The sequence below is a fragment of the Cupressus sempervirens genome, chromosome 1 (genome assembly GCF_028749045.1).
Source record: "Cupressus sempervirens isolate cs-2001-9-10 chromosome 1, ASM2874904v1, whole genome shotgun sequence".
NCBI lineage: Eukaryota > Viridiplantae > Streptophyta > Pinopsida > Cupressales > Cupressaceae > Cupressus > Cupressus sempervirens.
In genome coordinates, this window is record NC_143118.1 from 290676013 (window position 1) to 290748101 (window position 72089).

The following is a 72089-nucleotide window of genomic DNA, read 5'->3' on the forward strand; positions in this document are numbered from 1 at the left end:
CCATATGCCTCATCACATTTGTTAAACCACTTAGGCTTGTCTTCATCTTTAGTAGGTTCAGTTTCAAGTCCCATAGTTATCCTATTTAATCCAGCTTTCTTTAAGTGAATTATCATGCGTGATTTCCACTCAAAGTAATTGTATGGAGTTAGGATGGGCATATTTGTTTGATCCATGATGAAGGAATGCAAAGGAATGCTAAAAGGAAGAGAATCCAGCCACGACAATGCCCCCCCCTTTTTACTCAATCAAAGAACCCCCCCCAAAGAAATATGATTTGGCACTTTATTTTAGTGCATTTACAATTACCACTAGAAAGACATATTTAGTGGTCTTGATTTCAATGCATTACAAACCCTCATGAAGAGCATATGCTAAAAGTGAAACTTGGGCACAATAATCAAGGAAACAAATAGCACCACTGTGATCTACTCAAAAAATATGCACTTTCAAAAAAAGAATCGCCTCGATACGAGGTCGTATTAGAAAGTTATGATCCTCCGAAGTTTCCAAAACGATAACTGTGCACAGTCATGGCTGAGAATCTGCAATTTCTGAAGAATTCATGCATGAAAATCAAAAACTAACTCCATTAGTGGATAGAGCACAAAAAAATAGCCAAGTTCATAACAAGAATCATCAAAATCGGAGTCCGTATGAGCAAGAACGAGACATTTGAAAACTGCATTCAAATTTGCGGCTGCCAACGGAGAGGGGTATGGCTGTAGCTTTGCATGCTCGATTCTGAAAAATATACAACTTGCATGCAAAATCTAAAAGATACCCAGATGGTTTTTTGGGGCTGCGAATAAAACCCAGAAAGCGTTTTTCTTGCTGATGTACAAAAGATGTTGCTGTAGTGTAAATCAGACGCCTTTAACTGTAAAAAACGGCTCCAAAAATCAAAAAAGACCCCAGCAACCAAAATATGACATGCAAATGCTGGATCAGCTTCTCAAGTCCATCAATGGCATGCTGGAACCTGCAAAATTGATTGAAAACTCCAAATATGCAAGTTGGTTGTCAGATTTGAGATTGAAACCCCAGAGAAAAACTGTTTTTGTCAAAACTTTTCTGATTCTCAGGATCATCCAAAGATGCAAGAGAAGAGCATACTTCGTTTTTCAAAAAACTACAATAAAGTTTATTTGCCCCCCCCCGAATCTCTCAAATAAGGAAACTAAAATCTACTCTTGCACATAGAAAAGCTCTGATACCATGTTAGAATCTGAAAAGATTAATAACCCAGAAAACTAGTGCAAAGAGTAAATATCTAAACTATGAATGCAAATGATACAAAATCAAAATAGCATCATAGAGTTAGTCTCCAAGAGAGTAATGCAAATGCTGGAAGCAAAATAGCATTAAGAGGATGCAAAAACAAGAGATGCAAATACAAGCCAGGTAGCATGCTTATATAGGCTAGGAAGAGGGAGGAGGTGGCAACACCAACCAATGAGGAGCAACCATCTATCAGACTAAAGATAGAAAAGTATCTTCCCAAGATAGCTAATGGATGCTCACATGTAGGAAGGTGACACCTCACAACCATTCACCTAATAAGACATGCTTTATTAACCTAAGCGAGATTATTAAAAGTGTAGGAAAAACCTAGCAAAATAGGAAAAATAAAAAACTACACTAACAAAAGGATGTAGAAGAAGAAATATGACATCAAGAGAGAGTATCTATCAACACTAATTAATCTTGTCCTTGAGATTCCCAAATTGAGAAAATTGTGATTACAAAGAGACCAAAACTCATATGAATACAATTCATTCTTTGGAGTCAAAGACAAAAGCAAGGGCCAAGCCAAAAACTATCATAACAAAGCTCCAACTAAGCCCGTGATATTAGAAAGTCATCTGGTGCAAGTGCAATCCAAGACCCTAAACTGAATATAATATCTCAAGAACAAGTAAGATCCATAAAAGTAAAAACATGTGAAATCATAGAGAAGCCATGATTTACTATCGAATAATATATGAGAAGGACTTAATATTATTCTAAACATATTCTTTTATCATAATAATAACCATGTTGGAAAAATCAAGGAGGTTAAGTGGGGAAAGCAAGGAGTTAATATAAACCCCATCAGTACCCAAATTAGCCAAACAATTACCTAAAAGATTGCCTTCTCTATAAGTATGCATGATGTAACATTCAGAGATTGAATCAAGAAGACACCATACTTGATGCAATTTATACTGTATGGACCAATTATATATATGATGTTTAATATACACATTAATAATAATGGATGAACACCCTTCAACATGTAACTTAGATATAAATTATGATTTTGCAAGTTCCAAACCGAAAATCAATGCTAAGGCCTTAGATTTGTTATTAATACATGGAGAAAGAGGAGATGATTTTGTTGTAATCACATCATCTTTAAGGTCTCTAATGACTATGCCATAGCTAGAGTTGCATTGATTTCCTCTAGAGGCACCATCAAAATTGAGTTTGAAATAACCCTCACTTGGAGGAATCCACTTGGTGTGTGCTTAGATAAGAGGAATCTTGAAAGGACACAATGGAGCAAGAAGATGAGGAAAAATTAAACTCTTCCACCATTTAATAAAATGGCCATCCCAAGGAGAAAAAACATGTTTGCCCTTATATTTACTAATTGAAGCATTAACAAGCTCCAAATTTGATCTCTCTAATCCTTCCAAAATTTAAGGGATTGGAGATGGCATTTTTCTAGAAATTCTCTTGTTTATTTTCCACCAAATTGCCCATACTATATATGTAGGGATGCACTTCCAAAGACATGAAAATATTAATTTAAAGTATAAGATTGGCCATGTTTGCAATAAATCCTATAGAGAGTTAGGTAATGGCATATGGAAATTAAGCTTATTAAAAACAAAATGCCAATAATCTTGGGCAAAAGTGAAGTTTAAGAGGAGGTGATCTATTATTTCTATAACTTACAAATGGAGCACACAATTAAAGGGATAAAAAATGTTCAATATATGAAGATTATCACTAGTTAAAATTTGGTTCTTTAATGCAAGCCATGCAAAGCATTCTACTTTTGGCAAAACTGAGCTATTCCAGTAAAATTTAAAAGCATGATATGTCATCTAATTAAATTGGTTGTATTGGAGAGCTAAGTATCCTTGATTAATAGAGTATTCACCATCTTTTGCTAGAACCTAGAAGAGGCAATCTGGTAGATTAGACATAAAATCATTCCTTTCAACTAAAACTTGTTTGTGGGATATAGGACGAATTTAGGGGTCTTGCCAAATTACTAGCCATGTGAGTCTATGTATGGTTGAGGCATAATTAGAAAAAGATGTCCCCCAAGTTTGAACCACTATGTTTGAGAAATCCTTTAAAGAATCAATAATGGTGGGGGGTAACCCATTCCATGAATCAAACCAAAAATTGACACTATCCCCATTGTTCACATTCCATGATATGAATGATTTAATAACTTCTTGAGAAGCCATCATGAAATACCAAATGAGAAATCCCTTTGGTGGGTCTAGGATAGTAAGAGCTCTAGAAGGTTCCAAGTTATCTAAATATTTCTCTTGTAAAAGATGACACCATTTGGTAGAGGATTTGTGATACATTTTCCAAACAAGTTTAGCACCAAATTATCTATTCCTATTTGTAATGTTGGGAAGTCTAACACCTCCTAATCTATAAGAGGTTGACATGGCATGAATAGAAATTAGAGGTATTTTCTTCAATCCATTCATATTATTTGACCAAAGAAAGGTACGATTTAAAGTTTCAATTTGAGAGATGATATCTTTGGGGGCTTGTAGAATGGAGAAGTAATAATTAGGAATGCCAAGGAGAATAATTTTGATCAGAGAAATTCTAACCAAGAAGGATAACCAATGAACCTTCCAAGCACTAATTCTACTTTTGATATGATCATTCATAGATTTTCATTAAGAGGGTTTGTTTAATCTCATAAGAAAGGGAACACGAAGATAAGAAGAAGGAAAATTATTAAGGGGAAAACCAAGAAGATGGATTATTCTTTGAGTAACCAATTGAGATATATTAAAAACATAAATTTTTTAAATTTAGTTGCATTGATACATTGTCCCGAAAGTTTTGTACATAGATCAATGACTTTATTCATACTTTGTGCTTGTTGATATGTATAAAATTCAAAGAGTAAAGTATCATCAACAAAAAGAGAATGGGTTATGGGCAAAGATGTACCAATAATGTTGATACCTTTCCACAACCCATTTTGATAAAAAGAGTTAATAAGTCTTTTGAAGGTCTCTTCCATAATGATAAACAAGAATGGAGAAAGAGGGTCACTTTGATGAACTTCTTGGGAAGAGGCAAAAATACTTGTTGGTGAACCATTAATGAGAATAGAAAAATTTGCACCTAAAATGCAAGCTTTAATCCATTTACACAACCAAAAAAAAAACCAAATTGACGAAGGACTAGAAGAAGAAAAGACCAATTCAGTTAATCATATGCCTTCAACATATATAATTTGGCAACAAAGGAGACAATATTATGTTCTTTGATGGAATCAGGGGTCTCATGGGATATTATGGCTCCCTCAATTGTTTCTTAACCAGAAACAAAACCCCATTGTCTAATTGATATAAGTTTTTTGAAAAATGAGCTTAACTCGTAAAGAAATAGCCTTTGTGATAATCTTATAAATAGTGTTACATAAAGAAATAGGATGAAAATTGGCAAAATAATAGGGATCCTTAACCGTTGGGATGAGAGCAATATTTCTGGTATTAAAGTTCTTCAAAATGGATACATTTTTCCTAAATTCTTCAAGTACCTCAAGCAACTCTAAATAAATGACATCCCAACATTTAAAAAAAAACAATGTAGTGAATCCATCAGGGCTTGGTGCCTTATCAATAGGCATAGAAAAGACTACAACACGTATCTTAGAAAGAGTAAATGAGGCCATTAAAATCAAAATTTCTTATTGTGTAATCAAAGAGGGAATGAAATCCAAGATTTGATCCACAAATACAAATACAAATACAAATGTTATCGTTAATAATGTCTTAATTAAATACTAGATGCTATAAATATATTAAATAAATTATGCATATTTACACATTTCTAAATTCAAATCCATTCTTTAGGCTTAATACTGGATCCTATAGTCTGAGAGTATTTACTTAGTCTCTAAGGAGGCAAGCATAGTTAATGACATTGCATTACAAGTATCTATCATTTTGAGTCTTAGAATAATTTTTTATTTTGTGGCTTACTAGAGGTAAGTCTAAGAAGTGGCTTAAGATGAAGTATATATTCACATAAAAAATATTACATAATCATCCTTGGACAAGTAAGATAGAGGAAATAACCCAATAAGGGTACATATCTTATATTCTAAAGTAGAAGAGAAAAGAAGTAAAAGATAAAAGATTTGGTAACAATAGTATCAAGGATAAAATAAAAAGTGATGCCATTGGTAGCACCAATACTAGCAAGTGCAACAAAAATCAATCATTCCATAGCCAAAAAGAAAAACCAAATGGTCAATGAAGCATTTAGGTAAATGAAGGTTTTATAGGTAATTGATTCCGAAAAGTAGCATATTAAAACATATAATTGATGAAGTCCAAATTTAAAATTATGCTTGAAAATAGTCTTATGAGTTCATTTTCTATGTTTTCATTATTTATTAATCAAAAGTGTCTCTTAAACATAAAATAGTGAGATTCATTAAAATTTCAATAAGTTTTTTAATTTCTCATATTTCTTAAATTAATTTACATGTCATCAATCTGCACAATTTTTTTGAAGTTATTATTATTTTTCTTTAAATGTTAAATTTTGATTAAATTATGGTGTTCGTACATGAGAGGTTTTAGAGATTAGCTTAATTGTCAATCAAAAATTAATTTAAAAATATATTCATTCAATAATTAAAGAAAATTATTCTCATCAATATTTGGCATGTTAGGTAACTTCTTTTAAAAGAATTCACAAAAATTCATTTAGTTGTGTCAAAGTATGGTGTACGTACATGGGTGTGGTATGGTTTTGAAATAGGCATTTTGAAAAAGTGTTTTTTAAAGATCCATACCAAAAATATAATATATCATATGGGTATTCAAATAAGTTACATATTCAAAAAGGAGATTCCAGACACTACAATTTTTATTTATGAAGTTTTTTTATATTTAATCTCTAAATGCCTCAAATTTTGACATCAATTGACAATATATTTCAAACATAGGAATTTTTTTTTCACTTTTTGGCCACAAGTTAGACCCACCTTCTTGCACTGACCCATACATATATGAATTTTTATGAGTAGACATAATTGATTAGGCTTATTCAGTGAAATATATCAATTAGTTCATGACAAAATACCTATTTTAATAAAATCTTCAATCTAGATAGCTAACAGAAATTATATCACAATCATACAACATCTATTAATTTTTTTAATTTTAAATAATAATTGAATGATTTGATAAACTAGGTAATATAGATCTATGTCTAAATTGATGATATTGAATAAATCTAGATGTTATTAAGTTCAAAACATATACAAAAATGCAAGCATAATTATGTGGTGTACCTATAATTCAAATCAAAATCAAACTTGATCTATATTTTCTTGGGGTTTTTGAACTTGGAATGCAATTATCTAAAACCTAGACACTATATTTATAACCCCAAGACCCTTTATTCACCACATAAGAAAATTTAGGAAATTCCAAGTGGAAAAAGTTTCCCTAATTTATAACATCATACGATTGTGGCACATCAAGTGACCCTATCCTAGACTAGGCCACCCTAGGAAACCCTATCAAGCTTACCAATGCCAAAATTTAGATAGAAGTTTTATTTTGGCCTTGTGATAGTTTTTTGACCTCATGTCTTTGTAAAAAGATTAAAAATTGACCTAAATTTGTATAGAAGGAGACCTAAACATGATTTTATAGGTTGTATATGGGTTTAACCTTGTCAAAACCCAAGTTGGGACTATTGAAGAAGGTGATTGTTGAGAACAGATTGATACAAGTATGATAAATATGTTTCAATCATTGTTTTGTCATGAATGTCAAACCAAATATTTGCCAGTAAGACAACTACTTATATGATTTAAGTACTATAACTTATTTTATTGATAAAGAGGATTTGATCAAAAGATTTAAGAATAGCACCTAGAGGAAAGGTTGAGTTCTGTTATGGAAAGGAGTACAAGAATTTGCTAAGATAGTGATATCACAGTGCATTGATAATCTACTTAAGGTTGCAAAGATTGGTTACACTAAACAAGTTCTAAAGAACACGTTAAACAAAGTTTGTCTGCAAAGCTTGATTGAGTGGATAGCAGGAGTCGAGAAAAGTTAGTGCAAGCGAAACAAAAAATAAGATGGAGCCAAGTGAAATTCTATTCTAGTGTATGCCAAGCTAAACAATGGATGCTGAGTAAAGTTTAGTTGATGCCAAGCACTGGTAAACTTTAGTTTGTGCTGAGCGAGTTTTTAGTTGATGTCGAGCAACACAATATGTGCCGAGCATCAGAAGCAAGTAAATTTTGAGTGGCTACATTATTAGAAATATCATAAATTTGATGGATTTGAGCTAACATGTTTACTTTCTTGGATTATGTGAACAAGGTAGAAGATAAGATTGATGAGCTAGTGGTACAAAAATCATTGTAAACCATTTAGGAAAATTCAAAGAGGATAGAAGGAGAAGTTTCTAAAAGTGATATGGAATTAGGGGTAGATTCATTGAATCTTACCTAATCTATCCTAACCCTAAATTGGATGATGTAGAATGAATGGGAAAAGATATTAATTTAATATTTATAGGGATAATTGGTTAGAAGCAAGGTTTGTCATGTGCCAAAACCTAAGGGAGACAAAGAGTCAAGGTTCTTGCTTCATCAAGTAACCTAAGAGAAGAGTTTGCATTGGTATGTTAAGAAAGAATTCTTAAGGGTATGAATTCCTGAAGGGTGAATAAGATATCAGAGATGAAATGTGTGAAGCCAAGAAGAATGGAGGAATAAAATGAAGATCTATAGTCTACAAATGGAGTTGTAAGTTGTTATCAGACCAAGCCTAACTATTACTCTTTAATAATTGTATTAGTCTAGTATAAATCTTTTGGATTAAGGTTGACCTAACAGTCATTTGTAGATCCTTTAATGGGGTGACATTCCAAGTGAATGGTCTAAAGTCCTCTAACAAGGCTTACTCCTAATAGGGTGATTGAAATCCTTTAATAGGGTCACATTTAACAATGTGTATTGTAACCTTTAATAGGGTTGGCCTTTCATAGGGCATCACTTTAGAAGAGTGAGAAAGAGTAGCATGTTAAACATGGTTTTTCAGAAATTGGGTTTCCACATAAATCATTGTGTCAAGTGTATTGCTGAATTTGTTATGTTTCATGTTTACATTTCTACAAATTGATTTGATAGTAACCTACAAGTTTTTAAAGTGATTGCACAATCTTGTGGAAGCAGGCATGATGATAAATGTTTTATGGGTTCACTAAGCTATGAAAATTTTTATTTATACATATGAACCTTGGATAATTGATTCACAGCCCCCACCCCAATTATTCTAAAGAATTCCAATAATTGGTATCAGAGCCATCTTCTTAAGAGGAAGTGTTTTAAAGGTACTAGAAACTCAAAGATCAAGATGTCAAAATGAGATGTACGCAAGCTTAATAGAGATAACTTTTCTACATGGAAAAGTCTGATGAAGCGACACCTTTGAGGAGTTAGAGATCATGCACAATCTACCATTACTACTAAGCATGTTGATCTTGTTGGAGCCCTAACTGTTGAGGATATGAAAAAGAAGAAAGAACACAACTAGGCAATGTTGGAGGTTGCCTCTACCCTAAATTATGCCAAATTTGATGATATCAAAAGCCTTGATAGTGCAAAGAAAATGTGGGATGCCTTAACCACTATCTATAGAGGAGACACTAATGTTCTAAGAGCCAAAGCTGAAAGTCTCTGAGGTAAGTTTGATGATATGATCATGCAAGAAGGTGAAAATATTGTTGAATATGCCACAATGATAAAAGATGTTGTTAATACAATAAGAGGAGCTACTGGCACAATAGATGATGATACTATACTAAGAAAATTTTTAAGAACACTACTACCTATATATGCTATTAGTGTTTCTATAATTCAAGAACTAAGATGCATACCAGAGAATAATCTATCTCTTGAAGGTCTAGTATGTAGGCTCACTGCTTTTGAGTTATCTAACTTGGATAATTACAAACCTAAAAATATTGATTCTGCTTTCAAAGCTAAGTTGTCATTGAAAGAACTTGATGAGAAGAAGATGAAGAAAACGATAAAGTATGTGTCTAGTGACAGTGATACAGATGAGGAGGATGTAGATCAACTTGAAGCACTACTAGAAAGAAGATTCCACAAAGATAAAGGCAAGTTCAAAGGAAAATTACCTATTATTTGTTTCAATTGCAATGAGGTTGGTCATATTGTTGTTAGATGTCTAGAGAAGAAAAATCATAGAGCTGGTGACAAGTACAAAAGCAGAAAAGATGGTGACAACAAGGATTAAAAAGACAAAGGCAAGAAGTCTTTCTACATTGCTAAAGAAGAAACAAGATATGAATTTGATGAACATGAGACAAATGCACTTGTGATTTGTGTGAACAAAAACGAAAAATGGATCATTAACAGTGGGTGTTCACATCACATGACTAGAGATAAAAGTAAGCTCATTACCTTGAATTGTAATGATGGAAATAGTGTAATATTTGGTAATGATGCACAAGGTTTGATAAAAGAAAAATGTTCTATCAAACTCACAAAAAATAATTTGTGTGACAATGCATACTATTTTGAAGGACTTAACTATAATCTATTGAGTGTGTCACAACTCAATAATTTAGGATGTAAGGTTGAGTTTGAAAAGAAAATTTCTAAGATATATGATACTGATGGAAAAGTGATTGGAAAGGGTGATCAAACTAGGAGTAATCTATTCTATCTTGATATGGAGGATGCTACTTGTTTAATTGTAAATTTTGATGATGTGTAGCTATGGCACAAAAGGTTATGTCATGTTAATTTTGATAACCTGGTTAGTATCAGTAACATGAGAAAAGTTAGAGATTTTCCTAAATTGAAAAAACCTAATAATATAATGTGCAAACAATGCCAATTAGGCAAAATGACAAAGTCAAATTTTAAGTGTAAAACTCATACCTCTAAAGGAATACTAGAGATTGTTCATACTAACTTGTGTGGACCAATTTAAGTGCAAAGTTACAAAGGAAAGAAGTACAATATGTTTCTTGCTGATGAGTATTTTAGAATGATGATAGTTTTATTTCTAAAGAAAAAATATGATGCTTTCCAAATGTTTAAGTATTACTTAGCAAGAGTTGAGAAGGAAACAGGTAAAAATTTGAATTTCTTAAGATTTGACAGAGGAGGAGAGTTTATATCAAATCAGTTTAAGATGTTCTATAATGATAGAGGTATCAAAAGATAGACATATGCTCCTAGAATCCCTCCACAAAATAAAATTGTTGAAAGGAGGAATAGTTTTATAATGGACTATGCTAGGACATTGATGATGGAAAAGAGTGTTGCTTTGAAATACTTAAGAGAAGTTGTAAGTATAATTGTCTTTACCTTGAACTATGTACAAGTCAAGAAAGGTACTCATTCAACACCTTTTAAACTATGGTATGGATACTCACCCAATGTAAAATATTTTAAGGTATTTGGAAGAAAATGCTAATATTCTCTAAGACTTCAGGAATGGTAAACTAGATGCAAAAAGTAAAGAAGGTATATTCCTAGGATATTCTACAAGAAGTAAAGCTTATAAACTTGTGTTTAAACACTAAGACTAACAAAGTTGTGGAAAGTGCAAATGTGAAATTTGATGAATATATAGAAGTATATGAGGCTAAACCTAATAAAGGACTAGAAGAATAAAAATAATTTGTATACTTTTATGAAGGAATGCCTACTGAAGAATATGTTGCAAATCATGCTACAAACCAACAACAAGGTTTAGTAATTACTGAGTCACATACTAAGAATGTCGAGTTGCATTCAAGAACCAAGTTATGTTCATATGCCAAGTTACAAAATGAAGTTGAAATGCATTCTAATTCTAAAATTAGTGTACATGAGAGAGATGATGAGCTACATGATAGAGATATAAATGGTGACTTTGAAATAGATAGACCAAATGAAGAAACTAGAGCTGAACAAAGATTGTCTAAATATGTCAAGAGACATCATCTTGCTGAACAAATTATTGGACATAAAGATGTTAGACCAATGATAAGAAATAGATTGAGAAATAATACATGTTTATTGAGAATGAAAGAACCTAAATTAGTAAGAGATGCCTTAGAAGATGTTGACTAGAGTAAAGCCATGGAAGAAGAGATTGGACAAATTGAGAAAAATGTGATTGGCACCAAGTGGGTCCTCAAAAATAAGCTAGATGAAAATGGTGAAGTTACAAGGAACAAGGCAAGATTAGTTTACAAAGAATATGCACAAGAAGAAGGAATTGACTATGGAGAAATATTTGCTCTTGTTTCTAGATTGGAAGGAGTAAGAACTCTACTTGCTTATTCTACATTAAAAAAATTCAAAGTTTATCAAATGGATGTTTAATCTGCATTTCTGAATGGCATATTAGAGGAAGAAGTTTATATAGAATAACTAGAAGGATTTTTTGATGTTAACAATAAGCACATGGTATGTAAATTACACAAAACTCTATATGGTTTGAAACAAGCACCAAGAGCATGGTATGAGAGACTTCATAATTATCTTGTGAAGATTGTATTTGAAAAAACTAATGATAAGAACAATCTATACATTAAGATAGAGAAAGGAAAAGGTATTTTGTTATCCAAATTTTTTGATAGTTGGAGGTCAAGATGCTTTACCTAAGGCTTTTACAAATGAAATGAAGTAAGAATTTGAGATGTCTATGTTTTGAGAGATCGAGTTATTTGTGGTTTACAAGTACATCAGATGAAATATGGTATATACATCACTCAGTCAAAGTATGTCAAGGAAACATTAAAAACTTTTGGATTGGAGGATTCCAAACTAGTATGGTGATATGACATAAATTGTCAAAAAATTATGATTCAATTGAGGTGAATCAAATATTATATAGGTCTCTGATTGGAAAATTATAATATGTAGTATATAGCAGACCTGATATTGCATTATCTGTAAGGATAGTTGCAAGATTCTCTACTAAATCTAGGGAGAATCATTCAATGGTTGTAAAAAGAATAATGAGATATTTGAAAGGAATAGATGAGTATGGTCTATGCTATAAGAAAAATGAGAAATTTGAATTAAGAGCCTACACTAATGCTGATTGGGCTGGAAACATTGATGAAAAAAAGAGCACCAATGGAGGAGCATTTTTCTTAGGCAAGAGGCTGGTTACATGGACTAGCAAGAAACAAAACTACACTTCATGATCAACTGTTGAAGTTGAATAAGTTGCTGCTGTTGTAAATTGTACAAACATTGTATGGAACAAAAAACTACTCAAAGGTATGAAGGAAGAGATCACAAAACTGGTGACACTTTATTGTGATATACAAGTGTTAGGAAAATATAAAAGAATTCTATGATGCACACAAAGACTAAGTACATTGCAATCAAGTATCATCACTTGAGAGAATTAGTTCAAGACAAAGAGGTGAAGATGGAATATGTTAACACAAAAGAGAAAATTGCTAATATCTTTACAAAGGTATTAGCTAAGGGTGCTTGTGAATATCTAAGAGGTAAACTATAGGTGATACCCCTATTAAAGGCTATGTAAGTAACAAAAGGAGTACCTTGTATCAAACAAGCTGATTGTCTTATGTTAAAAATTGATGCAATGGATCTTACTTTAAGAGCTGCCTAAAGTAATCAAAGAGATGGAATCACAAATTAGTTACAAGCAAGATGACATAGAAGAAATTGAAGAAGTTCATATCTACATCTTAAGATGACAAGTCTTTGGGATTGTTATCAAAGAGGAAGATAGTTATTGATTAAGGAAAATACAAGAAAGAGGGAGATAGTTATTGATTAGGAGAAATACAAGAGATTAGAGATTGAACAAAGATGGAGAAATAAAAAAATATCTACATAGTAGAAGGGAGATATAAGAAGTAATTTAGAGGGAGTCATGAGGATGACACAAAAGACTTTTGTAGCCTATTGAGAAGATAGAGGTAGAGATTTTAATACAAGCAATTATTTTCTTTTTGGTATTTTGTTGGTCTTACTATTTTAACCTATTTAGTTTGGTTGATCGGTTTGGTTTGCCATCAATGCCAAAGAGGGAGATTTTTGAAGAAGGAAATTGATACAAGTATGATAAATATGTTTCAATCATTATTTTGTCACTGCTGTCAACCCAAATATTTGTTGGTAAGACAATTGTTTAATAGATTGATTAAGAGGGTTTGATTAAAAGATATAACAATAACACCTAGAGGAAAGGTTGAGTTATGTTATGTAAAGTAGTATAAGAATCAATTAAGAAAGTGATATCATAGTGCATTGATAATCTACTTAAGGTTGCAAAGGTTGGTTACACTAAGAAAGCTTAGAAGAACAAGTTAAACAAAGTTTATCTCCAAAGCTTGACCGAGTGGATAGTAGGAGTTGAGTAAAGTTGGTGCAAGCTAAGAAAAAAATCAGTTGAAGCTGAGTATAAGTCTATTCTAGTGTATGTTAAGCACAATAATGGATTTTGAGTAAATTTTAGTTGATGCTGAGCACCAGTAAACTATAGTTCATGCCGAGTGATTTCTTAGTGGATGCCAAGCAACACAGTATGCACCAAACATAAGAAGCAAGTTAATGCCAAATGGTTGCATTGTTAGAAAGATTATTAATTTGATGGATCTTAGTCAACAAGTTTGTTTTCTTAGATTATCTAAACTGGGTGAAGATAATATTGATGAGCTGGTGGCACAAAATTCATGGTATATTGTTTTGAGGCGAATTCAAAGAGGATTGAAGGAGAATTTTCTAGAATGATGTGGAATTAAGGGTAGATTCATTGAATCTTACCTAACCTATCCTAACCCTAAATTGGATGATGGAGAATGAACAACAAAATATCTTAATTTCCTATTTATAGGGATAGTTGGTCAGAAGTAAGGGTTTTTATGTGCAAAAACCTAAGGGAGAAAAGGAGTCAAGGGTTTTTCTTCATGAAGTGACCTAAGAGAAGAGTTTGCATTGGTATGTTAAGCAAGAAGGCTTAAGGGCATGAATGCTTGAATGGTGAACAAGCAATCAGAGCTTAAATGTGTGAAAGCCAAATATAATGGAGGACTAAAATAGAGATCTATAATATGCAAATAGAGTTATAAGTTGTTATCAGACCAAGCCTTACTGCTACTCTCTAACAATTGTATTATTCTAGGGTAGTCCTTTGGGTTGAGGTTGACCTAATAGTTATTTATAAATCCTTTAACTGGGTGACATTCCAAGTGAATGGTCTAAAGTCCTCTAACAAGGATCACTCCTAAAAAGGTGATTAAAATCCTTTAATAGGGTCACATTTAATAGTGTGTATTATAACCTTAACAAGGTTTTCCTTTCTTAGGGCATCACTTTAGAAGAGTGAAAAATTGTAGCATGTTACTGGTAGTTTTTCCCAAATTGGGTTTCCACGTAAATCATTGTGTTAAGTGTGTTGCTCAAGGTATTTCTTAGTGGCTAATATTGGTAAATTGGATAATTTTAGATTCTTTTGCTAGTAATCTGGCTAAAAATTTAAGATTGAATGAAACCTAAATTGTCACATTTTTATTAAATTTGATTCTAAAATATTTAAAATCACTCGATAATTTATTTTACTAAAATAATTAAACTCAAAGATTCAACACAATATTTGATACATGATTAGATTTGATTCACCGAAATATTATATATTATCAAAGAAATTAAAATTAATTCACCAATAATTATCATAATTGTTAGTTACTTTAGGGATATATCACCAATATTTAGTTTTCACCATTGATTTAAAATATAATGTAATTATCCTCATAATTTCCATGAGATAAAACATGTTTAATTTTGATTTGTAATATTCCATGATGATTACTAGACTTCCTATTATTATTGGGATTCACAAATATTTTCTTCTAAAAAATTATGATTCCAAAATAATCATCAATATAAATAATATTTAAAATTAAAAAAACTAAGAGTTCAACCGATAAAAATAATTTGGTTTTTCAAAATAATGAAAGATTTGCCAAAATTTTAAACCTTTTTCTAGAAGGGGGTTTCTTAAAGTTTACCTTGGTATTGCTAAATCTATTATGTTTCATGCTTACATTTATGCAAATTGATTTGAGAATAACCGACAAACTTTTTAAGTGATTGCACAATCTTATGAATGCATTCATGATGATAAATGTTTTATGGGTTCACTAAGCTATGAAAAGTTTTATGTATACATCTAGACCTTGGATAATTGAAAATACTTGAATTGAAATAAATATACCTTCACTTGGTGATATAATTTTCTTAAGATATGTCCTCGATGAGTAGATACAATAATATGATAAAATGTAATAAAATCATAAATAAAACATTGATTGAATATGTCTTAATTTTTTTTTTTCTTGAGTCATAACTTCTATTGATATGATGTCTCTTGGAATATAAATATATGGCATATCATAAAAACATATTTATCTATTCGAGATAATATTAATATATATTTAGTGAGTTCATTGGTTTGGTGTTGTTAGTATACTAAATATTATATTTTTTTGATGGTATTCTATGTTGTGGGATGTAGATATAGTTATTTTAGTTCAACTTGAAAGGTTCACATGATGATATAGAAATTTATGGGTTCCTAGGTTGAGAATGGTTTTTTGGTCGTTCAAAGGTGATAGTGTGATAGTTTTTTGAATGGTAGTACCCCATGTTGCAATATTTTATGATGTAGATTTATGTGGCATGTTTGGGACATTGATGTATGTTCTTGACTCAATTAGTTCATGATTGTAAGACTCACAAGGCATTTTATTGGTTTCTAGTGATTAGTATTTGTATTCATAAGCTTTGGTATGATGATGCCAACGATTTAAGGTAATTAATTTGATTAAAATATTCCATGACTATTAATGATTCTTTTAGATGTTTCTATATCATATTCATATTGTGTTGATAGTTTACATTAAACATTATTTATATATATATATATATATATATATGGAAAGTTCATATTCTTCATGGTCTTGGCTAACTTGGTGATGTAGTGTGTTACAAATTATAGAGGTATGATTATTGGATTCTTGTTTCATTTGAGGATAGTGTTAATGATTTTAGCTATCTCTAAGTTGATATTTCCTAGTTAGCATTAAATATTTAATCATATATATAGATTTATTTGGTGATAGTAGGTGGAGAGAGTTTATTTAATCTTGTTTGTTTCTCAAAATTTGATGAGTTTTATAAATGTAATATCAATGATGGATCTTTTGGATTGTATGTTAGTGAGTGTGAATGAATAAATGTGTAAATAATGAAGATCTTTGGTGCAAAAAATAAAATTGTAATTGTACTTCAATAGAATTGATTTAGGCATGTTAAAGATGCTATCATCTAGTTCATGAATTATGGATTGTAGTGCAATAATTTTATGTAAGGAAGTGAGCCTTCCCAAGGTAGTAAGAATTTTTTATTCTTGTAGTGAGACCTAGGTAGTGCATCTAAATACCCGTGAGTTGCATTATAATACTCTTTGGTTGGTATATACTTTCAATAGAGCATATCTTATTAGCTCATCCTCATATTGGTCTTTCCCCTAATAGGGTTTTCACCCAAAAATCTTGGTGTTATGTGGTCTTGATGTGTTCTATAATTTTGTTTCACTTATTAATTATTATATATGTGTTTCATTGTTTAATTTTTGAAGTCTTTGTTACAACTGATTCATCCCCTCGCTCCCACTTATATGTTGCATTACTTTTTATTAGTGTTCTCCATAGATGAGAATGAGATGTGTGTGATGGAAAAGTAAACCAAGCATGCATTGTATAGGGATGTCAAACCAAACACCATTTGGGAAACTTTAAGAATACACACACACACACACACACACACACACACACACACACACACACACACACACACACACACACACACACACACGTTGCATTATTTTCTATCTATGTCCTCCATAGATGAGAATGAGATGTGTGTGATGGAAAAGTAAACCGAGCATGCATTGTATAGGGATGTCAAACCAAACTCCATTTGAAAAACTTAAACTTTAAGAACATATATCTATATCTATATCTATATGTTCTTAAACTTTCCCAAATGGAGTATATATATATAGGTTATAGTTTGTAAATACAAGGACCACCTTATTTTGGGTAGAAAACCTTAAGACCGGGTCATCTTTAGTGAAAAGATCTAGGAGTATGCTTCACCAACTAACATAGTATAGATTAAAATTGCTGAAATTTCTGGGGGTATGAGATAATGGGGTGTAAAGTACCAAAAATTATTTATATGAAGAAATATTATGCTGATGTTGGGAAAATGTGTCTAGAACTTTAAAATGATGTAAAGCCTAAAATATATTAAAATAAAGTGCACAACTATAGTGAAGTAACTGAATAATAAAGCATTGATATAATAAAGTGAATGACACATAATATTAATCTAAACTAACAAAGGTCCTATAATCCATACACAAAGAATAAATAACAATGTTAGTTCTCAGAGAGTATAATATTGGACACCCTTGTTAAAGTGTAAAACATACAATTCTATAGATTGATATGCAATATTTATCTTCTATCATTTATATTCATCATGGTACCAATGCATCTTTGGTTTGTATTTATTTAATTTTTTAGGATATTCATTGTCTTCGAAACAAAATAATTGGAATTCATATCTTGTAAACATATGTTTATGGAGTCTTGGATTTTATACTTAAGAGCTTGTATTGATTATTAATAAGTAGGATATATTCTCCGCAATAAGTCATTTTTTATTGATAATACCTATGTCCTCTTTATTGATAGCCATGTCATCATTGTTAGTACACCACCATTGCCATCACTTGATCGAGCTCTACATTTCTCTTCAAAGGTTTCTTTTTTGATATCATCCCATTTCAATATGAAGATATTTTTGATATAAACATGTTCCATCATTTTATATATTTTACTTTTTAGTTTGCTGGATAGCCACTTCCTAAAAAATGTAAAATTCAAGTTATGGAATGCATGTAATCAAGATTTTCTTACTGCTACAAGATTGAAATGGTGTTATCCATCAAAGGGACTCTATGTCTAATGGTGAAGTTGTAAGGTTCTTAAAGAGCCCGCCAGTGATAAGTCTTGCTGATTGTAAGACTCTTGACATTGTTACCAGGTCGTGCTTCACAAGACTCATGCTCTCCTATTAGATAGCTTAAACAATTTTGTGAAAAAAAAAGTTGATTGTAAGGACTTTCTTCCAGCTATTAAGGAAAATTGGATGGCTATAACCGAGACCTCTACCATTTTGATGGAATCAACACAAACACTATTAGTGACTCGGTTCTAATGAAAGTTGTGTCAACTTCACTGTCAAAATTTTCATACACAATATATCATTCAGCAATCAAATTCACATAGCTGTAAGGCGGAGATTCATTCCGTGGATCTCGCAGTGCGTTCCAGAGGATTTGGATTACATGGTACAGCGGGAAAAGCAGAGCTTTTCTCATGTAAATTGAGTCAGGATCTGCCCTAACTTATCGTGCGGGATACATTTTAATCATTCTGTCATCTAAGCCCAACAAAGATCATAATAACCGAACAAATGGCATATGATACGAGCTACGGTTGCAGGAAAGAACGTGAAGGTCCTGCAAAAACTGTACAAAGGTGACAGAAAATATGTGGTGAACAGAGCTGCTATCCACAACGACTACATGTATTTCCAAAACAATGTCAGCTCAGTCTCTTAAGGCTACTCTTCTAGGGAATATTCTCTAATGTCAATTAACTTCCTATATAATCCCCCACCCGTCTTCTCATTTAATCATCAGAGATATAGCTAATCAAGGATGAAGATGAAGGGGTTTCAGCTGCTCAGCCTGTTTCTTGTTATTTGCATTGTAATTACAGACATGGAGAATGTTGAGGGAGCTCCACTACTTAATATCCCTAGACTTATTGCCGGAGTTCGCACTGGTCCTCGTGTTTTTCTCTCTCCTTCTGGCGGCGGCAGTGCTGTTAATTCTGTTGGAACCCAGGGAGCGAAACCGGACGCTCAGGTTGTGGAAATTCCTCAGCAGTTTCCCTACATTATGTTATATGATAGTAGTAGTAGTTTCACAAGTAGGATTTTCTTTTACGCAAGCAAATAGCTTAGTTTTCAGATCTCCTCTAAAAGGACGGTGTTAATTATAGATCTTCTATTCTGAGCTTTGCCCATATCATGTTCTAACTTGTGTTGATTATATTGGTTGGTATGTTGGAAGACCATTTGACTTCTGACTTTTCTTACAGTGGTAGCTATATGATCATCTCCAAGTCCTTTTTTTCTTTCTTTAATAGTATCTTTGATTATGAATTCTAGGCTTAGTTGACTTATTTGTTTTTGAGAAACGTAACTATTATTTTTAATTTTTAACATTTATTATTATTATTTAGTATTATATCTAGTATTATATCTATATAGATTTACCAATTTTTCTCTTTTCTATATAATTTATAATACAAGTCCTAAAAATATATAATAATTGTATTAAATCAATATAATTCAACTATTGTATTGATAATAATAGAGTTTAAAAACTAATTTTTTTTAATATAATATGTTATTCATTTATTTTTGTTATTTAATTTTTTTATTTTTATTAAATAAATACATAAAAGTTTATTTTAGATTGCCACATACATAGGATATAACTATTTTCTATTCAATACATATTATCATTTGAAACAAATAGCCAATACATTATCTTTTATAAATAAATGCAATCAATATATCAATTCATTCTACATCTATGGAGTTTGGTAGGTAGTTTCAATTGTGTATGATTAAATATATAAATTTAATTGTAAATAGTGTTGAAAAATAAATTTGAAATTGCATCTAATGAACAACTAGTGTAAAATTTCTTTCTTAAAAACTACTCCATTCTTAAATGAATATCATTTCATTTCACAATGATAGACTTCATCTATTACACAATTAAATAATTTGCAACACGCATGATCATCTTGACAAAATATGCTCTTAAAGGCATATTCACCTGTATCTTCTAGATTTGTAAAGTTTATTAAAGTAGTATGTCACAACATTAGTCATATTGATTGGATAAGTGAATACATTCTCATAAACATAATATTTTTGACAAGATCTACCACAATCAATAATATTAATGACAACATATATAAACATACATAGACTTTGTGTCAAAGTAACATAATATTTCTTATTTTTTAATAATATAAATTTTGATTACATATAATATTATCAAATAAAAAATCAAATTAAATACTTTTATGTATCATAAATTTGACAACATATCTAAGAAAGAAATTGAGTGCCAACTTGAAGAAGGGAACACATTAAATAATTTTGATGATAAGGACTACAAGGCTATAAAAGATGAGTCTAATGAGGAAGGTAGAGAGAAAACCCTTGATCTAATGATTGGTTTGAATGCCTATGATGACTTGATAGACAATCCTCTCCCTATTCAAGACAACAGAGCTATTAAAGTTGAGAATTACCATACCCTAAATATTAGTATACATGATAATAATTATCTTCAACTTCAAGAACAAAATAAGGATTTCAATAATAGATTTGTTGAGAGAAATGATTTATTACTAACTCAAAAGTGAAGTTTTGTAGTTTGATCATTTCTCTTTATCCATTTACTAATTTCTCAATGCAAAAAACTATTACATTGCTAGTCGCTTTCTAGAGAAAAATGAGGAAGGATTTGAAGAAGTGTTAGGGTGTTGATCAGAGCCATGATATGTGTGAGAAGGATTTGAATGACGAGAAAAATTATTGAATATAGAGCTTGTGTACTATCTCAATAAATTGAAGGCTTATTACAAAGAATGATGCTTCCAAGAAAATTCTCTTAGATATTGGTTTCATTCACTAGCTATGTGTTATAGAGGCTTCATTATTGTTACCATTTTAGCTTCTTTATATTTAAGCCATATATTAATATAGGTTTAATTATTTTGAAAGACTTAATTACCTTTAATGCTAATATAGACTATATGTTTATTACACCTTTATAATCAAAATCTTGTATCACTAGGGTATTGATGCACTTTATTACCACATAGTCCCAAAAATCCTAGCTTAGAATGGCAACATATTAGAAGAAGGAATTCTGAAAACCTCACCAAAGACAAGGAGAAGAAGGAAAAATGAAGTTAAAAAAAGGGCAGCAAAGAAGAACCAAATCCACTAGCCATGACATGTTTTAGTATTGGGAGAAGATGGAGAGACAATGCTACACCAACACCACTACTGAGAAGAATGAGCACCCAAATTACCACCAGTAAGAAATATGGAATCCTAGCACACCAAACCCAAGCAAACAAAGTGATCCAATGAAAAAAGCCAAAACTAAATAACCTAGAAGGAGAGATCCCTAATCTAGCCTCTGTAAATAACACCAAAAGAAAAAGAGGACCACTTGCAAAAATAACAAGTTTTTATTAAGATAATATCTTATACTTTCTATAATAGTCAACTACTTGTCTGTAGTCTGTCTTTCAGTCTAGATAGGAATGTTTCCTATCCTGTCTCTTTTTTCTTCAGTTCAGATAGGAATGTTTCCTATCCTGTCTCTAGTTTTGTTTCTAATTCCGTCTTCAGTCTACGTTGTTTCTTTTAGAAACAATGTCCTTGTAATTCTTTATAAGGAACACATTTGTTCCTCTGTTTATGAATCAATCATCCAAAAATCTGTTAATCTGCCAACTCTTCTTGAATCTTGTAACATGGTATCAGAGCCATCAGTCTTCTGAGCCTTTCCAGCATCAACCTTCTACTCAATCCCTGGATGGCTCTACAAAGCAAAATGTGCAGTGTAATTACTGTCACAAGTTTGGCCATATGAAGTTCGAGTGCCAGAAATGTTTGGCTGCCTAAGCAAGGCAAAATGCTTCCCAGCCAACAGCACAAGTTGTCGAGCTTCCTGATCAAGGCAAAGCTGCATTTTTCACCTTCTGAATCTGTTTCTGTTTTTCATGGGTTTGTTGATTTTCTCCTCAAAAATCATTTCAAGTTGTCTGTAATACGCAAGGTTGCGTGAGATTCTGGGTTTGTTGATTTTCTCCTCAAAAATCATTTCAAGTTGTCTGTAATACGCAAGGTTGCGTGAGATTCTGGGTTTCTTGATTTTCTCCTCAAAAATCATTTCAAGTTGTCTGAAATACACAAGGTTGTGTGAGATTTTGGGTTTTACCATTTTTTCCACAAAAACGAAGTTTTGTAAATGCAACCTATTTTGAGTCATAGCACTCTTCTGGCAAAGCTTCTTGGTTTCAACATTATGTAGATCCAGGGAGGGTCTCAATTATCACAGAATGTAACAACATCCATACGTTGACCATTAAGGGAGGGTATTAAGATAATATCTTATACTTTCTATAATAGTCAACTACTTGTCTATAGTCCGTCTTTCAGTCTAGATAGGAAATTTTCCTATCCTGTCTCTTTTTTCTTCAGTCCAGATAGGAATGTTTCCTATCCTGTCTCTAGTTTTGTTTCTAATTCCGTCTTCAGTCTACGTTGTTTCTTTTAGAAACAACGTCCTTTTAATTCTTTATAAGGAACACATTTGTTCCTCTGTTTATGAATCAATCATCCAGAAATCTGTTAATCTGCCAACTCTTCTTGAATCTTGTAACAGTTTTCACTAGCTACAATCCACCTCAAAGAGATGAGCCTCCACCACACTAGAGCTTCTAAATCAACCAGAAGAAGGAAAGATTGAAAAGAGAAAGTAGGATCTCAACCCCACTTAGAAATGAATATAAAACCCCACCTCAAAAGTGGTAGTAAGAATAGAGAAAACCCCACACACCACAATTGGCAAGAGAGAAAAAGCTAGAAAAACACCCACCACTAGATTTGACCCCAAGAATCCTCACTAGATGAAGACACACAAGAAAGACCCATCACCGAGAAAAAGGCAAGGGTGAAGAGAACTACAACCTTGAAAATTATGTCTTACAGAAAATGCCACCAAAAGTGCTCCCACAACCAAGCCAAAGCACCCAATAAAGGGCACAATTAACACCCACAAAGGAAAAGGGGAAGAGAAGTCCCGAATAAGCAACAAAAATATGGAATAACTATTTAGTAGAAAATCCAGTTGGAGTAGTTTACATTTGCAATCATTGCATTTATTTAAGAAAAATTAGTATTGTTAGATAATGAGAACAATTCCAATGTCAAATACAGTTTATTTTACTATGGGTTTTTAATTAAAATTTTGAAATCATAATGGATGAGTTTTTATCTTTTAGGTTGTGAATGCTTGAAGGTTGGTTTGTTGTACTATGATAGTGTCTTATTGATTTGTGGGATTAGGGTCCAATCCATATCAATTTAATTTAAAATATAACATATCTAGTAGATGGATAACTAAATACAATCTACACATATTTTTTAATGATATTGGTGTACTCAAAGGAGATAATTTTTTGTTGATCAACTTTTACTTTTCTCAATAGAATTTTATTAATGAAAATTGAGATAGTGTTTTTTTATACGAATATTTTTTATTTTTTATTTTTTATTTTTACTTTAAGTGTATGGGATTTCCTAGTCACACATAGAAGCACTTGAGATACATAATATTGATAGTGTTAGGGAGATAATATCCTTCTATTAGATCAAGATAATGTGCCTTAGAACCAAATTTAGCAATAATGATATTCAAGCCCAACAAACTAGCCTTAAATTTCCTTTCTTCTCACAACTTGAAAGGTTCTTTTGATTCTTCATCTGGAAAAGGTAATTACTCCAAACTTATACAGATTGTTCTTCTTGTTTTATTATACACATAGGTAATTTTAATACAAAAATAGATAGTTCAATGTGAAAGCAAGCATCTTGTCAAATATTTGTAACTTTTGCAAGAAGACAAATCTATATTATTCTTTTACAAATAATTTTTGCAAGGAAACCTCGAGGGAAGGGAAATTGATCTTAATAGGAAGGATGACTTTATAACTAAAGATAACAAAATATGAAGTAGAATTAGTAGGTGCATAGATTAAAATATGATAGGCCCATGAGGAAATGTTTATATACATGTTCTAATCATGACCAACTTCATTGATTATCTTTGTAAGTATTTTTATGATGGTTTTATGTATAGCCCTAGATTGACCATTCACATGGAGGTAATACAAAGAGGAAAAATTGTTTAATACAAGATATTTGACACACATATTCAACATCCTTATTAATATATGGTGTAGTATTATTATTAAGGATACTCTAAGGGGAGACTTAATAACATATAGTAGAACACAATATAAAATTAGATAGTTATTTTCTAGTGGTATAGTTTAGAGAAATATCTTTAAGGTCCATTTAGTGAAATATTCAGCAGTGGTAAGGATGAACACTTTACTACTTAAGGAGGTGAGATGTATCTGTCATATAAGATTAATCAACCACTAAGAAAATAGATAAGGAGCAATAATAGTCTACACTAACTAAGGGGGTGTGCACGTAATAGATCACCATGTACTGATACAAAACACATTTCTTCATAATGTAATAGGAATCCAATTCCATAGTGGGCCAATGCTAACCTATATGTAAAATCATCTTCACAAGAGTAAAAGCCCTAGAATATAAATCACATATTCCTTGGTGATCCTATTACAATATTGTTTGGTCTTCTTTTGATCCTATACATCACAGGATAATTTTTTTAAAGTGTTTGGGGTAAATGGTTGTATAAGGTAAAATGTGAATCAATCACAAGAGGGCTTAATTACTTCACATTTTGGAGGGTATGGTTAACCTTATAACTTAAAGTGAATTTAAGGAGATTCCAACTCTAAGGTAATTATATCTAACAAGATTACTACAATCCAAATGATAAAGAAGCACTAATTCAAACAAAGATCTAATGATTATAAAATTAGAGAAATAATACAAGACCCTTAAAACCCTAATGCATAAAAAGATATGAAATGAAATTAATATTCAAGAAATACAAAGTAAATGTGATAAAGTGAAGAAAGCCATGAAATGACTTACCTTCAAAAGTGACGTGAAATATTGGATTTGGTTTTCTAGTTTTTGTGCAACTCAAAATAGTGAACTCATCTAGAGCTAAGTTTTACCTAAATTAGTGATCCTTTGAGACCTAGAAATATCTCATCTCTAGTTGTTCATGGTTGTTATAGAAGGTCAAGCTTGATTTGGTAGAGGCCAAGTTCACACCATGTCCCTGACCTTTTTTACTTAAACACAAAATAGTTTCAAAATCTTTGAAGTACTATGAAAAGGGTATCTTAATTTTTTCTCTATTTTTCTTCCCAATATCTATAACCTCCAATAATATTTTTTTCATTTCTTGATAGGGAGTTTTCCTTGGTCAAACCCCAATTCAGGAATTAACCTTGAAACTAAAAGAATTGAAATGATGGAAATTTAAACTAAATGCATGAATTAACCTTAAAATAGTATGCTATCTCAAATCAAATGTAATAAGTTCACTTTACCAACTGAATGGATCAAGAGGATGTGAATGTAGTAGAAGGATAAATGTAGAAGTCATCCCTTGATGACAAGCTCCACTATCACCAATGATGGAATTTAGATATTGAAAATTTGTTACACGAGCATAACAAAGATGATGAAGCCTCCAAATGAACTCCTTGGAGATCTTTTAAAGGAATGTTAATGCATGAGATCTCCTATCCCTTGGCTTGCAAAAGGATATACTTAAATATACTTGAAAGCTTGAATACTTGAATTCTTGAGTGTTATGCATAATGATGAAATTTGATGTGCTTTTAAAGGATTAAGAATAAAATTTCTCCCACTAGTTGATCAAGCAAGAAATTAGTGCCTTCAATTGACCATGATGCTTAGCTCAATAATGGGACCCAAAAATGGATCTGATCAAGTACACATAATGTCTTCAATTACCCACTACCTCATGGATGAAAAACTAGATGATGAATGATGCACTACATCCCTGACTCTAAGGCATATAAACCCTCAACATTCCCTCAATGTTCTGGAATAGGTCTCACATTTAGGAAATTAGGATCTCAAGAAAATCTAGTTTCAGTGTGAAAAAAAGATTCCAAATGATTAGAAGAAGGAAAGGGAGGACCTGAGCTAATATGTTCTACCTCAAGCTTTGTGTCATGAAATAGAAACACCAAGGAGCATTTAGTAGGCCCTACCCTAGTTTCATCTAGGATTTATAAAGAGAGATGAATAAAAATGGGAGAAGGAAAATTAAATTCAAGCCTTGCATTAAATATTACTAAATAGGTGCTAAACTATCATTAAATTAAAGTGCTTCTAACTTAAGATGATACATTTATAATTCAATTTAGTGAGTATATTGGCTAGCTAACCCAAGTTCTTTGTAAAGTAGAGCACAAAACATAGGACAATTATATCATAATCAAGGAGACAAAGAATCCATAAGGCCCCAAGGGATTTGAGTCTTTTCTAAATCCAAGATCATAATAAGAGCAAGATCACTCACTTCGAGAAGAATAGAAAGAAGATGGCATGATAATTTTCTCCAATGAGAAGTGTACATCTCATTGTTAGTCACACAAAAATATAAAATAAAAATGCATTACCCATTTGTGGGATTCAACATATTATATTTAATGTGTTATCCATGTATGAGACTTAGCATATGTTTAAAAGGATTACATTTGTATAGAATTTAGCACATTTGAATATGAAAAATAAAGAGAAACCCCATTTTAAGGATGATCACTTACTCAAATAAAATTAAAGGTGCACGTGGAGAATGAATTATTTAGGATTGTGCATAATCCATAAAGGAATTCACAAGTGGATATGTAGGATATCAAGTAAAAGTGTGTGTGCGAAATGTGAGTAGATCATATGCATCCATGTTAAAGTCAATGCTAAAACTTTAGTAAGAGAATGACTTTAACAAAGTATACATACATCCACTTAGAGATGCTTCCACTATGAAATGCACCCAAGAGAAGATAATTCAATGAAAATAATCACATGACATATAGAGACAAAAAGAGGGATCTACTAACTTTGGGGATAGTATGATCTTGAGATAATATGTTTATATTATTGCAAATAAAATTTAATCATTCCACAAAGGAAGTAGAACTCAAACACAATGGAATAAAGACACAAAAGAGTTATGAAGAAGGGTCTTTTTTTACTACCATCATAGAGACCAAAAAGAATTGGTGCTACCATGTCACAAATTAAAGTAGATAAACATAAGGATACACTAAAAAATACTAGCACATGTACAAAAAAACATATTGAATAATGTGAAGTATAAATAGAAGAATGGTACCACATGTCACCTCTTTTATAACCTTTCACAAATGGAGGAATAGGGTCATCTAAATAAATCTAAATAAATAGTGAAACAAGGGTCATTTAAAGAAATCTAAACAAATAGAGAAAAAATTGTTGTTTAAATAAATCTCAACAAATATGTAGAAAACACAATATAGGGAAAGCACATCACAAAAGGAAAATACAAAATCTACTATTCTAGGGTAACAACTCAAGCACATTGCTTGCCTCCCCAGTATTGGTCTTTGGCATTTGGGTAAGGTGGACAAATTGTGAGGGGAGAATCACACAACACAATAGGGACCTCCTTAAGATTCGCTAAATCAAGACTAGATGTAAGTGAAAGTTATTTTATAATCATGTTAGGTAAAAAATTATCAAGATCAATGGTGTCATATTCATCATCATTAGAATTTGCATGATTATCTAATGTAAATTCTTTGTCAAGATTAATAGAAATAAAATCCAAAATATGAATATCATGATTATCTATCTCTTCATTATTATTAACTTCCTCCATGGATATAGGATGGTCAAAGGAAGGAGAAGAAGAACCATAATCATGGAATTGAGATTTATATCTAACCTAATGCTTCTTTTGATGATCACGGGCATGTAGGTTGTATTTAGCCTTGTCATAAATTGGTTGCAAAGAAGAAGGATCAATACACATAGGTTTCTTTCCATCTAGTAACAAAAGAGTAGAATAAATCATGATAGTTTGAGATGGAGAGGAGGATCCATGCACTACGCAATGTGTTGGATACATGAGATGGTTTCTTGTTAGAAATTGAATAATTTGAAGAGACAGGTATAGGTGTAGGAAAAATATCATAAGTTATATCGTTAAGCATACCTAATTGAGAGATATTTCTATGATTAAAATCTTGATATGATTGGAAAAGATAATCAAGACATGTAAAATGTGTAGCACAAATAAAAGGTCAAAATAAATCAAGTGTAGCACAATTTCATGGCCTAGAAGGATGGTAAAGACTATGATTTATCATCTTAATCTCACCAATGTGAGGGAATTTGATGTATTTATGAATAGGAGAAGCAATGGATTTCATGCAAGTCAACCAAGGTAAACTAATCTTCAATTGGAGTTGATTAGAAGTAGGAATGAAAAGAAATGTAGTATTCACCACTTTACCATAAAGTTCAAAAGACAACGAAATGGAACCATTAGATAGATATAAGAAACCATTACAAGTCTGAATCTAAGTTTTAGTTGAATCGTAAAAGTCATAGTGCAATTACTTGGTAGAAATGTGATCTAAATAATGATGGCATTAATCATGGAAGTAGGGTAAAAAATACAACCATAAGAAGGATACTTAGCAACCCTAGAACAAATATAAAGTAGACCACCGAGAGCACAAATGGTTTTAGAATCATAAAAATTAATAGTAAGGTCTTGAGCATGCTTAAGAGAAGGATTAGGCTTGGTTGAAATCAAGGTTTAGATTGAATCTTAGGAGTAGGTTGAGGTACATGCTCCAAAATGTTAATGGTATGGTCATGCTCTTCCCTTAATTAACCATAAGCAATATTTTTAATAGGCATAGAAGGTTGAGCAATCATATAAGTAGGGTGTTGAGGAAAAAAAATAGGTGTAGATTTCAAGATATTAATTACAAGGTGTGATAGATTTGTTCCAACTATCATTATTGACAATAGAAAAAGTATTAGAATCAATCAAGTGTTGAATCTTATGTTTTAAGTTATAAGATTCTTTAGTATCATGGCTAAATTGACAATGATATTGATAAAATGTTTTGGAATCAAAGTGTGGAAGTGATGTTGTCGCGGTAAGAAGTTATCTAATAGAAGGAAGTATAATAGTAAATTAGCACTTACAAACCTTCCCATAATTGAATAAAAATACTTAAATAGAGGAATAAAATTGTGGTCCACCCAAAAATAGAGGAAAAAGCAATGACACCTTTCTATGAAATGGTTTCTTATTCCTCTCATTTATTCATATTTTTAAAAATCTTGACATAGTTTTTAGGTTTCTAAAATTTATTATTTCGAGGTGCGGCATCACTCTTATCATCTAGTACATGAGCCATTGGAGTGTTGGTCTCAAATTGACTCACTTGTAATTGATAACAATGAAGCACTACACAATGTTTTGAAAAAGAGGTAAATTTAGTAAGAAAAATCTTATCCCTAATGTACTTTTATAAATTAGCAATAAACATATGTTGAATATCAACATCAGACATATGATGAGAATTATAAGCATGCAAATACTTAAATGTACCAATAAAATCAGTGGGTTTTTCATTAGGACCTGGTTTATAGTGCATTAAATTAGTCAAGGACTATTGAGGACAAATGTCTTAATGAATTTTGTTAGATAAAAGCATTAGAGAGTTTGTGAAAGGAATCAATATAATAAGGTGCAAAATAACAATGCCATTGCAAGGCCTTATCATGAAAGGTGCAAAAAAATAACTATGTTTAAATCCTATGGTCATGCGCACGATTACTACATATGACTTGAATTTTTTTAAGATGAGTCATAGGATCACATTTACCATTATAAGTATCAAGGAGAGGCATACTAGCTTGCTAAGGGGAAATAATAGGGATGGTGTCTAAGGAAGAAACAACTTGACCAAGTCTAATGATAGTGAAATTATTATAGGAAATGGGTTGGCAATGGCACATTCAAAACACTAGGAAGAGTGAATGTATTAGCTTGAATAAAAGGTTCCATGGGTGGAAATCTAGGAACCATAGTAGTAGGGGGATTAGGACAAGTGTAAAGAATGTTATGGCATGAAGGTTGTAAGTGTTATAAATAGGGAATACTACATTAATACATGATAAAATAGGAAAAACTCAAAACAAAGAATTTCAAAATTTATTTATATAGAAAGTATCATTTAATTTTAAAATGAAGTTTTTATGATGGCTAGATGATTTAGTTATAGATATATACATATAGGTTTTCTCTTTTGAATGATCTTCTCTAGTCATAGAAGCTTGAATTATTCTCACTCGAGGCCATCTCCTTTGGTCCACTTGACTCAAAATTAGACACTTGGCTACTCATTTGATCATTGTAGTCCTCGCTAAATAGTAACATGTCTGAATCATCACCTACATTGTTCTCCTTCTCATATCTCATGGCCAATTTGATCTCAGCTACAACATCGCTTACTGTTGGCCTAGCCAAGGGATTGGCTACAGTGCATCTAATCCCTAGTTTCACCAAATGATTGATAGATTTAATGTTGTAATCATGTGGCTGCAACCTCTTGTCCACTATATTTGATATTTTGATAGGATCTTCTTCTAAATAAGCATATGGTGTAACCTGCTTAGCCATAAATTAAATCACATACTAATGGAGAAATTTAACTTGAAAAAATAAGTCAACTTTGACTATTTAACACTTTTAGCCTAGTCAGCAAGTCTTAATGTATGATGTTTAAGCTAGCTGAATTTTTACTACTAGAAAAAAACATACTAGAAGAAACATATAATAAGTAAACATCATACATGAAAATGAAAAGCACTTCTTACCCATCTAACAAGATTAATTTCCTCTTCAGAGAGTTTTCCATCGATGGGCTTTCTACCGCATATGATTTCCAATAAGACTACTCCAAAACTATACACATCACTTTTTTCGGTCAGCATCTGAGTGCTAAAATATCTGTGAAATAAATAGAAACAAAACATTGGATTGATAGGAATCAAACTATATTGTCATGCACACAGAAAGAAAAGAATAAAAGTAAAGTGAAAAATTATAATTACTCTGGATCCAAGTATCCTGCAGTTCCTTTTACAGTGGTTGTTACATGGGATTCCTCCCCATCTATAGTAACTCTTGAAAGACCAAAATCAGCCAGTTTACCATTTAGATTTGCATCTAGAAGAATATTTGCTGTCTTTACATCCCTATGAATTATTTTGGGGGTGCAACCCACGTGGAGGTATTCCAACCCTTCGAAACATGTGTTGGATAGAATTAGACTTAGGTCATGCATCCAAATCATTTTCAAAGGTAAAAAAAGAAGGAAAAACAATTCTAGGGTAATTACATAGATGCTTTAATTCAATTGCAATTCCCAGGCAATGGAAAATAGTTGAGAACTTGTTACCATATGCAGCATCCAAAGCAATTTTAAGTCTGATTTTCCAATCAAGTTTTGCATTATCACCTGCCTTTGGACCTATGGGAGAACATTAGACTTTTAGGAAAAAATTGAGATTGAAAACATAAGTCAATATTAATTATTTGATACTTTTAATTTAAAAATCAAATGAAAGAGTTAATGTTAGCACTCCAAGAAATAATTAAAATAGACCTTATTTACCATAGAGGTAGTCCTTGAGAGAGCCTCCAAGCATGTACTCATAGGCAAGCATGAGCTCCCTTGATTCATTGCAGTAACCAAGTAAAGACACCAAGTTCTTGTGATGAACTCTTGACAGAAGATCAATCTATTTATAAGGTGAATACATATAATTAGGGCTCTTTTGAAGTGCTTATATGCTGAATCATTCTTATTAATCAATGAAAGCTCATAGCCAACTCAAGGGGCTTGTGAATGCAAATATTACCTCATTTAGGAACTCTATGGCTCCTTGTTTGGAAAAAGAGGAGAGTACCTTCACAGCAATTTGTTTTCCTTCCCCAAGTTTCCCCAGGAATACCGATCCAAAGCCACCTTTTCCAATCTTGTGATTAAAGTTCTCTGTTGCTGTTAACATCTCGTCTAATGTGAAGGAACGGGTCTTTGTTGAATTTGGCACCAGAACCATGGAGAAGTCTGCAATTGATGTACACTTGTATCAAAGCTCGTTGAAAGGGAATTTTAACTGTCTATTGTAAAAGAAGAAAAGATTATTCTAAAGGGTTAAAAATTACAAAGGAAAGATGGCGTAAACATTATAGACTTGATTTTTAGACTAATTAAAAGTTTTAAATAGTGTTTCAATTTTTCCAACTAGTCAAAATTGATTTACTTAATAGACGTTCAACTTTTCCTTACCATCCAATAGAAATGCATTTCCATACCTTGCCCACGCACGTATATGGATTCACTGTTGCCTTTGCTACCCGAATTAACGCTCTCTTTTGTACTGGATTTCTTTCTACTGGTTATAATACCCACCAACAAAACCAAACCAGCTATTGAAATGGCTCCCGCTATGACCCCTGAGATAATTCCCACATTGCGCCCGTTTGAGTGAGAGGACGGAGTTGCACTGGAAGGCCTTTGACATTCTCCGTTTTTCTTAGAAATATGAACGTTACCATCACATCTGCAGAATTTTAAGTCATATTTGGCTTGCACTTCAATTATTGGGAATACAGATTAAAGGGGCACATCAACGCTGCAAAGTAAATTTTCTTCTAGAGATTTTAAAGAAAAATGGATTGGTAGCAAATTTAAGGTACCTGGTACTCAACGAAGTGGTATGTAGAAGTTTTGGAGGAATTAGACCGCTGAAATTATTATTCTGTATAAACCTGAGAGTAGCACAAGAGAGGTTAAATGTATACTTTCTGTATTAACGTTCTAATTATTACTATATCTTCTAAGAAGAGGAGGTAATTAAGCGAGTACACAGTGTGACATACAACTCTTTCAGGTTAGGCAGCTGAGAGAGCCAAGCTGGAACTTCCCCACTTAAGTTATTGTTTTGTAAATGCCTGCAAAATCACTTAAGGTCACAGTTGCTATGTTTGCATATTCGACTAATGCTTATTTTGCATGTTTAAGATGATTAATATGAAAATTTTGAAGGATTTATGCACGAGTAACTTACAGGCTCTCCAACTTGCCTAACTTGGATAAGTCTGGTAAACCTCCAGTGAGATGGTTGCTGTTAAGCGATCTGATCACAGATTCCCATAAAGTTAACCTCCAGTGAGTTTTTAAAAAGTTAACCTTTTGAATGGAAGCTGTATGTATACCGCGGAAAGTAAATATAGAATTTCAGACTTACATTTTGATCAGTGCAGTCATGTTACCAAGACTTGAGGGTATCGATCCTGTCAGATTCCTATTCGATAAGTTGCTGTATATCATCACGATTTAAGAAGAATAGGTATGTCAATTGCTTTCTCTTCAATCATTCATATTAAAACAGCAAAACAGAAAATAACATGAGTAGGACATTTACATCTCTGAAACTCTGACTGGCACGGAGCTGTCAGTACACACGATTCCTTCCCACGGATGTCCAAAGCATGGATCCGAGATCCAATTACTCAGGGTAAGTAATTTTTTAAAAGTAGCGAGAGCTTCAACTGTACATTAAGCTATGAATTAATATTATAAAAGCTACATATTTCATCATAGTAATTTGTATCAAGTATAATATTCAAGAAAGCGTGAAGTTGTGTCCTCACCGTCTTCCGAAGATGTTGGAGTTGAGGAGATAACCAGTTGGTACAACTCGAGAGCATTGAGCATAGGACCCATGGCAGAGTTTGAAGCTTTGGACAACGTCATCAGGTAAATCGCCGTGTCCATCAGTGGTAGTTCAATGGCAGAATTGTTTCTGACAAGACCAAGGTCGGATACTATTTTTGCCTCATTAACGAATATGTCGAAAATTCTTGACCCAGACAAATTCATTATCTCTGCAAAATACAATAACAGCAAGTTTTTCCCTTTGACCTGTTCAAACTGAAAATCAAAAGTCGTGTTCACTGTGGACACCGCCGTTTGCATGACCAGAGGTGGAGGAAGATCTCGTGTATCGTTTGTTGAAATAGTCTCAACAGAAGTAACGTTATCTGCTCCATCCACTGTTTTCGGCTCCCACGTGCGGTCGAATTTGTCTTGAGGGTACCTAAATGAATGATTATTTAATGATAGAACTATTAAAAGAGGTGTAAATTATAAATCTTGGGATACAAAAATGAATTGGGTGAGCATTATTAACCTGACAAGCTCAGATGCGCCGAAATTCTGCCTCATTAAGAAATCCAACATTAATCCAGGGCTAACATGAGGAGCGTACATGCCTTGTCGAAGGGGTCTGAGCTCAATAGAAGAAATAAATGGATCTACATCCGCCGATCCTCTGATCAAGCAAATGTACAGCGTTTGTCCGCCACTGACCAGGATCTTTTCACTCGCTTGTGGGGTTTCAAGTTGAGGAGTTGCGTTTCTTAAGCTTAGCATGTCCTTTGTCTCGATGGAGTACTTGAAATCTGGAATTTTATTAGTGTAATCCATTCCCACGAAGTATAATCTTAATAAGAAAGGCACGTTAGGGGTAATGGGCAAGTTATAACAAGATTTATTGAGAGGCTTGGGGAACACACGTAAGCTTTGCTGGTAAAATTCAAGGCCGTTTGGGTCAATACGGTCTTCTCTGTAACCGGCGTGGATGAACTTGTCATCGGGGGTCCAAGTAATACCGGTGTTGGGATCTGTGCGATTTCCACTTCCACCACAATCGAGGCTCAGAAATCCTGATCAAAAGAGTCGACTAAAATTACATAAGCAGTAGAAATACAGATAAGAGACGAAATTATAGGAAAATTAGAATGGCACCTGATTCAGCGTAACAAAAATATGCACCCCACGATACGATGAGAATCAAAACGCAAATGAGTGCTTCCATTCGGTTGCTCATTCTCAAAGCAAATATGAGGCTACCGTATTTAATAAAGCCAAGGGAGGCGCAAGCATTAAACAAACAATGGCGTTCATGACCCCCGGAGCTACGGAAGGCCTGCATATACCCAGTTCAATATGCTCGTGCGCTTGACTCAACGACAGCCTTTTGTTTTATTGAGTTCATGATTAATGCTAATCAATACACTTTTAATTCCTAAAAAATCTCAAAGTCCTCTTCAATTGTTTCTTCTCCCTTTTATCTGAAATGAGCCTATTATTATTAATTTAAGCCTCAAAAGTTATCTAAAGCTAAATCAACTAGTTGTTAAAGGCGAAATAATTTAGTAGTTGCGACATTGACTGGTGAAATTTGATTCCAGACCCTGCCTTTTGAGTTTTTGGCAGCATGTTGAGAATGCAAACAAGTACGATCAGACAGATAAAGTTCATATTAGCTTTAGCTTAAAATGGGAAATTAGAATTGAACACGACAGCATCTTTTTGCGTATATTCGAGTAGAGAAATTGCGTGGCTGAATATTTTTCGCTCTACGGTTCCTCGAATATTTCACAAGTCTATCAAAACACTAAAATAGCCACTCGAAATGGCATTTCTTAATTGTTAAAAGAACATTATGATTACTCCTCGTGACATCGGTAGACACAAAATCTTCACGTGATATTATCTCGTGAATTTCTCCAAGTTGAATGGATATGGTTCAATATTCCTTTGGCGATCCTTCCTTCGCTTTTCGCATTCAATTCAGATTATTGTCTGGACCCTACGTTGATCACCACTCCCTAATTTAATACTTTTGTTTGCAAGATGACGTGATGAGAAAGGTCAATGACTGTAATTGTCACCGTTCACGCGGTCAAAGGCAACACATTAAAAATGATAGAATGCTATTTTTAATCATCTTTATGTTACTTTTATCATTTCGAAGGTTAAAGAGAAGCAAATCACATGAAAGTAGACGCTCACTACCAGGACTTTCAGGATCACCCTTATCTCTAACATGAATATATTTTCGATGGTTCGATCATTATCATTTTAATGCTTTATATTATAGATTTTATTACAAAAATTCATTACAAATAATTTAAATATATTTTTATAAATCTAAATATTTAATAATATATAAATATTTTTAAAAATGGATTAAATTACTTTGATTTTTTGTAATATTTGTAACAATGGATTTCTAAATCATATATTTTACTATACAATGTATCAAATTAATTAAGCAAGTTTATAAATTCATACCATGTTTTATTCTATCTTAAAAATATTCTAAATTATTATAAAAAATATTAACAATATCTAAAAATAAAAAACTTATATATTATCAAATAAAAGATATATTATACATATATATTTACATTATTAAATAATATATTGTAGTTTCTTATAATAAATTTTGATGAAATTGAGTGTCATATTTACAATTTTAGAAAAAAAAAAGCCTACCAATCTCTATGTTCCATCAAATTTTTAGCTGTCATATAAGTTTGAAAATGCAAAAATGGAAAATATGGCCATTAATTTCCAGGCTTGTTCCCTAGTTTTTCATAGCACGAAGAACCATAATTCCAACATTTAACACAACACTATTTTTTTAAAACTATTTTACTATGGATGCTACTTCCTCCTGACAAAAAAAAAGTGTTGATTTTATTTATTTATTTATTTTTAAAATTTAGAGAATACAATTGAATTTTACTAAATTCTCAAGATAAATTCATCATGACTTAAATGGTTAATAGTAGAAAGCAACAAAAAATAGCATTATGTAATATTTCATTTTTATGGTGCATTCTATCGGAAGGATAGCATATGTCTTTTCCTATAGGCTCAGTAGTAGAAAGATTACCATGTAATATGTAGAGATAAGCAATCATATGGGTAAGAGAAAGTTCTTGTTGTTGCACTTTCATTAAAAAGATATTACATGTTTAGAACATGATGTTTTAGTTTCTATCAATGATAGGAAATTTATGCAATCGTTCAGCTCAATGAAAACATTAATAAAATTATTTGACTAAAATGAAAAAACTATTTATTTAGAATATTATTGGTTACTATGGAAAATGGTGTTAAAAATAGAAAAATAATGGAGAAGGAATCAATCTATAAATTTGATTAATTATGAAATCTACTACAATGTAGTGTGTCCAATATAATTTATTAGAATTTGCAATTTACAAAAATTAGGCTAGAAGAGAGAACCCTTAATAATGAGGTGTAAAATACAATATAAAGGCAAGTTTTCATCAAGGGTTAGATAGATGATGAAAGCAACAAAGGAAAGGGATCAAATGCTAGAAACATGCAGTTGACCACCTCAAAACTCTCAACCCAAGTGTAATTGATGTAAAACTCCAAATAAATGTCCAATTCCCTCTAACTACCTCAAAGTCATTCAAATATAAGTGGGTCAAATAGAAGGATAAATCCTTATAACATAAGAGTTGAACTACATGAAATACCAAGTCAATTGATCTAAAAGGATTCCCAAGTCATTTGAGACTAGTCTCAAACTACTCTAGGATAAACAAAAATCCCATGCATGAGCCATGAAATTGTGAGAATAAGAAAACCCCTTCTGCAATACGCATGTACACATAATTTTTTTTAAAGTGCCTCCATCAGGTTGGAAAATAAACTCAAGATGCACTCTAATCAATCTCCATGGACTAAGAAAAGAACTCTAAGTCCTACCAGAGAAAGATACCCATATTATGTAAAATATCCTCTAGTTATATATGAAAAAAATCTTCTTGGATCAAAACTCTACTTCACCATGTAAATTTATTACAATTTTTTTTTTTTAACTACCTCTAAATTTAATCTTTATGATAAAAGGAAACAAATATATCTAGGCTTTAATTAAAATAACATTTATTAATTTTAAACAACATAATGTAAATGAATATTATGTTGGATAATATATTTATCTAAGTTATAGAACTTATAAATTAATAAATATTATTTAAAATATGATGTAGATAACTTTTTTATATTAAACATCAAAAATATTAAAATAAAGATAGTAACCTAACATGCTCAAATTATAATTTTTTAGTTGAGATACATTGCATATTATAATGTAATAAATCCAAGAGCACATGATATCATAAAATGCTTTAAAAAACCCTAAACTAAAACAATTCATTCATTTTGGAATTTTGGAACTTTGTCGTTATTTTTGGAACAAAATGGAAGTCTTCTATTGTGTGTGAACATGATCAAAAAAAGTTTCATCTTTATCTTAAGAATATTTTTGAAAAATCTTTGATGACTTCTCCTTGAGGACTACTGCATGGGTATGTAACTATTTAGGTTCATAAATTTTTTTTCTATGAATAGCTTTACTTCTATCTCTTGTCATTCTAATAGCCACTCATGTAAGGAAGGTAAGGCTATAGATGTGCACATTGAATGAGGATTGAGTGACTTCTAGTCTATTCCATGTATAAACTCTCAGTGGTAGACCAAATTTTTTTTCTTTTACCCAAGCTTTAGAATAGAATGAAGATTCTATTGTACAACCTCATCCTAAGATCCCTCCATTTTGAGTTTGCATACATACATACATACATGCATGCATGCATACATACATACATATATATTTTAACTAATCTTGTATTATAGGATCCTAAGGCATAATATGGTGAATAATTGTGCTTGTTATATGACAAGATGTTTTAATATTTTTATTGCATGCAAATCTTTTAACAACCTATTGCGGTGTAGTATACCATGGGCACCTTTTGAGGACCTCTAAACTTGTTTTGGTCAAATCTTATTTCTCTATAAAAACTCAACTTTTTTCTAAAACTTAAAATACCCTTTTATAGATCTCATAGTCAATATCACAATTTTATAAATTTCATCATGTTTTGATTAATTATAATATTTTATAATTCTAAAATATTACAAGTAGCTATTTTAACATTTGAAAAGATGCTACCTTAAAAAAGGAAAAAAGAAGAAGTAAATCATAGATCAATGTTGTTTCTATGATTGATTGTGTTTGGTGTTTTTGTATCAACATTTTGAATCACACTCAGTGATCCATCATTAGCATGAGAAGTTTCATGATGGATCACTGAGTGTGATTCAAAACATTGATGGAAAAATACCAAACACAATCAATCATAAAAATTGCATCGATCTAAATTATGGATTGTGGAAATCTCTTTAGATTAATAGTAAATCATTTACAAAATACTTATAATGTATATTTATCCCTAGAGGAGGGAGTCCTCTTCAGGAATATGTTTTTTTTTTTCAAATATGTGTATATTTGGTAGGGAAATTTTGACTGGAGGAAAAAACCATTGGTTTTTGATAAGGTTGATCTCAAGTTCTTATAAAAATGAAAATAGACATCGAAAACCAATATTTCTTGTTTTGTGCCCTGGCTATACATGTTTTTGAAGCAATTGATAACAACCAAAAAGATGGTGTGCTGACCCCAAAGTACAAAAGGGTTGATAACATATTATTTGAGAAAAAAAAAGATGATTTTCATATAATTATTTAACAAGAACTGCACTCTATATTCTTTGCAGTTAAAAAAAAAACTTCAAAATTTTTAAAAATGAATAAATTCTTATTCAAAAAAAAAGAAGTTTATAGGAATAAAATCCATCTAGTTTTACACATTTTGTCAATTTACACATCTTCAAATTATAAACACAAATACCATTTTATTGCATTAAAATTGAACAGTTTGTGTTCTAGGATCCTTTTTCTTTATAAAAAGGTGACACAAGTTTGTGCTTTGACCACATGAAGGAGTATATTGCTAATAAGGAGATGCTCAACCTAAACAAGGTTGTTGACACCATAGAGAAACTTAGGCTTAATGTTGTGGAGTATCTTAATAACCTTGTCTAGTTGAGGCTTTGTGTTGTTGTTTTTTTCCATTTTGTGTTGTTTTCTAGAATTGCTTTTGTTTCTTGATGTAGGTAGTCCTTTTTTGGCTTTTGTCTAGGTGCTAGTGTATGATAATTTTGTTTACTATTTTTTCTAAGTTGTAGCTCAATGCTTATTATCTTTATATCCTAGTGAAAAAGGGTTTTAGGATCCCTACATTACAACCTACTTTTATTTAATAAAAACAAATAATGGTGTTCACAGTTATAGTCATGGGTGACCAAAAAGTGGTATTCACAAGACTAAGTAGTCAGAGGGAGCCCTTTAAAGAAGGTTGAGCCCAAGGATAAGCTGATACAAAATCATGATCTGTGATTTTTTTTTCGGAATTCTAGGCTTTATAACTACATTATCACCTTGAAAGGTTTTTTAATAGTACCTTTTCCCTCAAGTTTTTTAATTCTTGGAACAATGGATGGGTCTCCATCAGTAGTATCAAGTTTGTGGTGATACTAGAAGTCATTGTTAAAGGCACTAGTTTGGAGTGTAATGATGACCTTGATGAGAGAAAGAGGGCTAGGGATTGCAAATAATATAAGAAAAAAATTATTGAGAAGGAAGAAATATTGGTAGTTATTTCTTCTAATATTGAGTACTCTAGATCCTCCCTTCCTCCTCCATATCCTCACATTTTTTATATATGATGAATTATTTTACATTATAGGGTCATTGCACTAGGTATCATGGCTATAGATTTCTTATTCTCAACTACAACTTCCATGGTAAAAATATTACTATTTTATTTCAATTCCTTTCTTCTCTCAATAATTGTAATACAAAAGGTGATAACTCTCCCCACCATAAAGGTCTTATGTATATTTTGTACCAACATATTTTTAGTAATATTCCCTCTACTAGTATATATCTTACTTACATATAGTTGGGTAGCACTGCCAAAAGATCAGTGAGAATTAAGCCCCTCAGAAGTGAACCCCTAAAGTTAAAAATCAAGTTCTATAAGAGTTATAGTTTTCGAGAGTTTAAATACATTGTGTGAAGTCTTGAATCTAGAAATTTGGTATGAACCTAAGATCGATAGCTGTGATTAAGAAACAAAAGATGGAAAATCTAGAGGCTTGGAAATGACTATTTAATGAGGTGATTAAGAGAATTTTAGGTTGCTGGTTCAAACTTGATTTAATTGTTGATCATACATTGGAGTGTCAAGTTATTGTGAATGCAAAGTTGAAGAAGGTGAAAGAAGATAGTTTAGCCAGATGAACTAAGCAAAGTTGGATAAAGGGAAGGTGTTTAATTAGCTAGCCAAAAGAACAGTGTGAAAGGAGACCCAAGAGAGAGATCAAATAGAGAAAGAGAAAGGAAGAGAGATTTGAAAAATAAAAGGTAGTTTCTAGTTGAAGCATATCATTTTTATTGTTACTTTTTAACCATTGTAGTAGAAAATCTTATAAGTACCAACTGGACCTAACAAGTCCATGAAATAAAATATGGTAACATCAATTAGTGGTGTTTATAAGTCCTTTAAATTAGGCCACTCTTTAGTCAGGAAAAAGGAGTGATAAGGTCTAGATGACATTTTGGTGAAATCCTCTAATACAATCACATTAATATTGTGTATGTAACCTTTAACAAGGTTGGCTACTCTAAGACCTCACTTAAAAAGACTAAATATTTTTGGGCTACCAGTTCCAGGTGGTTTTTCCTTTCACATGTTTTCCATGTTAAAATCATGGTGTTAAATGTGTGAATGTTAATTGTGTTACAAGTTATTTCACATATTTTATGGTTTATATTAGCTTGGTAATAATTAATTTTATGGTGGATAATTAAAAATTAATTTACTGATACTCAATAATGCAAAGAATAGTAAATTAAAATTTTAGAATAAAAGTGAATGATAGAGTCAAATTACAAAGTTGAATGGTTATACTGAGTTTGTTGTTAAAATTTGTGAAGTTTTGATGGTACTGAAATAGTTTGAATTGACTATATGATAATTGGACATAATTGATTAATCCCCCCCCAGTTATTTGACATCTTGTTGATCCTACTTCTATGGTTAACATCATCACTGAAAAAATATCTTTATAATAAAGGGAAACGATGTAACTTCTATGACTCAACTGATACTTGGATTCAAACTTGTAATGGTTTCTTGTATCCTCCACAAGTTTCCATCTTTTCCTATTGAGGTACGTGGTAAAGTGGTGAATATTACCTTTGTTTTCATTCCTACTTCTGATTAGTTTCAAGTGAAGCTTGGTTTACCTTGGTTGATTGCCTTGCAAGATATTGCTTCTCCTATTCATCAATGCATTAAATATCCTTATGATGTTGAGACTAAGAAGACCAATCATAGTCTTTATCATCCTTCCAGACCTCAAAATTGTGATAATCTTGATTTCTTTTGGCATTCTCTTCCTACTATTCCTCCTACTCATCCAAACTATATGTTCTACTCATATCAAGAATATAAATGTTATTTTTTTTATAGTTAAGTATGTCTTGTTGTCTTTTTCCTACAACCCCAATACCTATTTCTTATGATTCTTCTATTTCTAATAATCAACCACCTCTTGTATCTCCCAATACTCCTAGTGTGCTTCCTTTGGATAGTATGAATCCTCTTACTGTGGTTCTTCCTTCTACATCTTAGCATTCTATTGTTCCTCCTCTTGTGTCATCAAAAGGTAAGGAATATATGGTTTTTGATCCTCATTCATCTTCTCAACAATTTCTAATAAAACTAAGTGTAATTGAAATGATTGTGAACATTGAAAGAACTGTCAAGATCGTGCTAAAGCCCGTATGAGTGCTCCTCACTAGCCCATGCCTATTGAAGAGGATAATGATATTCATATTCATATTTTGGATTCTATTACTATTCATTTAGATGAAGAGGGTACTTTAGATGATGAGAATGAGATTATTAATATTGATGTTGATTTACCTAACATGCTTTGTATGCATCTCTCACTTACATCTACACCTGAGCATAATGACTCTCCTAAGAGTGCTTCTTTGGATTTAGCTATTTTTCCTACTATGTTGGACATAGATGCTCTTTCATGTTTTCCACCTTCTTTGATTACTATTGACCAAGAAAGGGGGAAGAGGGTAACATGCTTGAAGTGAGTGGTATAGCATAGTAGCTTTTGTGTGTTTCCTTGTTGTTATATGTTTCCCTTGTATTGTGTTTGCTAAATGTATGTTCATATTTCTTTAAACCATCCTTATTGCTCCATTAACTCAAGGTGATAAAGAAATCACCATGTCATGACATTCTTTTTTTTTTATCTTACTTCTTCTATCTATCATTCTATGTTATGTTCTGTATGTACTATTGTTCCTACTTGTATCCTTGTGTTGTCTGTTTGGAATTTTTATATTGTAGCACCAACTCTTTTTGGTCTTTGTGACGATGGTCCAAGAAGACTCTTCTTCATAAATCTTAGATGTATTTCCTGCATTGTATTTTAGTTCTACTTCCTTTTAGGGATGATAACATTTCATACTTGATATGACACTTATATATTATCATATGATCATATTGACCCGAGAGTTAGTAGATCCCTTTTGTTCTCTTGCATGTTATGTTTTTATTTCTCTTGATTTGTTTGCTACTAGGGGCACCTCATAGTGGAAAGATCTTGATGCAAGATCATCTTGCATCACAAAAAGATAAAGGGAGGCTAAAGCACAAATATATGTCACCCCTTTGTAAAGGAAAAAGCTAACAAAAGTATAACTGACCACCTTCAATGATATAAAACTGGTATTATTATTTAGAATTGGAAACTGATGTAAACTAATAAAATGTGTAGAAATTGATCAAGTTCAGGATTATAATTTTTTAACAATTATTTGAAATAAGAGTTGATATATTTTCATAATTTTTATAGAGAACTTTTTAGCTGTTGAAAAACACTGAAAATCAAGGGTCTAGTTCCTACCGCAAAACTATATGGAAATAAATTTATTTCCCTTTGATCTGAGATGATGTTGTAGATAACTTATATATCTAGAACATTCAAAAATAAAAATTGACTTTAAACTTATATTTTCTCTTTTATAATGATTTAAATTTTAACTTGCCTAAAATTGATAGTTTTCATCTCCCACCACATTTTTCAAACCAAATGTATTTTGACCAAAATAAAAATTATACATTCTAGAAGTGGACTCTCTCCTCTAGAATTTCATATAAGTTTCAATTTTTTTTATATGATTTAATATTTTTTTCTTTCTCAAAATTGACATCCTTTTGAGTGTTAAAAAACATGCTTGTAGATTTTTTTAATTATAATATGCTATATCTAATTAAAACACTCTAAAATCTATATGATAATATTCTCGACTTCGAGCTCTATAAAATGGAATTGATAAGTTATTAAAAAATATCATAAAAAATAGTAAGAGTTATTGAAACACCAATTTTCTAAAACAATTTTTTTTCTTTAGTAATTGGATACAAACTAGTATAAAACATGCATTCAAAAGACATTTCCAATTGGAAAAGTGTGAGACCATTTATAACTTATCTAGAATGAATTCATCTAGATCATATATTTGAACAAAATTGATTTTTAGATAGAAATAATCAAATTTATTTATTCTAATTAGTGAGCCTAAAAGGTGAGACAACTTTGTTCTTTTACCTAGGGGCGTGATAAAATCAATTAAAAAAAAGTGGAGGAGATAGAAAGTGACAAATATTAGATTAAAAAAGAGACAAAAAAAGGTATTTTTTTTATCAAGGTGCATATGTGGTGTACAAAGAAAAAATATAAAAAAGATGTTATTTCATTTATCAAGGTGTGTAGGTGACATTTTAAAAGTTTGTGGAAAGTTTCTTAAATCATGTGTTTAATATTTGTTGTGATCCACAAAGACAATGTAATTTTCTAATTGGAGCACATGGAAGTGCTTAGTTGTCATTGAGTGAAAATTTAATATTTTTTTTAAGGTAGTTGCACTTACCTTTTATTCCACATTGGTCATGTTTGTAATATCTTGGGTGGTATGTGCCTATATAAGCAAGGCATATGAGTAGTTGTAAGAAAGATCTAGTGTGAAAGATCTTAGTGTGTAAGATCTTAGTTGGGAATTTATTCTCTGTGAACCTCTTTTGGTTCAAAATATTTGGTTGTAAACTCTTCTTGTGGAAACTCTTAGCTTGGAAGCTCTTATTTGGGAGTCTCTCATTTTGAAGAATTTGTAAGCTTCTTTTGTAAAAAAATGTATTCTTTTTTTGGATAATTTGTAAGGATTTTCAAGTATAATAAAAGAATGATTGATGAAGGATTTTGTCTTCTTATTGTCTCATTATTGTCGTGCTTATGATTATGAGGGTGGTGTGGTCCTTCATGAAGTGGTATCCGAGTAGGAGTTCCTAAGTGTCTGGATAAATCACTGAATGTGAGGCAGTTTGCACCAAGACTTTGGGTTGGGTGAAGTTTTTCATGAAGAAGTTCTTGAGTATGTAGACAACTAACTATGAGGTAGTTTGCATGAGGTGCTTCTATTGCACAAAGTTTTTCTTATGAAGACATAATTATGGAGAAGATAAAGAAAAAGACAACTTTTGTGATTGGATGGATTCTAAGGATTCCTAAAATTGAGAAATTTAGAAAGAAAATACAAGAATAAATATTGTTGTATTTGAAGAAACAGATGAATGAAATATAAGAAGAGTTGCGAAACAGATGTTTCCTTCATCGAAAAAGAGATGATGATAATTATTTGGATGGAGAAAGAAAGAAGATCTGGTGGAGTGTCACACATACGATATAAAACAAAAGAGAGAGCATTACGATGAAAAAACTTGTGAAACCAAAGTAGATAAAGATTATTCAAAGACTACAATAATAGAGGAAGAGTACAATGTCTTGGTTGGAGGTGAATCAATTGAAGTGATTACATGACTTGTTGAAGAAATAAAAGAAACAAACAAAGTTGAAGGTATGGAAGAGGTACATTATTTTGAATCATGGGATGCTGACTTTTGGATGGATTTGAAAGACAATGATGAATGTTTCAATGAGGATCTTATTAATGATGTGTAGTATGAAAATGAAGATTTGTATGTTATTAAAAAGTTTATTACAAGTGCATTAGATCCTAAAAGATTAAAGGTGTATGAGAGTTATACTTGGACATAATTAATTAAAGAGGTGTATTTGCAGTAGTAGATACTTGTTCCAATTTGGTGTTCAAAAAGAAGAAAGACAAATATATATCGATAATGAATACTAATTCTAGCTAGGTCCTGGAATAGAAGAAAGGAAACATGTTAGTAGTGACTACTTCATTTTGTGAATCCATTTTCATAATTTTTTTCCTACCATACGTGTCTGATGCAAAAGCATCTTACATCACAAAAAGGGAGTCATGATAAAAATGAAAAAAAAAAGTGGAGAGAGAAAGTGACAAAAGTTAGAGGGAATTTTTTTTTAAAATTAAAGAAAAGGAAAAAGGGGGGGAAAAAGGATATTTCATTTACCAAGGTGCATAGGTGGCATAAAAGGACAAAATATTAAAAAAGATGTTATTTCATTTATCGAGGTGTGTATGTGGCATTTTAGAAGTCTGTGGAAAGTTTCTTAAATCATGCATTTAATATTTGTTGTGATCCTCAAAGGAAATGTAATTTTCTAAGTGGACCACGTCATGGTGCTTAGTTTTCATTGAGTGGGAATTTAATATTTGTTGTAAGGTAGTTGCATATACCTTTCAAGAGCATGAAGATGAGAAGACTTGTGAGCCTAAAGTAGATGAAGATGATTTGAAGACTACAATAGTAGAGGAAGAGTACAATGCCTTGGTTGAAGGTTAAACAAATAAAGCAGTCACATGCCTTGTTGAAGATATGAAAGAAACAAACAAAGATGAATGTATGGAAGAGGTAAATTCTAACAAATAATGGGATGCTGAATTTTTGATGGATTTGAAAGACAACAATGTTGGTTTCAGTGAGGATCTTGTTAGTGATGTCTGGTATGCAAAGGAGGATTTGTATTTTATTACATAGTTTATTAATGGTGCATTAGATCCTACAAGATTGGAGAAGGCTAAGAGTTATACTTGGATAGAGTTAATTGTAGAAAATTATTGTCAACAAAAAATAGTTGTTCCAACTTGGTGTTGGAAAAGAAGAAAGAAGGAAATATATTGACATTGAATACTTGTTCTAGCTAGGTGTTGGAACAGAAGGAAAAAAGAAAATATCATTAGTAGCTACATTTTGTGAATCAATTTTCACAAAATTATTCCTACCATGAGTGTCTGATGGAGGAGTATCTTGCACCATAGAAAAATAAAAGGTGGAATGATAAGAAAAAAGTGGAGGAGAGAGAAATTGAAAAAAATTAGAGGAAAAAATAACAAAAGATAAAAAAGGGAAAAAGAGGGGGAAAAGGAATTTCATTAACCAAGGTGCATAGGTGGCATAAAAATAAAATAAAAAAACATAAAAAGGTGCTATTTAATTTATTGAGGTGTCTAGGTGGCATTTTAGAAGTTTGTGGAAAGTTCCTTAAATTATGCATTTAATATTTGTTGTTTTCCACAAAGGCAATGCAATTTTCTAACTGGACCACATGGTGGTGCTTAGTTGTCATTGATTGGGAATTTAATATTTGTTATAAGGTAGTTATATTTACCTTTCAACCCACATTGGTTGTGTTTGTAATATCTTGGGTGGCAACTGCCTATATAAGCAAGGCACATGAGCATTTGTAAGCAAGATTTGGAGGTGAAAGATCTTAGTGTGTAAAGTCTCAGTTGGGAATTTCTTCTTGGTGAATCTCTTTGGGTTCAAGCTCTTTGGTTATAAGATCTTCTTGTGGAATCTCTTAGCTTGGATGCTCTTATTTGAGAGTTCTCTCATTTTGAAGAATTTGTAAGCTTCATTTGGAAGAATTTGTATTCTTCTTTTGAAGAATTTGTAAGGATTTTCAAGTATAATAAAATCATTGTTTGTGAAGTATCTTGTCTTCCTTTTGTCTTCATATAGTTTTTTTAATATTTATGAGTTGGTAAGGGTGGTGCGACCCTTCATCACATCGTTTTCTTCTTGTACGTATACTCCATTAAAGCCATTGCTCCCATTAAAGTGTTAGAAATGAGTTTAACATGTTGGCATACACATTTCTCATTCTTGCATTTTGAATCATGGGGTAGTGAATACGGATTCTGATTCTAGCTTGGGGTACTTTAGCCTTAGTTTCACAATATTCTTTCTAAGATAACATCAAATCTATGCAATATTACTTCATTCTTCTCTTTCAATGCACATAGTTTATTAATCCCTTTATATATTATGCACAATCCTAAAGAATGAATTCTCTGCACATTCAATATAGGACATGAGCATCCTTGACATGGGGTCTCTCTTTCCTTCACATACACATATACTAATTCTCATATGTGGGCTACACATAACAATTTGTTAAAGTCCTATACATGGGTAATGCATCATTACCAATGGTTTTTATTGGCAATAGGTTGACTAGTGGGTTACCGCCATGATATATTATTTCAATGTCATCTTCTTGCAATAACACTTTTAGTGATTCATAGTAGGGTGGACACACTACTGGGTGAGATAATTACCCTTTTTCATTTCAGTCAACTTATTATTATTTAAGAGTTTCCAAAGTTTTCAAATCCCTTGGGGGCTTGATTATTTTTCTACTAGATCTTAACAAGAGAATCCTCTGCCTTGTGTTGTACTTCACCGAGATTTTGGATTAAGTCCATCCTCTCACTAAAGTGGGGGATAAATATATTGCTTTAATTTGGAAGCACTCTAGAATTTAATGAAGGTTTAGCACATATTTAATGTGATATCATCTCTCTCTCTCTCTCTCTCTCTCTCTCTCTCTCTCTCTCTCTCTCTCTCCTTCTTCTCTTTTCCATCCTTTCTCTTAATTATAATTTGAGTAAATCCTAATAGAACCTCTTTAAGACTCTTATTTTCATGGTGTTAAGTTCGAGGTAGGATCTATTTCTTTTAGTTCCTACCTTTTTATCCACCTTTTCAATTGGGATCTAATTGTGGCACCAAAATAGGGTTTTTTTGAAGTCTAGACATGATTTCTAGATTATGAGACTTGTTCTAAGATCCCCAATTTCTAACCAAGATGTGTTCCTTATTGGTGCACTACATCCTTGATGGCCAATTAGAGGCACAATACACCCCTAATGAGGCCCTATTTCCCCCCCCTTTCTTTCGATCTTGTGTTTCAAGTTAATCAAGTGTTAACTTCTGGGACAATCAGCCCATGTGAGTTAGTCAATTTTGATCTCTGTATGAACCCTTCCATTTGCTCCAATTTTCATATAGAATGACATCTAATAATCAAGTACTCAAAAATTCAAGAATTCAATCTCTCAAGTACTCTTGCATCCAAGCTTCTATCCTTCAAGCATCCATTCAATCATTCCTCCATTTAAGATCATGGATTCAAGCGCTCAAGAAATAGAAGGAGTTTATCATTAAGATCCTTTAGCGTATATTCCAAATCCATTCATCTTCATGGTCCAAACTTGTTGGTGAAGTGAGCACATTATATTTCATTCAAGAGATTCAGCTTTGTAAGGTTAATTTGTACATTTACTTTTATTCATATTATTTTAATTATTTCAATGCAAGGTTAATTCAAGACTAAACTAGAGTTTGAAAAAGAAAAAATCCCCATCAACAAAAAAAACCCTTTTTTATTGTAGGTTGAGGATATCAAATTGACAAATAGGTTGTAGATCAGAGTACCCTTTTTATCTTTCTACAAAATTGAGAAATCACTATTAGTACTAGACATAGTCAATTAGGGTGAAATTGCACCCCTGATGCACTAGTTCTCCAATGACAAATCATTGAAAGATTTTTGAGTTTTATCTATTGCATAGTTTTAGACCTGGGTCCAAAGATTTCATTCCATTTTGATAAGAACAACAAGAATAAAACATATTTCAATGGTAAGCTCCTTCTCCCCCTTTGTATGCATATATGTATATATGTATACATACATACATACATACATATATACATATACACACATACATATGTTTATACACACATGTATATATGCATATGTATACATAGATACATATATATATATATATACAAATATACATGCATACATACATACATGCATATACACACATGCATATGTCTATAAACACATATGTATATATGTATATGTATACATACATACATACATACACACACACACACAAACACACATATGTATATGTATATGTATATACACATACACATATATGTATATATCTATACATACATATATATGTACACACACACACACATATGTGTGTGTATTTCTAAAATAGATACCAAGTTGATTCTTTTGAATTAATTTTTATAACATCTATATCTAGTGACAATAATTTTTTTCATGACTCTATCCTTAGTATTTCATATTTTATTTATACTATAAGTCCAGCTAACCATAATTTTGACATATGTTCACTTTATATCTTGTAACTTTATTTTTTATTTGTTTGATTTTAATTTGGTATTTTTAATAGAAATAAGAATTCAATAGTTAGTATAGAGATATTTTTCATATTCCCCTCCACCACCCCCCCCACCCCCACCCACCAAATATACTATTTTTCCACAAGCATCAAACATATAGGTTGAAATATAGTAGAATATCTATGTTTAGTAAAACTGAAAATATAAAGTCATAATAAACTTAATTTTTGTTTTTGATTAAGTTAAATGAGGTTTTGAAGGGGCCCTAAAACCCTTTGTAGTAAGATAAATAAAATATGAAATGATTAAAATAAGCCTTCAAGATTTTGTAGCTTTGGTCCCCAATATTCCTAAGGGAAGCGTCAATACTAGTGTTCCTATTATCCAAGGATGAAATCCAATCATTATTTTGTTTGAATCTGGCAACATCGATATCTTTGTAAATATGATCCTTATCATCCATATCCAATCCCATACCTTTGTGAGTATATTTTCCCATGAATGCAACCTCTAAGAGGTCAAATTTGTTTTTTATTACCCTTAGCTTGAAGGTGATATCTTAAAATTTGTGGAAGGACCATTTAATTACTCTATAGAAATCCAACATCCCATTCTAGTAGCCTAGACATCATCAATGTCATGTTTATAACTAAATCACTAAGGCTAATCATGCTAGGGTCAATGAGAGACACATGATTCACATATACCTTATTAATAGTAGTGCTAGTAGCAAAAACCATTCATTTCCTAAGAACCTAAGTATTGTAATTGTTATCCTTATCAATTGATCCATTTAATTTCTCATCAAAAGGGGTGGTAAATATTTGGTTCCTCAATATCCTCCACATTTTTTGAGATAATGTCCCTAGCCCTAGGAAGTGAGGGGGGAAGATCCATTATAGTAATATCCTTAGGGTTGCAAGTCTTTCCTAACATCTAGATAGTCTTCTATTTGTTCCCTTCAAAATCCTACCCATTAATATTTATTTCCTCATTATTTTTATTATACTCCTCCTCTAAATAAAAAATACCAAAAAGGAGAAAGAAAAAGATTTCTTTTCTTTAGAAGAGAAGTATAATTAAAATGATGAGGAAATAAATATTGATAGGGAGAATTTCAAAGAAAACAAGTAGAAGACTATTAGCCACTTGGGCAAGACTTATGACCACATTGACCAAGGAATTGACCAAAGTATTAGACTCCCTACGAATATGTAAAATCTAATATTTTTCAAATGGGTTAAGAATGAAATTAGGCTTATAGATAATATTTTAGATTGTCCAAAAAGAGAGATATTACCCTTTAAACATTTGATGATGTTATTGGAATTCCCTTTAGAAAAAACTTTAAAGATACATGAGTTTTTAGAAAGCGTAAGAACCTAATGGCCACTATAGCTTATGTAAGGTGGTTGGTTGAAGAGTACCCACAAGGAATGCTACCACAAAATGATAATGAATCAAATGGTTTCTCAATAATCCCCAACACCTAGTTGGGCCGGAGTTACATTTGGTTGAACCAAAAAAATAATTTGTATAAAAAACCATAGGAGGAAACATCCATCTCCTTTTGGCTCTATCAAGACTCTAGGAGAAGCATAAAGAGATTTCCATGAAGAGGTAAGGAAGAAAAAAATAGAAAAAATATTTGAGATACACCTATCATCTTATTGAATACCACACTTGAGTAATCATTTTTTTCTCTCAATATTTATTTTTCTTCTCTTTCTAGGTACGCTAGAGAACAAGATAGAGGGTGAGGGGCCATAATATTCATGCACATTTCTCCTAACAAGGGGAGTAATATTGGTAAAAAAGAATGAATAGTTCTTGGGAAAATATAGCACACATTATATCTACTATTAAATATAAGGGACCATCTCTTCTAAGAAGAAGAATAGTGGACGGATATATGTTTAACACTATCTTTGTCATGTTCATAGAGGAAACATCTATTACATTAAAAAAGAAAACCTCTTTTTCATTAGATATCTACTATAAATAAATTCTATTCTAAAGAATAATATAAAAGAAAATATTAATCTTAGGAATCAAATGTGTTGTCGAAGCATTGGCCTAGTGAGTAGGGGGTCATTAGGGGTTGTGTCCATAAGATAGGTAGATGAAGTAGGAAAAAAATAGATGGAGAGTCCCCTTAAACAAGCTTATCCTCTTGACCAGGGTTTGAGATCATTGAATTAAGAGCTTTTATGACTACATAAAAATGAGGCAAGAGAAAATAGAGAATAATCCATCCAAATCCATCCCAATGATCAGCAATAATATTTTCATATCTCTTGACGCAAATGGGCATCCACTAGGAAAAACCCCAATCTTTTCTAAGATTCTACTTGACAACCACTCATCTTTCCAACGCTCAATTTTCCCATTCCCAATTTTCTACTGAATACCGAAAGTAGTTGTACTTCCAAATTTTATAATACTACTCCAAATGGTTGATTCAAAAGAAAGGTGATTATAACATATGAAATCCTTAAAGGATAATCTTGGGTGTAAGAAGTTGGACCTAATAAAATCATTCCATTCACCTAAACCATTATAAATCTTCTAAGCTTTCTTTGCAAGGAGGACTTCGTTGAGAATCCTTATTAATCTAAGCCAAAGGCCCTCCCTAAATTTTGGGTGTCATAAATTTTCCCAAGAAATGAGAATCACACATTTCATATCTTCTACCCTTGACCATAGAAATTATTTTCAAAATTTTCCATGGCATCAACATACATTGAAGGGATCCTAAAAAATCTTAAAGAATTAATAGGTAGGCTCTACAAAGTAGATTTTAATAATTAAAATTTTATGTTTTGGCCAAGAAGAGTACCTTTCCAAATCACAAAATTTCTATTAAATTTATGCACCAAGATTATCTACAAAGTATCTATAGGTTTAATATAGAGAGAAAGACCCAAGTAAGTAGAAGGCATTAGAGATATTTGAAAAACCAAAATCTGAGCAATACCCACTTGTCTTTCCTTTGGGGTGTTAATAAAGAAGATGGAGCTATTCTCCAATTGATAGGTTCTGGCTAGTCTAAAGTAATTAAGATATTTATTCATGCTTCTAGCCTCTTTTAAAGTGTATTCCCACAAAAAGATGGTGTTATCCATGAATTTATGGTGAGAGCATATAATATTGGTTGAGGAAGGTTTAACTCATACAAGTTGTCTCTCAAAGATAAGAGAATAAATGAGCCTACCAATACATTATCCATAATAATAAATAGGACAACGGACAAAAGGTCACCCTATCAAAGTCACCTAGATGGTCTTAACAAGGTTGAGGGAGATCCATTAGCAATAAAAACAAGAGAAGGGGAAGATACTAGTTGAAGAATAATTTAGTAGAGTATCTACATACAACCCTTAAGTATAGGTCCTAGATAGATTGATTAGCACTCCACAAACACCATACTATACTATCATTACAACTATTTAAATTTTTTTTATTTATGTGGTCCATAGTAAGGAATATAGCCTTACTGGGAATGATGGTCATAATTCTCTTTACTTTGTGTGATTCATACTAAGACATACAATTCTTGTTGGGCTATGTAATCATATCACCCCCCACCCCCTGCACTCTCTCACTCATGTCTTAGTCCTTGATTTTATATGGAATTAATTCAATTGGTGTCTTGATACTTGTCTCTTTGTCTTTGACAAGACTATCTTATGGAGTTCTCTACTTTATCATGAACATGATAAATCATATTATACTTCTATTGACATGGGAAATAAATGTATCATCCTATAAAATAAGAATTTTATTTGTGTCTTTTTTGAGACCTTCTATCCCTCTTTAGTGTGGTCCTTCTTATTTTGATAGTGTGTTGATTGCACTTAATGGATACATCATTTAAATTAATATCTTTTATTTCCTTTAATCTTTCTCAAAACACTGTAATTTCTCTAATTCCTATATATGATCTCCCATTTATTCATCAACTTAATTATTTTTATTCCCCTCTCTTGTTGTTATAAAAGTTTAGGTAGGATTTAAAGATAATACATCTTCCTTCACTTTTCAATCTCTAACTTCAGATAAATTGAGGTATTTATAACTAATATTTATGCATCATCCTCTATTTTTCGAAGTAACAAAAAATGTACTCTTCTCCTAGGCCCTGTCTTTTTTAGTAATAGATATACATTCCTTTTAACTCATTTTCTTCATGCATCTTTCTAAATTTCCCCAAACCCTTAGGACAATATCTCTCCTTGCACCAACACCTTGAAATTTGTTCCCTCCTAGAATAGGTCAACTAGGTGTAACCAATACTTTTAAAACCCCCTTTCAAAGGTCACATATCTAATGCATCATTTCTTTATCCCTTCCTAGCTTGTGGAGTCGACTCAAAAAAATCAAATCTTAAAGAACTATAAAAGGGAGTCTTCCCTCCTCATAATTTTAACATTCATGTTATATTAGAAAACTAAAACCTTTCCTAAAGTCCTCCTTCAAGAAAAATATTGTGCATTCCAGGAGTTCAAGAAAGAAATCATTTTCATCCACCAAGAATTGAAGTATTTCTTTCCATACATCATGTTCCTTTCCTATAGGAAGAAGAGGAGTTGTCCATTGAGGGAGACGATCTACATAAGTCACTTAATCTTCTTTCTTTTCTTATCCATGATCTAGAATTCATGATTAGAGTTGATCTATTGCATAAGTGAACACACCCTACATTCCACTTCTATACTATAATGTACATGAGATCAAGTGGACATCTTTGTGGATAGAAGACTCAATTCCATTCATGAGGATTTGACTACCAAGGTGAATATTTTATTTTATTTTATTTAAAATACTTTACTATATTCATTTCAATGTCAACTCCTAAATGAGGTCTTGAAAAAGGGAGGTCCATTTTGTTGGAAATGAAGAGAGAAAATGAGAGGGGAGGGGTGAAATAGTTACCATAAAAATAATTCCCTATCCCTAAATGTCAAATCAAACTTTTCACTGCTAATTCAATATTGTCTAGCTTAGTTATAACTAAGTTAATATTCTCACTTGGTTAACAAAGAAGTCTTATGAGTATTAATCTATTTTAACCTTTAGTAAATTAGTTGCAGAAACATAAAGCATAAAGAAGATAACATGAACATAGATGACAATAAGATTTAATGTGGAAACCCAATTTGGGAAAACCACCATGCAACTAGCTACAATATTTTTCACTCTTCTGAAGTGAGCCCTAATAGGAGCCAACCCTGTTAAAGGTTAAAAAACATAATACTAAGTATGACCTTGTTAGAGCATTTAGATCACCCTGTTAGGAGTTGCCTGGTTGGACATCTTCAAAAACTTCAATCATAAAATGTCACCTTGTTAAAGGATTTACAATATGACTGTTAAGTCAACACTATTAAGAGATTTATTCACTTCTACAATGGTTATAAGGTAATAGTAATTTGAACTGATTTATGAAGCAACTTCCATGGTAGATTTTGATCTCTATTCTGACTTGACCTCTAGATCCTTACTGATCATAATATTCTTTGTATCTTATCTTCCATAGTTTCTTTCTCTGCCTTTTCTTTCGCTCACATATAAAAAATTTTCCGCATTCCACTTGTGTATCATATCCTCGCTACTTTGTTGGAATACTTTAGAATAACTTAGAAGGGGAGTGAAAAAGTTGTCCAAGGTCCAAATGTACAAATTAAACTTTTATGTACTCAACTTATACTTATTCCTACATTGATCATTCAATAACTTAAATATATGCATATTGTCATCCTAGGTCAAAATAACTTTGTAGAAATGTAAACATGCAATACCACAAAATCAATCAAACATTTTGACACAATGATTTTATGTGGAAACCTGGTTTATGAAAATCCACCAATAACATGTTATCAATTTTCACTCTTCTAAAGTGAGCCTTGTGAGGAGCCAACCTTGTTAAAGGTTACAATTCACACTATTAAATGTGATCTGGTTAAAGGATTTCAATCACCCTGTTAGGAGTAATCCTTGTTAGAGGACTTTAGAAAATTCCATTAGAATGTCAGCCTATTAAAGGATTTACTAATTATTGTTACGTCAACCTTAGCCCAAAGGATTTATCCATCTATCGATACAATTGTTGGAGAGTAACAACAAGACTTGATCTGATAACAATAAAAACTCACTTGCATATTACAGATCTCACATTTAGTCCTCCATTATTCTTGGCATTCATCCTCTTTGTCTTTGACAACTTGTTCACCCTTCAAGCATTCATCACCTTAAGCCTTCATGCTTTGGATGCTAGTTACAAACTCTTTCATTTGGCCACCATATGAAGCAACACCCTAGACTTCTTGTCTTTCTCAGGTTCTCAACATGAAACTAGTTGCTTCTAGCCTATTATCTCCTTATCTATTAAATTTAGTTCTTTTGTCACTTAACCACAACTGTCCATTCTAGGGTTAGGTAAGATTCATTGAATCTACCCATCTCTCCATTTTCTTCCCTTCTACAAGCTTCATCTTCAATCCTCTTTGTATTCTCCTGAACATAGTTTATCTTGAATTTTGTGCCACCAACTTATCATAGTTATCTTCCACATGATTCACATAATTAAAGAAATAAAATTTGTCTACTCAGATTCATTAAATCTTCAATCTAACACATTTTATTGTCACTTGTCAATAACACTCTGTTTGCTTGGCAACCACTGCCTTCTGATGCTTAGCCATCACTGAGTTGTTTAACATCCACTAAGTCTTTAGTAGTGCTCAACACTTACTATCTTCACTTGGCACCAACTAAATTTCTCTTGCTTGGCACAACTGAAGCTACTACTTGACTTCAACTAATTGTCTTCTCGGCCTGCACTATTTGCTTGGTCAAGCCTGACACACACATTTCTTTACTTATCCTTAAGTAGATAAACAATACAATATATCATCAATGTCTTGCTTGGTCTTAGTGCTCCTTTTATAAATCATATAACTAAACCTTTCTCTAGGTTCTCTTGTTATCCTTTCTTTTCAAATCCTCTTCAATCAAACAAATGATACCATTCAAACCAAGGTAAGAAATTGTCTCACCAAAAAGTAGTAGGTTTGACATTAGTGACAAAATAATGATTGTTCCATGATTGGTTCATCAATCTTCTTCTTTTCAAAAATATCCCTCTTTGGCATTGATGAAAAACCAATACCAAAAAGAAACTTAATACCTTGTATTGAAATATCTCCCTCTATCAACATGTATGCCTTCCTTTGATTTCTCCCTCATCTGATCTCTCTCTAATATCTCCCATTTGGTCTTACTTTTTTGATATGATCTGTCTCTAATATCTACTTCAATATATTCTTAGTAAACTCTCTACCTTTCTCCCTCTTTGACAACAATGCCAAAGACTTGTCATCTATACATGTAGATGCAATGAATTTGGGTTCTCCCTCTATCACCTTGCATTTGACTATATATCTTTTGTTTCATCTCCTTGTTTACTTCAGGAAAATCCTAAGGTAAGATCCACTGTATCAAGTTGTAAGATATGTAATTCAAATTAGTTGATATAGGGCACTACTCTTACTTTTAAAGTAGATTTGGATAGGGATATCACCCCTAGTTTACCTCCAACATATTCATGTGCATCCTTAGGTAAAGCCTTTGTGAATATATCAGCTATCTATTCTTTTGTATTCACATATTCCATTCTCAGTTCTTGTTTTGAACCAACTCTCTCAAGTAATGATACTTTATTGCAATGTATTTTTTCTTTGTATGCATCACATATTTCTTTAATATTTTTATAGCACTTGTATTGTCATAGTAGAGTACCAAAGGTTCAATAATTTCCTCCTTCAGTCCTTTGAGTAACTGTTTGATCCATACCACATTTGTGCAATTCATTGCAACAACCACATATTCAGCTTCAATAGTAGATTGTGATATACAATTTTGTTACCTACTAGTCTAGGTGATCAATATTATTCTTGGGTAAAAGTACAAACATGTGTCACCCTTTTACAAAGGGAAGGGCTAACATAAAAAAAAAAGTGTTAAATTTCAACAATGTAAAAGTCATATTTCTATTTTGAATTTTAAGTTGGTGTAAACTAATGAAATGTGTATAAAAGGATAAAGTTTGTTTGCTATTTTTTTTTTTTAATTTTAAAAAATAAAAATAGTATGTTTTTATAATTTTCAATGACCTTTCTTGATAGTATTAAAAATCAAGCAAATTAGGGGTTATAGTTCCCACCATAGAAATAACTTCAAATAAATGTATTTTCATCTAAATTTGAAGTATGTTGGTGATGACATATGTACCTATAACTATCAAAAAGAAAATTTCAAAAATATTGTATATTTTGTCTGTTATATCTATTTAAAGTTGAACTTTTCATAATTTAATGGTTTTTCATTCCCACCATCTTTTCCCTAGTAAATCTATGTTAACCATTAAAAATGTTATATATTATTGAAGAGGACTCTCTCCTCTAGAATAATTAATCATTTAAAAAAAAATCTATTATCATCTACTAATTTTTATATTTTTCTAAATGTGCATCATCTTCAATGTTGAAATAATTACTTACATTATTTTGCAATTATTGTAATTAATATTGTCTCACCTATAAAATAAAATTATATGGGCATAATTCTGACTAGAAGTTCTATCCAGTGGTATTTATTATTATTTTTGAGAACCTAATTCTAATGATGAAATTGGCCTTTGAAGTGTTAAGTTCTTCAAAATTGCAAAAAACATGAAAGAAAGTGCCACATTGGATGACACATACACAGTTTTGGCTAGATCTAATACGGTCATACTTGATCCGGCTAGATCGAATCTAACTGGATCCATATGACCCCAAAGTTGTCTACACAAGATCACGCGTGCGAGCACCTTTAAACAATAAACTAGGTTTTTTGTTTGAAATGCAAAGTTATTTTTTAATTACTATATTTAAGTCAGTAAAATAGGTTTCAATAAAATAGGTTTTTTATTTTAAAGGGAAAGTTTTATTTTTAAATTGTTATATTTATTTCAATACAATAGGTTTTTTATTGTAAAGGTAAAGTTCTATTTTTTAATTATTATATTTAGTTCATAATTGCATTTGTAATAGTAAAAAGTAAAGTTTTACATAAAATTTTATTGAAGAAATATTTAGAAGTTAGATTTTTAAAGTTAATTTTGTATTGAAATTGATTAATTAAATTTTTTTATTATTTAAAATTAATTAATTAATTTGATTTAAATAAATTATTAGAATAAATTTAGGTTTTTTAAAATATTATGAAAACTATTAAAATTATTACATAGTTAAATAATTTAATTAATTTAATAAATTGTTTAATCTAAATTTAGCAATGCTTTAATGCAACTACTTGTCTTAAGAGTTTGTAATGTCACAACAATCAACTATAATAAGCTTCTAAATTTGAATGATTTTTTTCTAAATTATCTATGATCTACTAGTATTTATGTAATTGAATTTGGAATTATTTTGTATGTAGGTGATATCAAGCTCTCTATTTAGGTTTTTGTGCAATGGGGAATAAAGTGAAAAGAACAAAAATATATGATTGAGTTAGAGATGACTAGAAGAAAGGATGGACAAAACATAATATAGAGCCATCAATTGAAGATCCATTGATTGAAGTTGAAGAAGATCATGTTGAAGTTCCAGGAAGTAGTAGGACATTTGGAAAATTTGTTGGAGATGGATGGAGAATCTCTTTTTAGAGAAATTGAAACATCTGATTACATGATGGTTGAAAGTACAATTATGTTACATCTAAAAAAAAATATGGAAGAATTTTTTTGAAAATAAATCTCTGATTAGTAAAGCACAATTATTTTTCATATTATTTAGAAAAAGAGAAATGAGTCATGTCCTAGAGTTGTTAACTGTGAACATTAAGAAAAGCTTAGAAGATAATGTGAGGGCAACAATAGTTCAGAATTTGAGAGATGCATTGAATGCTATTGATAATAGAAGTCAAGTAGCTAATTTAAGTGTTGTATGAAGAGCATTGATGACTATGATTACAAAAAAGGACTTGTCACAAAAAAAAAGAAGTTTGAACAATTTTTGAAATGCTCAATCTATCTAGAAGAATTATTCAAAGATACATAAAAAGGAGAAATTTTCTTAATGAGAACATTGAAAAGAATTGGGTTAATATTTGTCAATTTCCTCATAAGGATAGAATTTTTGAAGATGTTAGAAGACAGGCAGTCAAATATTGGACCAACTAGTCATCTTTTTCTTCCAATGGAAGAGACACTATACAGATCAAGGATGAAGAGACGGGTATGAAAATAGCACATCCAAAACACTTTGTAGACACAACACAAAGTGAATTATTTGAAGCTTTCAAAAAAGAATTTGAAAATTTGCCAAAGAATGTTTGAGAGGTTGTGCCCATGTTTTGTATGCATAACTAAGGTACATGAAATGTGTTGTTGTTGAAATCATGTTGAGATTCAAATTTATTTGTAATCTTTTAGAAAAGCTATGGCAACACTTAAACCAGATGTGATAATTCCTAGAAGAAAAATTTAAATTTTCAAGTCTTTGTTATGTGATAATGTTGAAGAGTCAGATGAATTCAATGTACAATGCATTAAAAATGTATGTACAAATTATGGAGAGTTGCAAAAATCTCCATATGAAATGGACAATATTGATGTTTCAACACCAATTATGTGGAATAGATTTGAGTATGAGATATATCGAATAGGGAATGAAGAAGAATTAAAAAAATACCTTTAAAGGAGAGCAATTTTCCATATGATGAGTTTATGGATAAATTAGAACTATGATTTATCCACACATCTAGCATTGTCATGGTGCAAGATGGCAATTCAAACAGTTTATGAGATATATAAATTATGTATTCTATCAATTGTAAACTTCTTTGAAAACTATACTTTTTCTCCTCAATTTGAAATTCGAGCTAAATATCATCACTTAGATCAAATTGTAATTTTTGTCCAAGTTTCCTATAGACATGCACAATTTGAGGTGGATGGGGTAGAAAGTATTGATCTAGATGAATGCATTATCATCAAGGAGGTATTTTTATCTTAGTGACGATAGGGTTCATGATAGGAGCCATGTAGCTCATTGTTTTGGAATGTTATTTGATGATCTCACAAATTATGGGATAAATGCTTCAGGACATTGGATTTGGTGTGATGGTTGTGCTGGTATGTGTATTTTAAAGTTAAACTTTAAAATTTCATGCACATATTTAATTAACTAAACAATTAATTATATATATATTTGATTACTCATAAATTTATTTTAATTTTTTTCGTAGGAAAATTTAAGTATGCAAAAGTATTCAATTGGCTTGCAACACAACATGCAAGATGAAATGTTAAGTTTCTTTGGAACTTCTTTGAGAGTGGTCATGGAAAAGGAGAGCATGATGGAGCAAGAGCATCTGTAAAGTGTGCACTTCGCCAAAATGAACTTTCATGTATAATATTGTTATGTACTAATCAAGTTTGGCATATATGACCATCTACTAGATAGTTCTTTTATATTTTGTTAAAAGTGATACAATTTTCTTTCCTATATAGGTGCAAAGATAGACAAAGCAAATCAAGTTGTTGAATGGTGCAAATCTCATTTTCTCCTCATGATACAATATATAATAAACATTTTTTTGGGAAGTGAAAGGTAAGATTTCCATTTTTCTTTGACATGATCACTTTAATATTTTGATTATTGACATACATACTTGCCAATTTAATGTGTTACAGATATTGATTGATCAAATCCTTATAATTGACAACCCATTGTTGGAATTAGAAGACTGCATCAACTGATGACCACTAGAGAACACAAACCTCTAGTAATTCAAGTAAGAGAAAAATCACGTTTTTGTGATGTTTGCATTCAAAATAATGCAATGGGTAAATGTGAGAATATTGCGACTGGGTATGTCTCTAAATGGACATGGACAAACATAATCAGAAGTACCCCTTATGAATAAGATGAAAATGACATAGATAATCATAATCATATGTATTTAGCTGATTCTGAATGTTTTGAACAAATTTAGTTGTTCTAGGTGAGTTTCTACAAACATGTTTTTATTTTTATATTTATTTATCTTCATATTTATTTATTTACAATTTCAATTATTTTGTACATTTGTAGGTTACATCTTTGTTGAGAATGCGAATCCTCAAAATGTGGAAGGTGTGGATTTTTATTTACTTAGATGCACAAAAGAGAAAATCAAGTTAACTGAACTATGTACAGTTGATGATAACCAGTCATATCCAACTAGTTCAGTTGTTATAGAAGGTATAGATTATCCTCTTTTGAGAGGAATACAACTAATGAAAGACTGAGAGATTAATTGTAAATAATTATTTCTTTTATATATTGTTAAGAAACTAAATGAAGTATTAATCTTATTTATACACACCTATTATCAGCAAACAAAAATTAACCACGATGGTGTTCAATTTATTGAATACATGTCTCGCCAAAAAGTTTTGCATTACATCAACTTGGTTTTAGCAACAAAGATTTAGTTTGACATTATGCCAAAAAAGAGACATATCAAACCAAAGTGGAGGTTAGATATTGAGGAGCATGAAAAGTTGTTGGAGATTATTAAAGATAAAGAGGATCCTAGTCATATGTATCAGCAACTTCTTGATTGATGGATAGGTTTAATGATTCAAAAAAAAAAAATCAAATTTATATATACATAAATTATTTTTCAATATTTATACATGTTTTTGTTTTTTCAATATTTATACACTTTTACAAAACACCTAGAAAATGATGTTAGATGTATTTTCATTAATTTATAGAACATGTAAATTTATTACACATTAACAATTATTTAAAAAATAATGTATTTATTTCTATTTACATTTACATTTGCGATACACTTTTACAACACACTTAGAAAATTATGTAACACATATTTTCATTAATTTATAGAACACATTAACTTATTACACATTAACATTTATCTAAATAAAAATATAGGAGATATTTCAAAAATATGTTTCCACATTTACGTAAAAGATATTCTATAAATGCAAATATCAAATATATCAACTACATATAAACATGGTCACATAACTGATGAAAAAATCATATATGTCAACTATAAATGTAAATATTCACATAACTCATGAAAATATCTAATATGTCAACTATAAATGTAATTTCAATCACATAACTCATGAAAAATCAAATATGTCGACTATAAATGTAAATGGTCAATAACTCATCAAAATATCACATATGTCTACTATAAATGCAAATGGTCAGATAACTCACGCTAATATGAAATATGCCAAATATGAGTGTGTTATAAATGTAAAATGTCCCATAGCTATAAATGTAAATGATATCATTGAAAATCAATATCAGATATCATGTATATAACATATATGAATATCAAACATGATCACATCATGCTCCATGATGTGATCAACTAAGATGAGATCATGAACCTTGTGTCCAATAAAAAAAAAAAGTATCATAAGCATGTGTATAAATTCTATAAATAATAAAATAAGTACAATTAAATTTACCTGTGACTTAGGGAGACTAGGGTTGACAACTGGCTCTCCATCTCCACCCTCATGAGTTGCAGATGCAGTCTCTATACAATAGAAGAAACAAATATGTCATAAGTTATACTTTACAAAAGTTTTAAATATAAGATCTTTAGGTCCAATTAAAAAGACATGTTTGCAATGTTTTACCTATATCCTACTACATAGGATGCATAGGTGTCTGCAAGTCCCCATATTCCATCATCATTGCAAATATATGCCTACCTATCTCACTCAAGTTTGTATCACTGAAGTTCATATCTCCGATGTCAAGTGTAGGATCTGTGAGTATATCTGTGAACAATGAATGTTGTGGTGGGTAAGAACTTGCCTTGGTAGGGGGGGGTTACATCCTCCTCAACTATGGTCTATGGTGGATTGATGATACCACTCACATATGATGGCACCGCACTAAGTGGTTGTCTCATCAAAAATTGAATAGCTTGATAGGTTGAAAGTAGATCAGTAGACAAACTTGTATTGATGGCCCTTAAGTAGTCTATTGAAGAATCCATGAAGACATCTACTAGAGATTGGATGTCAACCTCATGATACATATCATCACCTGAAGATGATGTAGCAGTGTGACCACCTGTAGATGCAGACCATGATCGTGTCATGTATATGTGCACTGAAAAGGCATTTCATTCACTTGGGTAGCAATAGTGGAAATTCTCTTGTACATATCTCTACATGTATCATCTACCACTCTATCTCCAGTTGCGGCTAGCTCCAAATGTTTTGGCATCACCAAAAGGTTTGGACCAATCAATGCCCATTTATTAACGGGTGTAGGAGAATTTGGTGTTGGAATTTATCTAAGAACTTACCCTGACATTTCCCAACATGCTTAGGGATATTAGTATAATCAACCTTTTGATGTAGATGAAATTCTACAAATATTTTTTTCAAAAATATAAGGGGAACTCATCCTTTTGGGGCCATATGTGGTGTGTGGCCAACCAACAAGGATGCATTAAAGGTACCACTAATGGATCAATACACCTTATAGCGTGGTACCCTTTGATTTTTTTCAAAGGGCAATAATGTGGGAACATGTTCTTGACACTCTCTGCTAGGACCATCTCATCTATCTCCCTCCATTGCAAACCACCATTGATAGTATAGGATAGAGCATTATAAAAATTGTCCAAACTAACACTATCATAAGGGTTAAAACCCTCAACAATGTGCATCATGCTAATCAGCTCATCTCTAATTGTAGTCACCTTATCTTTATGCAGTAGGGTAGGTGAAGCCTATAGACTCTAATCAATAGTATCAAGTGTGCTTTGTAAGTGCTGAATAGTATCATTGAATAATGTCTCCCTATCCTGGGTACTAGTAGTCAATCTATGGGATGAACCACTATGGGGATGACCATGTACACTAGCCTCTCCAGAATCACTACCCCCTGATGCCATAATGATGAAAGATAAAAAAAGAAAAAATTCAATAGATGGTAATAGAGATCTACATATGCATACATATTCATATATACATAGATTATTATACAAACTAATTGAATCGAAACACCCTAAATGAATCTTGCTAAATAAACCTATTGTACAACATATAAAGAAATTTTAATTACATTACATTTTTTTTTCAGTAATAGGTTCAAATCAAATTTTAATAACAAGTTTAGGGATTATGGGGTTAGAGAGCAGTTTAGGTTTCAGAGAGATGGGGTTTAGGAGTTAGAGACTGGTTTAGGGTTTAGAGAGATGGAGCTTATGAGTTATAGAGTGATTTAGGGTTTAGAGAGATGGGGTCTAAGAGTTAGTGAGAGACAAAGGGTTAAAAATTTGAGATCTAGAAAGAGAGAGATGAGGTTAGGGTTGGGAAAGAGGAAGTTATGTAAGTTCTACAGAGAGAGAGATGGGCTTTACAAATTACATAGTGATTTAGAGTTTAGAGAGATGGGGTCTAGGAGTTAGAGAAACACAAAGGGTTAAAAGTTTGAGATCTAGAAAGAGAGAGATGAGGCCAAGGTTGGGAGAGATAAGTTATGTCAATTCTAAAGAAAGATGTTTTGGAATTATGGGGTTAGAGAGCGGTTTAGGGTTTAGAGAGATGTAGTTTATGATTTATAGAGTGGTTTAGGGTTTAAAGAGATGGGGTTTAGGAGTTAGAGAGCAGTTCATGATTTAGAGAGATGGGTTTTATGAGTTACATTGTGGTTTAGGGTTTAGAGAGATAGGTCTAGAAGTTAGAGAGAGATAAAGGGTTTATTAGGTTTTTAGGGTTTAGAGAGGTGCAATTTAGGACTTAGAGAGTGGTTCAGGGTTTAAAGAGATGGGGTTTAGGAGTTAGAGAGTAGTTTAGGGTTTAGAGAGATAAGATTTAGGACTTAGAGAGCAATTTAGGGTTTAAAGAGACGGGGTTTAGGAGTTAGAGAGCAGTTTAGGGTTTAGAGTAATGGGGTTTAAGAGTTAGAGAGAGATGGGTTAGATGAGGTTGAGTGTGTGTGTGTGTGTGTGTGTGTGTGTGTGTGTGTGTGTGTGTGTGTGTGTGTGTGTGTGAGAGAGAGAGAGAGAGAGAGAGAGAGAGAGAGAGAGAGAGAGAGAGAGAGAGAGAGAGAGAGAGAGAGAGAGATTAGATGGGAGACATGAAGTTATGTTAGGGATTAAATGGGGTTAGAGATCAATTTAGGGTTTAGAGAGATGGCATTTAGGAGTTAGAGAGTGGTTTATGGTTTATAGAGATGGGGTTTAGGAGTTAAAGAGTGATTTAGTATTTAGAGAGAAGGGGTTTAGAGGTTAGAGAGCGATTTATGGTTTAGAGAGATTGGGTTAGGAGTTAGAGAGTGGTTTATGATTTACAAAGATGGGGTTTGGGAGTTATAGAGTGGTTTAGTATTTAGAGAGATGGGGTTTAGGGGTTAGAGAGTAGTTTAGGGTTTATAGAGAGATAGGGTTTAGGAGTGGGGGAGATGACATTATGTAAGAGAGAGATAAAGAGTAAGTTAGGGTTGGGAGAGCTAAGGTTATCTAAGATAGAGAGAGATGAGATGAGAGTGATGAAGTTATGTTAGGGATTATGGGGTTAGAGAGCAGTTTAGTGTTTAAAGAGTGACGAGGTTTAGGAGTTAGAGAGTAGTTTAGTGTTTACAAAGATATATTGATTTTACGAGTTAGAGAGGGATAGAGGGTTAAAATTTTGAGATCTAGAGAAAGAGAGGAGCATAGGGCTAGGAGTGATGAAGTTATGTAAGTTAGAGAGAGAGGTTTTTAGATTAGATGGTTATAGAGTGGTTTAGGGTTTAGAGAGTAGTTTAAGGTTTAGATAGCAGTTTAGGTCAACATATTTAGATTTAAGGTTAAATATAGAAGTTAGCATCTAATATGGTTCAATGTGAGAGTTTTGGTTCAAATTTGATTAGGTTTAATGTTGTGATTTAATTATATTCAATGTTAAGTTCCGCTCCTGTCTATAATTTATAAGGTTCAACGTTAAGCTTTCAATTAGAATTTATTTGCATTCACGATAAGAGGTAAAGTCTGATTTAGTTCATTCTAATGGTTTTAGTTACCATTTTATAGTTGTTTCTAAACCTTTACCTTTAGAAAAATTTCTAATGATTTGTAATAAAAACAAAATAAAAATATTTAAATTCTCTAATTTACATCTAACTCATTTTCTATATTTAATAAAAAAAATTCTATTGGTTTCTAAAGTTTCTAAAGTGTCTAATTGTTGTACTATTTTCAAAAAGTTCTAATTGTTCTAATATTTTCTAATTTTCCTAATATTTTATAATGTTTCAAAATTTTCTAATTGTTATAATCTTTTCTAAATTTTCTATATAATTTTCTACTATTTTCTATAAATAATATTTTACAATTTATCTAATTTCTCTATTAATTTCTAAGTTTTACCAAATTTTAGTACTTTTTCTAAACTTTATCTAATATTAGAGTACTTAAAAACATAAATGTATAATAATATTAAAAAAAATTGAACTTTTTAAAACAATCTACATTAGAAATACACATTAAAAATCATATTTGTACCTAAGAAAACATAAAATAAAACTTAAAACATATTAAAAAATAAGAGGAAATTGTTGAAATGCCTGATCTGGTCGAATGACTCCTGTAGCTCTTCTCCCTCCGCAATTCTAGCAAGCTTGTATGACGCAAATGACTAGTAGATTTGTCTTTTTGCAGCTTATATAATTTTCATCATTCCAACTAGATCCAATCTAGCCAGACCCACACAAGTAGGATTTGATCCAACCAAATCCCTAGATATGTGTACATGCCACATGGCATCTAGTCAATGCCACGTGGTTTTAGCTAGATTTAGTCCCCTTGAAAGTTGTCTGGCTGGATTTAGTCCCACCGAAACCTTAAAGTTAGCACAAATTCATGCTTTCACCCTCCTTAGAAAAATACTCCACCACTTGTACTTTTTCTATCATCCATTTTTTCAACCCAATCAACATCTATATAGGCTCTCAATTCAAACTTGTCATTTTTTGTTGTAGTATAGACCATAGTCTTTTGTTCCTTTTAATTATCTAATAATTCTTTTAACAGTCATTAAATGATTCTTCTTAGGATTTCCAAAAAATCTTGTAAAAATCCCAATAGCTAGTGCAACGTTAGGTATTGTATGAACTCCATATTGCAATTTGCCAATCATAGACCTGTATAGTGTTTGATTTACTTCATTAGAATCATCAGTTTTGGATAGTTTGTGTCCTATCACCATAGGAGTACTAACAGGTTTTGAATCTTCCATACCAAAAGATTTTAAGATTTTCTTCACATACTTGGATTGAGTGATGTAAATACCATATTTCATCTGGCATACTTGTAGTCCAACAAAGAACTTTATTTCTCCAAACATAGACATCTCAAAGTCTTTCTTCATTTCATTTGCAAATATCTTACATAATGCATTTTTATCTCCAAATATGATATCATAAACAAATATTTTAGCTAGTAAAATTCCTTTACCTCCTTCTATCTTCAAGTACAAATTGTTGTGGTCATCAATCTTCTCAAAACCAATCTTCATAAGATAGTTATGTAATATTTCATATTATGCTCTAGGAGCTTGCTTTAAACCATATAAAGCTTTGTACAATCTATACACCATGTTCTTATTGTTTGGATCAATAGGTCCTTATGGTTGCTCTATGAAAACCTCCTCTTCTAGTATACTATTCAAAAATGATGACTTAACATCCATTTGATAAACTTTAAAACCTTTGTAAGAAAAGTTCTTACTCCTTCCAAACTTACAACTGGGGAAAATTTCTCTCCATAGTCAATTCTCTCTTCTTGTGCATACCCTTTGCAAACTAATCTTGCCTTATTCCTTGTGACTTCACCCTTCTCATCCAATTTGTTTCTATACACCCACTTGGTTCCAATCACATTCTTGTTCTCTGGTCTAGGTACAAGTGTCCATGTTTTGTTCTTGTCAATCTAATCAACTTTTTCTTTCATGGCTTGATTCTAGTCTTCATTTGTTAATGCATCCTTCACTGACTCAGGCTCATGCATGCTTAATAAACATGTGTCATTTCTCAACCTCTTCCTTGTCATTAGTTTGTCTTCTTTATCTCCACTAATCTATCCAGTAGGGTGATGTCTTCTAACATACTTTGACAACCTTGTATCATCTCTCCTTTCTACATAGGGTCTTTCATGAAGTTCAATTTAAAATCCAATGTGCACTTCTCTATCAGGAAACTCGACATTCCTTTCATGTAAAAAAATCTCAGATCAAAATGTACCTTGGCTTCTGACTGTAACTTGGCTCTTGACTATAACTCAACATCAATTGTATGTGACTCAACAGTTACTGATTATTGTTCATTAATGACATGGTTTGTAGAATTATCAGCATCAACAAACATGTCTTCACAGTAGTACATAAAGGTTCTTTAATTTTCAGGTTCCTTCTTTGGTTCATCTTTATGCACTTTTTCATATTCATCAAACTTTACATTTGCACTTTCCAAAACTTTTTTAGTGTTAGTATTTAAACATTTATAAGCATTACTTCTTTTGGAATAACCAAGGAATATAGATCTTCTTCACTTTTAGCATCAATTTTACCACTTTTTTTGTCCTTAAGAATGTAACACTTGCTTCCAAATACCTTAAAATATTTCAAATTTGGTGAGTATCCATACCATAATTCAAAAAGTGTGAAACTTGTAACTTTCTTGACTCATGCTTGGTTCAAGGTATAGAAAACTGTACTCACAGCTTCTTTGCAGTATTTTAAATCAACATTCTTCTCCATCATCAATGTTCTAGCACAATCCATTACAAATATATTCCTTCTTTTAGCAATCCCATTTTGTTGAGGGGTCCTAGGTGCAAAAATTTGTCTCTACATTCCTCTGTCATTGCAGAAGTTTTCAAACTCATTTAATGTAAACTCCTCACCTCTGTCAGATCTTAGACATTTTAAACTTTTATGAGTTTCCTTTTCAACTCTTTCCAAATACCACCTAAACATTTGAAAAGCATTGGATTTTTCTTTTAAAAACATTACTGTCATCATTCTAGAGTAATCATCAACAAATAGGATAAAGCGCTTGCCATCTTTGTAGCTTTTCACATCAATTGGTCCACATAAATCAATATGAAGTAATTCCAAAATTTCTTTTGAAGTATGAGTCTTACTTTTAAAACTAGACTTTGCCATCTTTCCTAAATGACATTATTTGCAAATCACATTATCAAGTTTCTTCAATTTGGAAAACCTCTAACTCTTTTCATCTTACTAATACTGACCAAATTATCAAAGTTTAAATGACATAAACTTTTGTGTCATAGCCACATATCATCAAATTTTACAACAAGAAAAGTAGCATCATTAATATCAAGATAATATAGATTACATCTAGTTTGATCTCCACTTCCAATTAGCTTTCCACCAATGTCATAGATCTTAGCCTTTTTGTTATCAAATTCAACTTTGCATCTTGAACTATTCAATTGTGACATACTCAACATATTATAGTTAAGTCCTTCCACATAGTAAGCCTTGTCACACATGATCTTTTCAATCAATCTTATTGATCCTTTTCCTTTTACCATACATGATGTATCATTACCAAATCTAACACTATCTCCATTATAATACTCAAGGGTATCATACTTACTTTTGTCTCTAGTCATGTGATGTGAATATCCACTGTTAATATCCCATCTATCACTTTTGTTCACATAAGATATCAATGCAATTACCTCATCTTCCTTAGAATCATCTTTCGTAGAAACATAAAAACCTTCATCATCATGATCTTTAGATTCATCATTGGATTCTTCTTCAAAAATGTAACATGCCTTCTTTCCCTCATCCTTGTAGCCTTTGTTACTATCATCTTTTTTATCTCTGAATTCATTCTTTTTGTTTGACTTGTTAGGACATGTTGCTACAATATGACCAACCTCATTACAATTAAATCATCTGCTAGGTAACTTGCCTTTGTATTTTCCTTTGACTCTGTGAAATTTCCTAGCCAATATTGCTTCCAGTTCTTCTATCTCTTCATCACATGTATTACTGTCACTAGAAGGAGATTTGACCTTTTTCTTTTTCTTATCTTTAGGTTCTTTTAGTGTTAGCTTAGCTTTGAGAGAAGATTCAACATTCTCAAATTTGAAGTTATCAAAAATTGAGAGTTCAAAATTAGTGAGTCTACCAACTAGTCCTTCAAGGGTTAGATTACTACCAAGAGTCCACCTCATTTCTTGTATAGAAGATACTCTAATAGCATAGATAGGTAGTAGGGTTCTCAATACTTTACCGATCATACTTTGATCTTCAATCGTTCCATCAAATCCTCAAATTTCATTAACAATATCTTTGATCCTTGAACAATACATGACTATAGTCCCACCTTCTTGCATTCTCATTTCATCAAATTTCCCTCTG

The 72089-nt window shown here is 31.6% G+C and overlaps 1 protein-coding gene across 1 annotated transcript; it reads right to left on the bottom strand.

Annotated features, from left to right (window-relative positions):
* Positions 1-30448: 30448 nt before the first annotated feature.
* Positions 30449-35451, bottom strand: LOC149577246 (putative LRR receptor-like serine/threonine-protein kinase At1g67720). Its single transcript, XM_089822862.1, has 15 exons — positions 35137-35451; positions 34520-35054; positions 33981-34426; positions 33752-33878; positions 33575-33646; positions 33395-33463; positions 33207-33278; positions 33024-33095; positions 32640-32887; positions 32183-32391; positions 31936-32062; positions 31720-31791; positions 31373-31562; positions 31136-31268; positions 30449-30926 (listed from the first exon to the last, which is right to left on the bottom strand). The coding sequence occupies exons 1-15, from the start codon at positions 35321-35323 to the stop codon at positions 30579-30581; spliced, it is 2907 nt and encodes a 968-aa protein (XP_089678988.1). The 5' UTR covers positions 35324-35451; the 3' UTR covers positions 30449-30578.
* Positions 35452-72089: the final 36638 nt, after the last annotated feature.

Bases quoted from the DNA above. Each gene is read 5' to 3' on its own strand.
- LOC149577246 (XM_089822862.1), bottom strand. From the start codon at position 35,323: ATGCAGGCCTTCCGTAGCTCCGGGGGTCATGAACGCCATTGTTTGTTT. The intron at 35,055-35,136 runs GTGCCATTCTAA...TCTTTTGATCAG, and splicing joins TTTTTGTTACGCTGAATCAG to GATTTCTGAGCCTCGATTGT. The intron at 31,792-31,935 runs GTAAATAAGGTC...GTTCTCCCATAG, and splicing joins TCTCAAGGACTACCTCTATG to GTCCAAAGGCAGGTGATAAT.